Below are 72,089 nucleotides of genomic sequence, written 5' to 3'. Positions count from 1 at the left end.
CAGTCTACTCAAGTTCTGTTACCTTAAACATTTTGTAAAATGATAGAGCATTTATTTGAATAATTTCCTTTCCACAGGTATCATCAGGAGGTTACCACATTTAGTTTTCTTTTCCTATAAGTTCATTTGCTTTTAACCCATATTACTCTCCTTACATAGGGCTTGTAAGACAATTCACAAGAAGTGGCTGGATCTCACACACATTTGGGAAGGTAAGTTTTAATTTTCTTAAAACTTGTTTTAAAAAGTTGTATAAAATCAATTTATTTGTAATGAAGAAAGTTTTATTTCAAACTATTTTTCAGACTAGTTAGAGCTGGATATATCTTTGAAGGTCATCAAGCTTATTTTACTGTTGAGGGAACAAATCCTGAGGAAAGGAAGTTTGTATCCAATGTAAGAGTAATAGCATCAAGGCTAAATCTCAGGTCCCCTAACTAATAGTCTGGTGCTTTTTGCAACACACATCACTAAATCTTTCTCTGTTTTGGTGGTTATTTAGTGGTTATTTGGTGAAATGAGTATGTACATGTCTGTTAGGATTAAGAATCTGTTGGTCCATAGAAGTGTGACAGCCATGTGAAAGTGTAGGAGCGGAAAAAATTTCCCTTCTTCCTTTGGCTGGTCTAATAATCAAATTGACATAAGGCAGGTTAACAGGAGAAAAATAAATTTCATTTGTTCCATTTAATGGAGCCCCATTAAAATCTGAAGCCCAGAAGGTAGTGAGGTTATTGAAGCTTCTACATAACATGCTATAAAGAGGCAGGGTTCTGGGGACACGCAGGTAAGGAAGACCATTCACAGGAAGGCAGATGAGATGTTTGGAAAACAAAGGTTGCCCTGTTATGCAAAGTTTCTTGGGTATCTCTGTTAATAGCACTCTTCCTGGTATAGGCTCCCTTTCCAGTGTAAATTAAGGCAGTTGATGGGGGTGGTAAGAGCTTCACCTGCATCTGCTGGATTTTGATTGTCTTCAGCTCAAAATAATCCTCATGCCAAAGTGACATATTTTGGGGTGGTAAATTCTGCTCCCCTTCAGTCCAGTGTTTGAAACTTCAAATAAGAAATTTCACAATCTAGTAGTTCAGTTGATAGATTCTTGCACGTCTCATTATACCAGTCTCAGTCTTGAGAATAGTTCGGTTCAGTTAAAAGGTTTTGTCTCATTTCAGGAGGTGGTCTTGCAGGTGGGCTCTCAAGGTTAGGCTTATATTGTGCAAGCAGTCAGGTAATAGGAGGAATTTTTGTGGAAAGAAAAGAAAAAGGTTAATGGTTAGAGCCAATTATAAACCCAGTGTCAGTCCTGAAAGCTGCCAGGCACGATTTCTAGATGTCCGGCTCAAAGCATCTTCAGAATGAGTGAGTGCAGACAGTGCCAATCTGACAGATTTTCCTGGTTTGCAGTTTGAATGTCTTTAATGATGTCATCTGGTAAACTTTCTGAGTCGTGCACACAGCAACGGGCATAAGGAAGATTGTCTAAACATGAGCTATTGTGGTGATTTCTCTGAAGTTTACATCAAGTCATCTAGTTTCAGTTTGAGGGCTTCAGGAAAAGGGGCAGTACTGGGTACCAATGGTTCCAGGTCAAAAGGATGAGAAAAAATTGCAAATGTTAGTTAGCATATTTGTACCCAGATATTTAAAGAAACATTCAGGATCCAGTCCAGTTTAAAGATAAATAATAAAATTTCAAAGACAATTAATAGAACTAGAATCTGTTATCTACACGTATATACTATAGTTTCTACTGAAACAAAATTTTTCTCTCTACAGTTACCCCCATTTCTACCCAAGATAATGGTATAACTAATTTGCTAAAATAAGTCTAGTCTTTTTAAATTTGGCCTGATTATTTATATAAGTACAGGAAGAATAGTGATTGATCATTATAGGCCCTTTTAAGTCTGCTCTGCTGGAACTTTTCATAAGGACTCTCAGATTGACCTTTTAAAAGCCTCTTGAGATGGGGCGCCTGGGTGGCTCAGTCCTTAAGTGTCTGCCTTCAGCTTAGGTCATGATCCCAGGGTCCTGGGATGGAGCCCCGCGTCTGGCTCCCTGCTCAGTGGGAAGCCTGCTTCTCCCTCTCTCACTCCCCCTGCTTAAGTTCCTTCTCTCGCTGTGTTTCTCTCCGTCAAATAAATAAATAAAATCTTTAAAAAACAACAAAACAAAAAAAGCCTCTTGAGGCTAGTAAGCCAAGCCAAGGACTTGCCATCAGAATTCACCTGCAATACCTATAGATTTGGGTAATTTCCTCTCTTTTTTGAGGTCCCCAAAATATCCTGAGGTTCCTGTAGCTGCCAGAAAGTGACTTTCCTTACTTCCCTGGTTAGGCCTATTGGAACCCTGTAAGCAAGTACCAGGCTGTTTTTCAAAGGGGGCTTTGTTGGCTCCATGAAGTCAAGCTTAGTTCCTTAAAGCTGTCTAGAATATCTGATTCCTTATATTCTCAAATCTGACATTGCAGTCAAAGCCTTGGTAATATAACCAATGTTTACAGTTGTGTCCTGTTACAAAGAGTACAGATTCTTACTGAACTTTTGCAGATAAATATATTAACATGAAAATAAGAAGACTCACTTAAGAGTTTCCAAATTCTGGAGGGATCAGGTAGGGAGAAAAGTAACTGTTTCATTTTTGTTTACAAAGGTACACTTTACCAAGTTGCTCTAAGTCGTAGGTACCTTAGGAGAAAAAGTTTCTTTAAATCTGGAAAAACAAAACATTAAAGAACCAGCAGTATTTCAAATAAAAAGTCATACAAATTGTAATCATCATCAGTTCATTCGGGCCCATGTAATTAATTCTTGTTTTGCTTGGATCCACTTTTTTCCATTAGTTTTGCAAGATTCTTACCCTATTCAGTTTTATGACCTAAAAATTATCAGAAACATGTGCTTGCCAGAGTCCTTTCCATAAATTTCCATGAAGATGAAGCACTTAAGCTGATGTGTAGGGGACATGAATTCTTTGTGGTGGGTGTCCAGGATGCATTCATAAAGGACATTGCATAGGAAGGTCTAAAGCTGGCAGCACCTGATTACAGTGTCCTGGAAAGTAGGAGGAATTATAAAGGGCAACAAAGCAAGTCTTAGCTCTTGTTTCAGGTGCTTCTGCTAGATACATTTCCTGGCTTTTAGTATTTACATGAGTGATCTTTGTACTTTGGGTTTGGAGATCAGGTTGGAGTGCTCTTTGTAAATCTTATGAAGAGAGGGGAGTTTAAGAGGCAGCTAAGAGTTTAAGGAATTTGCTTAGCAATGCGGCTGGATTTTGAGAGGGGGGGATTTCAGACCAGGGGTCCAGAGATACAAAAGATCTTCTGGAGTGTCAGGGACAGGGAGTAGGGGATTTTAAAAGTTTATATAAGAGGGCAGAGAAGGAATTTACATTAGATGTGGACTTCAATTTTTGTTTTAAGTCCTATTTATGTTCTTTCATCTTTTTATTTTTTATTTTTATTTTTTTTAAAGATTTTATTTATTTATTTGAGAGAGAGAGAATGAGAGACAGAGAGCATGAGAGGGGGGAGGGTCAGAGGGAGAAGCAGACTCCCTGCCGAGCAGGGAGCCCGATGCGGGACTCGATCCAGGGACTCCAGGATCATGACCTGAGCCGAAGGCAGTCGCTTAACCAACTGAGCCACCCAGGCGCCCTCTTTCATCTTTTTAAAGGAGTCCCTAAGGCTAGCTACTCCTTTGTAGTCATTTTCAACCTAGTCTTTCCATTGGTACCAATATGACATTTGTTTAAGATGAGAGCTCTCTAATTTTTGTTCTTTCAAATCTGGCCAATTCAAAGGATCCATCATCTGGTCATTGCCAAGTATGATCTTATATTAATCTCAATAGTGGATCAAACCAATAAGTCTTTATTGAAAGAGACCTTTCCAAAGGAGAGTGAAAATGATGTAGTCCTCATAATCCAAAAATTTTAGTTCAAAAGATAACCAAAAAAAAAAAAAAAAGACAAAGACACATATCTAGCCACAAATGGGGTGCAACCCACATTTCTGTCCAGCCATATCTAGCCGCAAGTGAAATACAGCCCACATTTTTCTGGGCAAATTTTACAACAGAGGAAAAAGAAAACAGTGACCATCTTTGGGAGGAAAGGCATTAGTAGAAAACAAAGTCCTCATAACACACTTTTACCAAAGTGGCTATACCCAAGGAACTAGTTCACCCAACTATTTCCTCTGCTAATCTAAATTTAGAAAAAGAAAAGGACTCACATTACTCTTACTTCCATCAGACCCTGCAGGCAGAGATCTGGGAGACAGATGGTAAGAATTCTTAACTTCTTTTTTTTTTTAATTTTTTTTTTTTTTTTAAGATTGTATTTATTTGCGAGAGAGACAATGAGAGACAGAGAGCATGAGAGGGAGGAGGGTCAGAGGGAGAAGCAGACTCCCCGCTGAGCAGGGAGCCCGATGCGGGACTCAATCCCAGGACTCCAGGATCATGACCCGAGCCGAAGGCAGTCGCCCAACCAACTGAGCCACCCAGGCGCCCCAAGAATTCTTAACTTCTGCTGGCTTTTGTCATAGCTTCCAGGATCTCACAGTTGCAGCAGCCCCAGAGAGAGCAGTGTCCAGCCACTGAGGATTCCTTTGTTGTTGCCAGCTGTAGGGTGGAATAATTTTCTTTCATCCCTTCTAGTTTCTTTGATTGGTCTAATAATCAAATTGACCAGTGGCTCAGTCGGTCAAAGCTCTGACTTCGATTCAGGCCATGATTCCAAAAGTCCTGGGATTGAGCCCCTCGTAATGCTCCCTGCTCTTTGGGGAGTCTGCTTCTCCCTCTGCTCCTCCCCCCACTCGTGCTCTTTCTTTCACTCTCTCTCTCTCTCTCAAATAAATAAATAAAATATATATAAAAAAAGAGATTAACAGGAGAAAAACAAATTTCATATGTATGGGAGCCCCATAAAAATATAAGACCTAAAGGGCAGCCAGATAATTGAGGCTTATAAGACATCCTGAGCCAAGGAAAGGGATAGGGGCCTGGGGATACAAAATGAAGGCAGGCCATTCACCAGAAGATGAGAGATTTTTGGAAAACAAAGGTTGCCCTGTTATGCAGATAAGTTTCTTAGGAAAAAAGGTATCTCTGCTAATAGTTCTCTTCCTGGTTCAGGCTCCCTTTCAAATGTAAAGTTAGGCAGTTGATGGGGAGTAAAAGGCTTTTCCTAAATCTGCAGTTAAAAAAAAAAAAAATCAGCCTAAAATAAATCCTTATGCCAAAGAAGCATATTTTAGGGTGGCAAATTCTGTTTCACCTCAAAAGTGGGAGACGATTCAAAAGAATTTGTTCTTTTTTTAAAAGCTTTTATTTAAATTCCAGTTAGTTAACATACAGTGTACTATTAGTTTCACATTTACAATATAGTACAGTATCATAATTCAACACTTCCATACAACACCCAGTGCTCAACACAAGTGTACTCCTTAATCCCCATCACCCATTTCCCCCCATCCCTCACCCACCTCCCCTCTGATGACCATCATTTTCTTCTCTATAGTTAAGAATCTGTTTCCTGGTTTGCCTTTCTCTCTCTTTTTTTCCCATTGCTCCTTTGTTTTGTTTCTTAAATTCCACATATGAGTGAGATCATATGGTATTTGCCTTTCTCTGACTGACTTATTTCACTTAGCATTATACTGTCTAGCACTATCATGTCTTTACAAATGTCGAGATTTCATTCTTTTTTTTATGGCTGAGTAATATTCATGTATATATCTTCTTTATCCATTGATCAATTGATGGATACTTAGGCTGTTTCCATGATTTGGCTAATGTTAATAATGCTGCTATAAACATCGGGGTGCATGTATTCCTTTGAATTAATATTTTTGTATTCTTTGGATAAATAATTAGTAGTGCAATTGCTAGATCATAGGGTAGTTCTACTTTTAACCTTCATATTGTTTTCCACACTGGCTGCACCAGTTTGCATTGTACCACCAGCAGTACAAGAGAGTTCCCGTTTCTATACATTCTTGCCAACACGTCTTGTTTCTTGCGTTGTTGATTTTAGACATTCTGACAGGTGTGAAGGGATATCTCATTGTAGTTTTGATTTGCATTTCCCTGATGATGAGTGATGTTGAGCATCTTTTCATGTGTCTGTTGGCCATCTGTATATCTTCTTTGGAGAAATGTCTCTTTATGTCTTCTGCCCATTTTTTAATTGGATTATTTGTTTTTGGGTTATTGAGTTGTATCAATTCTTTTTTCTTCTTTTTTTAAGGCTTTTATTTACTTGGGAGAGAGAGACAGAGAGTGAGCAAGAATGAGTGGGGAGAGGGGCAGAGGGAGAGGGAAAAGCAGACTCCCCACTGAGCATGGAGCCCAACATGAGGCTCGGTCCCTTGACCCCGAGATCATGACCTGAGCTGAAGTCAGATGCTAAACCACTGAGCCACCCAGGCGCCCCTCAGTTCTTTATGTATTTTGAATACTAACCCTTTATCAGCTATGTCCTTTGCAAATATCTTCTCCCATTCTGTAGGTTGCCTTTTAGTTTTGTTGAGTGTTTCCTTCACTGTGCAGGAGATTTTTATTTTGATGTAGTCCCAATAGTTCATTTTTGCTTTTGTTTCCCTTGCCTCAGGAGACATATCTAGAAAGAAGTTGCTATGGCCGAAGTCAAAGAAGTTACTGCCTGTGTTCTCTTCTATGAGTTTTATGGCTTCAGGTCTCACATTTAGGTCTTTAATCCATTTTGAGTTTATTTTTCTGTATGGTGTAAGAAAGTGGTCTAGTTTCATTCTTTTGCATGTTGCTGTCCAGTTTTCCCAACACCATTTGTTGAAGAGACTATCTTTTTCCTATTGGATATTCTTTCCTGCTTTGTTGAAGATCAATTGACTACATAATTTGGGGGTTATTTCTGGGTTTTCTGTTCTGTTCCATTGATCTATGTGTCTATTTTTTTGCCGGTACCATACTGTTTTGTTTACTACAGCTTTGTAATATAACTTGAAGTCTGGAATTGTGATGCCTCTAGCTTTGCTTTTCTTTTTCAAGATTGCTTTGGCTATTTGGTGTCTTTGTGGTTCCATACAAATGTCAGGATTGTTTGTTCTAGCTCTGCAAAGAATGTTGTTGGTATTTTGATGCAGATTGCAGTAAATGTGTAGTTTGCTTTAGGTAGTATAGATATTTTGACGATATTTGTTCTTCCAATCCATGAGCATAGAATATCTTTCCATTTCTTTGTGTTATCTTCAATTTTTTCATTAGTGTTTTATAGTTTTTGGAGTGTACGTTTTTCACCTCTTTAGTGATATGTTTGGATTTGTTTCTCTCTCTCTTTTTTTTTTTTTAAAGATTTTATTTATTTATTTGAGAGAGAATGAGAGAGAGCACATGAGAGGGGGGAGGGTCAGAGGGAGAAGCAGACTCCCTGCCGAGCAGGGAGCCCGATGCAGGACTCGATCCAGGGACTCCAGGATCATGACCTGAGCCGAAGGCAGTCGCTTAACCAACTGAGCCACCCATGCGCCCTGTTTCTCTTTATTCTTTGTATATTTATTAGTGGTTATTAATATATGGTTACAATTAGGTTTGTATGTAACCTGTTATGCATGTAGCAGTCTGTATTAAGTTGATGGTCTTTCAGCTTGAACCCATTCTTCTCTCCTCCCTATGTTTTAGATATATGTTTTTATATTTTATATCCTTTTTTGTGAGTTCTTTGGCTGATTTTTTTACAGAAATAATCATTTTTACTGCTTTTGTGTTTCCTGCTTTTATACTGTCACTTTTGGTCTTTCTTTTCCACTCAGAGTCCCTTTTAATATTTCTTGCAGGACTGGTTTAGTGGTAATGAACTCCTTTAGTTCTCGTTTTTCTGGGAAACTCTTTCTATCTTCTTCTATTCTGAGTGACAGTCTTGCTGGTTAGAGTATTCTTGGCTGTAGACTTTTTCCATTCAGCACATTGAATATTCATGTCACTTCCTTCGGGTTTGGAAAGTTTCCGTTTAAAAATGTCCTGCTTGGGGGTGCCTGGGTGGCTCAGTCGGTTATGTCTGCCTTCGGCTCAGGTCATGACCTCAGGGTCCTAGGATGGAGCCTTACATTGGGTTCCCTGTTCAGTGGGGAGTCTGCTTGTCCTTCTCCCTCTGCCCCTTACCCCCCGCTCATGCTCTCTCTCTTAAATAAATAAGTAAAATCTTTATTTATTTATTTTTAAAGAATTCCCCTTTATTTATTTATTTATTTATTATTATTTTTTAAAGATTTTATTTATTTATTTGAGACAGAGAGAATGAGAGACAGAGAGCATGAGAGGGAGGAGGGTCAGAGGGAGAAGCAGACTCCCCGCCGAGCAGGGAGCCTGATGCGGGACTCGATCCCGGGACTCCAGGATCATGACCTGAGCCGAAGGCAGTCGCTTAACCAACTGAGCCACCCAGGCGCCCTATTTATTTATTTTTAAGATTTTATTTATTTATTTGACAGAGAGAGACAGCAAGAGAGGGAACACGAGCAGGGGGAGTGGGAGAGGAGAAGCAAGACTCTTGCTGAGCAGGGAGCCCGATGTGGGGCTCAATCTCAGGAGCCTGGGATCATGACCTGAGCCGAAGGCAGACGCTTAACAACTGAGCCACCCAGGCGCCCCATAAATAAAATCTTAAAAAAAAAAAAGTCCTGCTAGCTTTATGGGTTTTTCCTTTCTAATTTAAGGACTTTTTTTGTTTTGCAGCTTTTGAGATTTTTTTTTTATCAGTATACTTGGCAAATTTAATTGCAATATGTCTTGCTATGGGCCTACTTTTGTTGATTTTGATGGGAGTTCTTTGTGCCTCCTGAATCTGGATGTCTGTTTCCTTCCCCAGATTAGGGAAGTTTTCAGCTATTATTTCTTCAAATAAATATTCTGCCTTCTATTCTCTCTTCTTCTTCTGGGACTCCTATACGTGAATGTTACTACACTTGATGGAGTCACTGAGTTCCCCAAGTCTATTTTCATCTTGCATAATTCTTTTTTCTCTCTTTTGTTCATCTTCATTGTTTTCCATTACCTTGTCATCTAGGTCATTAATTCGTTCCTCTGCTTCTTCCAGCCTGCTGTTCATTACATCAAGCCTGTTTCTAATATCATTTATTTCACTCTTCATCTCTGATTGATTCTTTTTAAACTTTTTTTATCTCTGTGGTAAGGGTTTCACTGATGTCTTCTATTCTTTTCTGAAGCCTAGTGTGTATCCTTATGATAGTTGCCTTAAATTCTCCATCAGGCATGTTACTTATATCTATTTTGCTTAGATCTCTGGCTTGACCTTACCTTGTTCTTTCATTTGGGATAAATTTCTTTGTTTTCTCTTTTTGTCTATGTCTCTGCCTTCTTCTCTGTTAGAAAAGCTAGTTATATTAAAAAAAAAAAAAGAAAAGAAAAGCCAGTTATGTCTCTTGTTCCTGAAAGTAATGGCCTTATGAAGAAGAGGTCATGTAGTGCCCAGGGCCCAGCACTTCAGGCATTATCTTCAGTGTGTCTGCATGAGCTCTGCTGTTGTGTTCTGGCTGCTCTACCCTTCAGGCCAGTCATCTGCAGAGGCTCTCCTTACCTGATGGGGCAGTGTTTGTTCCCTGGCCTGCATGTGGCGAGTTTTAACTAGGTGTGCTCTGGTCTGCTTGTGAAATGAGACCTGACACCACCTGCACCAGAACTAAGGCCCTGCAGAACTCTCTGGTTGGGAGATGTGTTGTAGGCGGGAATTTGCACTGGTCTTCTGGGTGAAGGGCCTGGCCCGCTGGGACTGAGGCAAGTGTAACTGAGAAAGGCAGTTCCCCTGGAGCACAAGAAGGTGGGGCTTAGTTTAAGCGATTTCGGCAGCCAGTGTCTGTGCTTTGCTGCTTCCCACAGGTGGCTCTGTGTTTATGCTGAGGAGTGGGGAAGGGAAATGGCACCACTTAGCTCCTTTGTTCTGGGAGAGGGGTCTCCATGTGAATGCTGCCTGTTAGGGACATGCTCAGAAAAGAGCAAATAATCTCCCCACTGTGTTCCCTAGACACTCCTCAGATTGCTGTTTCCACGCTGTGTGCCCCTGGCTTGTTTTTCCTGCCTTCTCTCCAAGAGCAGCATTGTGCCTTCTGGGCTCTATCCTGGTCAACCCCACTGAACTTTAAAACACCAGGCTTTAAGCCCTGCTGGTTGGAACAACTCATGAAATTCAACCCCTCTCATTTTCCAAGCCAATAGCTATGTGGAAATGTTCTCCTTGTGTGATCCCCTGTGTGCTCCTCTCTCTCTCTCTCTCTCTCTCTCTCTCTCTCTCTCTCTCTCTCACCCTTCTCTGTGACCATGGTTCCCTCCCTTCCACAGCAGCCAGAATCCATTTGTCCCCTAAATCACCTCTCTGCCTTTCCTACCTTGTTTGATGTGGCCTTTTCTCTCCCTTTAGTTGTGGAGTTTGTTCTGTAGTCTTCAGGTTGATTTCTGAGGTATTTAGGATGATTTGATAGTTATCTAGTTATATTCATGGGACAAGGTAAGCCTAGGGTCCTCCTACTCCACTTCCATCTTCCTCCTCCCAAAAGAGTATGTTCTTTAAAGAGGAGGGACACAGGAAGGGTGCCATCGTAGAGGGAGACTCATACAGAAGGTATGTTTTGTGATTTTAGAGATGATATTTTTCTTCTTGGGCTCTTCCAGAATAAAGGGTGAGGAGAAAGGAGAAGTACTAATTTGCCACTTATGGAAATACAAACAAATGGTTAGTATTATGGGAATTTTCCTCATGTTAAATATCATAGACAATAGTTAAGAAATTAAATGTGGCATGTATTGGTCACAACAAAATCCCACTAAACTTTATGTAACAGAATGTTAATAGCTATCAAATTTTTTTTCCTAAAGTGTCCATAGTAAGCAGTATCTATGTAGCTTTGAATTAGATTCTGTCTGTGTCATTAAGTATTTGAGTGACATAGCAAATAAGGATTGTCAAGCAGTGTGGCAGTGTAAAAGATTCATGGCTATGTGGAAGGCCAATATCACTGATCCATTAAATGAAGGAAAAAGCAGCCCAAATTTATACACAATCAAGCTACTTTGTCCAAAATAAAAACCATGTTTGCTGGACCCATATCAAGTTTTGCTTTCCCAGAACTCAAGTCCTCCCTCATAGTTTTCCTCCTTCTGACCCATCTCTCTGGCCTCACCAGATACGCACTGTATGTTAGATAAATAAAAATATATTTTATTTCCTCAAGAAGCTCACAGTCCAGTTCAGGGAAGTAGAGAAATAGAGACAATTATGATGCATTCTACTTAATACTATGATAGCAGAAAGAATTTTTCTGTATGTGTCTATGGAAACTCAGGCTATGTGTTTCAGTGAGGGGATGATGTCTGAGTGGAGTTTTGAATGATAAATAGGAAGATCTCATTATCTCCTCTTTGGATTATTGAAAATTTTACTAACTGAACGTCTTGCCATCATGTTTGCCCTACTACATTTTGATGGAGCTCCCAGTTGAAAGGCAGTGAAGCATAAGAAATTCTTTGTGTATTTGGGGAAATGCCAAATGTTTGGGATGGCTATACTGAGGGGTGAAAAGATCCAAGTCAAGAAGATAAGCAGAGGCTCAACCCTGAGGTGCCTTGTATACCATGAACCCTATAGTGTTGAAATTGAAGAGCAGTAGAATATGTTGCAAGTGGAAGAATAACTACGTCCAACCTGCATTTTGATCTTGTGACTGCTAAGTAAAGAATGGGTTGGAGGGAGGGTAAGCATGGTGGCAGGAAGCCCAGTTCAGCTTCATCATGAAGATGATGACATCCTCAACTAGGGCAATGGTGGTGGGAATAGAGGGAGATGGACAGATTGAGAAGTAGTTAGGAATTACTGTTGACAGAATTTGGTGTTAGATTGATTGTGGTGGATGAAATGTGGGGAGAGAACTAGGATTATCTTTTTTTTTTTAAGATTTTATTTATTTCAACTGAGAGAGACAGCGAGAGAGGGAACACAAACAGGGGGAGTGGGAGAGGGAGAAGCAGGCTTCCTGCGGAGCAGGGAGCCTGATGCAGGGTTCGATCCCAGGACTCTGGGATCATGACCTGAGCCGAAGGCAGATGCTTAACGACTGAGCCACCCAGGTGTCCCGAGAACTAGGATTATCTTATCTGGCTTGAGCAACTAGTTAGCAGTGCCATTCTCTGAAATCTGAAACAGAGGAGGAAGACCAGTTCTGGGTGGAGGAGGAAGATGATCAATTCAGACTTGGACATGTTGAGCTTGACTCACCTGTGAAATATCCACGTAAAAATTTCTACTAAGCAATTTGATATGATGATCTGGAGCTCAGGAGAGTAGTTTCTGCCTTTTCTGCCTCTTCTGAATGCCCTTAGAATCCATCCTCAGTAATTTAACCCTTGATTCCATACTGCCCTGGACCAGTCCTTTAGTTTCTCTCATTTTCATATACTTCCCTGCTATTGTATACCCATCTGTATCTTTTGCAATGCTTACCTGACTTTTGGGCATGAGTGAGGACTTTGTAAAGGCTTCTGAAGATTTGCATGGCTACCTCACCACTGAGGTTATTCAGGAAAAAAAATGACACTTTTTAGTAATTAATAAAAAAGGTGCAAAGGATATTTAAGTCTTTATAAATAGCTACAAATATCACAAATCAAGTTTACATGTGTGACCAATTTTACTTGAAAGATTTGTAAGATATTTTCCATTACCCCTTTCCCCCAATTTAAGTTTTCCAACCTTTAGGAAGAAGTGAAAATGATAATCTTTTCTACACTGGCTTCCTCACAATCCTTTATTCTATCATCTGAGTCCTTGAGGTTCTGTAACCCACTTTGGCATATGGAATTGATAAACCAGAGAACGGATCTGGTCATTGTTATTTCAAGTTTGGGCATTTACAATTATTTGTGGATATTGTATCCTGAGACACTATGCATTTCATTTTTTCCAAAGGAGGGGCCTCTTTGGTATCAACAGTGGAACTTAAGGGATTTCTGTTAAGCATTTACAGAAAATGGTTCCTCTTAAAAAAAATGCAGGAGGCTTAGGAATAGTTGCCAAGTGGGGAATGAGATCTTTGGTGGCTTAACAGTTTTTGCTTTCTCATTTCCCTCCCTTTTGATACTTTTTCATTATGTTTATCCTCCCTCTTCTAGAATTTTTATTTCATTTATGCATGCATCCACATATTCACATATTCATTCCTTATACATCACTAATTTTACCAGTCCTAGTCTTTGTAGTTTGCAAAATACTTAAGAATTAGTCTTGCAGGGGCGCCTGGGTGGCTCAGTTGGTTAAGCGACTGCCTTCGGCTCAGGTCATGATCCTGGAGTCCCGGGATCGAGTCCCGCATCGGGCTCCCTGCTCGGCAGGGAGTCTGCTTCTCCCTCTGACCCTCCTCCCTCTCATGCTCTCTGTCTCTCATTCTCTCTGTCTCAAATAAATAAATAAAATCTTTAAAAAAAAAAAAAGAATTAGTCTTGCAGGACAAATGTGAAAGACTAACACTGCTTCTTTGCCACACAGACCTGTTGAGTACTTTATGTAAATATCAATGGGTTTTTTAGAGAAAATAATTCCTGCTTTGGGAGTTATCTCAAAGGAGTGAGGCTAATATTGGGAGTTAGTAAACCCAGTAGGTAGCAAGGGGAATTATTGGCAAGTAAATGACAGATGGAGCTTTACCCCCCCTTTTTTTTTAAGATTTTATTTATTTATTTGACAGAGCACAAGCAGAGGGAGTGGCAGGTAGAGGGAGAAGCAGGTTCTCCGCTGAGCAAGGAGCCCGATGCGGGACTTGATCCCAGGACCCCGGGATCATGACCTGAACTGAAGGCAGGTGCTTAACCAATTGAGCCCCCCAGGCGTCCCAGAAAACTGATTGTTATATAGGCTTATAAATGACCTTGATTAGATCATCTCTTCATTCAGGTCCTTGATTTTCTTGGCTATAAAAAGAGGGTGTTAGACTAGAGTTTTTAGATTTGTTTCAGCATTACCAGTTTCAGTTCCTGTGAACATACTTACTGATGTCTGAGAATAGGAATATCAGTTCTCATGATATGATTAATAAATGTTATCTTGATAGTTGTTGAATCTGAATAATGGATACATTTGATGTCATTTAGCTATTTCTACTTTTATGTAGGTTTGAATATTTTTATAAAATAGCAAATTTAGGGGGCAGCTGGGTGGCTTAGTCGTTAAGCATCTGCCTTCAGCTCAGGTCATGATCCCAGCGTCCTGGGATCGAGCCCCGCATCGGGCTCCCTGCTCAGCGGGAAGCCTGCTTCTCCCTCTCCCACTCCTCCTGCTTGTATTCCCTCTCTCGCTGTGTCTCTCTCTGTCAAATAAATAAAATCTTTAAAAATAAATAAATAAATAAAATGGCAAATTTAGAAATATAATTGATTAACAAAATGCTTGATAGCAGATACTACATTCAAATTGGTCTTGTGAAGTCTATTTTCTGTCTATGCTGTTTTCTTCCATTGTTCTCTGAAATATTTACACAAAATAGCCGTCCTTATGAATATTCCAGGGCAGTTTTCTTCAGCTTTTAGATAACTGTGCTGAGTTAGACCAAATTAAAAAAATTCCCCATCAGATTTTCGAGGTAAAGATATTCATTGATCAGGAAACTAGCAAAAGTTTTTTACAAGTATGATATAATTTATATTGATTTGGCTCTCTCATAAGATGTAATTTATTTTTATTTTTATTTTTTTATTTTTTTTAAAGATTTTATTTATTTGACAGAGAGAGACACAGCGAGAGAGGGAACATAAGCAGGGGGAGTGGAAGGAGGAGAAGCAGGCCTCCCGCCAAGCAGGGAGCCCGATGTAGGGCTCGATCCCAGGACCCTGGGATCATGACCCGAGCCAAAGGCAGAGGCTTAATGACTGAGCCACCCAGGTGCCCCCATAACATGTAATTTAGATCAGCTTTATTATCTGTAACTCATTCTTAAACCAGGCTGATTTTTTTCCCTTGCCACTCTACACATTACCATGCCATTTCTGGAGGTTAGTATGGTAGACTACATTGTAGCTAAGAAAGTGTCTTTTAATGTTAAACAATCCTGGGTTCGAATCCCTATTTCAGGGGCACCTGGGTGGCTCAGTCAGTTAAGTGTCTGCCTTCAGCTCGGGTCATGATCTCCAGGTCCTGGGATCGAGCCCCTAGTTGGGCGTCCTGCTCAGTGGGGAGTCTGCTTCTCTCTCTCCCTCTGCCTCTCCCCACTGCTCATTCTCTCTCAAATAAATAAAAAAACCTTTAAAAAAAATCCCTATTTTTAGTTGTTTCCTCAAATGTGAGATATTGAGGAAGGTAAAAGAATAAAACATTAAGTAATATCACTGGCACTTTAATGAAAATTTATTTCTATATTATTTAGGGTACAAGGTAAGTTGCTGTAATCAAGAGACATCAAAATATTATGGCTCAAAGGTGGGCAGGCAGCACTGCTGCAGGTCATCCACGGCCCAGAATCCTTCTACCTTGTTGCTTTGCCATCTCTTAGTATGTTCACTTTGTCTCTGTGGTCAGATATGGTCCCTACTGTCATGTCTGTGGGATAGCCTACTGGTTGAGTGAGGGGACAGAAGGAAGAGGACAAGAAATTTTCTTGTCAAAACATGATCCAAAGGTTGCACATATCACTGTACTTGCATATCATCCTCTAAATTTCTGTCATATCTTCATATCAAACTGCAAAGGAGTCTGGAAAATGCAGTCTTTGATTGGGAGGCTGTGTATACAGCTAAATTTCATACGTTTCAGTTACTAAAAGGAAGAATAGGAGAATGGATCCTGAGGAAAAATTAGCAATCTCTGCCACAGTGTATCAGACAACTTTATCTTTTTTTTTTAACTTTTAGAAATATTTTATTTATTTATTTATTTATTTATTTATTTATTTATTTATTTATTTTTATTCTTATGTTAATCCCCATACATTACATCATTAGTTTTAGATGAAGTGTTCCATGATTCATTGTTTGTGCATAACACCCAGTGCTCCATGCAGAATGTGCCCTCCTCAATACCCACCACCAGGCTAACCCATCCTCCCACCCCTCTCCCCTCTAGAACCCTGTTTGTTTTTCAGAGTCCATCGTCTCTCATGGTTCGTCTACCCCTCCGATTTTCCCCGCTTCATTCTTCCCCTCCCACTACCACCTTCTTCTTCTTCTTTTTTTTTTCTTAACATATATTGCATTATTTGTTTCAGAGGTACAGATCTGAGATTCAACAGTCTTGCACAATTCACAGCGCTTACCAGAGCACATACCCTCCCCAGTGTCTATCACCCAGTCACCCCATCCCTCCCACCCTACCCCCCACTCCAGCAACCCTCAGTTTGTTTCCTACAATTAAGAATTCCTCATATCAGACAACTTTATCTTGATAAGCTTCCTGAAAGACCTAGGCCTTTCCAAATAGGTGGGCTAGTTAATGCATAAAGAAACAGTTATAAAGAAGGTTGACTTGTCAGGGGTGTTTTCTGACATCAAGCAATTATCCAGTCTCAGATTCTGTGACACCAACTGGGTATCCTACCATTCAATTCAATTCTGACATTATACATGTAGTTATATTACACGTGCTATACTACATTATACATGTAGTTAACAAATACCCCACAGGATAAGGGTCCAGGCCCACAAGACTGTCCCTACTTCAGATGCCAACTAAAAGTCCTCGTACTTCTGACTAACCAGTGATAAATTCAGTAGTTCCCATGACCCCTCTCAAGTTTGATAATTCACTAGAACAACTCAGGAAAATACTTTACTGTTACATGTTTATTATAAAGGATACAACTCAGGCATAGCCAAACGGAAAAGATGCTTAGGGCAAGGGGTGTGTGTGTGTGTGTGTGTGTGTGTGTGTGTGTGTGTAGGAGTGATGCATCTTGAGGAGCTTCCATGCTTCCATTCTCTCTCCAGTCATGTCACCTTCCTAGTACGTCCATGTGTTAACCAATGTGAAAGCTCTGTGCACCTGGCTGTTTAGGCATTTTTATGGAAGCTTTATTCTAAGGCATGGACCTGGTCCACCTAGCTTTTATTTCTCTTGAATTTTTGACTTCTGGAAAGTAACTTAACCTATTGAAACCTGAAGGATATCCATTTATAAAACTGAAATAGTATCTACTTAGCTATCTCAGGGAGCTAAATGGATAAAATAAAGTAATACCTATGTTCCTGCTAGAGAGGCCAGGGACAGCACTTGTCTACCTAGGTCCATCCTAGCTGATTAAATCATTGACCATTGGTGATTGAACTCATCTTCCAGTTCCTCTCCCCTCCCAGGAGGTCGGGGATGGGGGGAGGAGGGGGTGGGGCTGATAGTTCCTACCCTCTAATCACATGATGGATTCCTCTGCCAACTGACCCCCATCCTGAAGCTATCTAGGAGCTCGTCAATAGTTACCTCATTAGCATAAACTCAGGTATCGGTTGAAAGGGGCTCATTTTGAATAACAAAAGATACTTCTGTCACTCAGGAATTTCTAAGGGTTTTAGGAGCTCTGTGCCAGGAACTGGAGACAAAGACCAAATATAGTTTTTTATTATACCACAATTTGACATCAGGAGCAAGAGTGACCCCCAAAACCATTTGTGCCTGAAGATACCCTTCTCATCCCAAAGCAGATAGAATGAGTGTTCTCTTATCTGAGCTCCTTAGCTGCCAATGATTCTGTAGATTCTGTCATGGTATGCTGTTCTTATCACACTGTACTATAATTATTCAGTAGCTTCTAGTTTCTATAGCTCTAACTAGAATTGAGCTACATGAGATAGTATTAAACTCACCTTTGTACCCCCAGCATCTAGCACAGTGCTTGGCACATCGTTGCTCTGTAAACGGTTGAATGAATGTGAGTGAATAGAAAGCAGAGTCTGGCACTGCTAATCCCGGTGTTCTGTAGGTCTGTGTTTAAGCCTCTTTGGTGTTAATCTGGGGACTGGATCATGATTTTGCTAATTGCATTTTTCAGCTCATGTGGGTTTCCTGAGAATCTCAGCCCTGGTATTCTGCTGTTGAATCCATGGTAGTCTGGAGGGGAATTTAGGATTCATAAATTACTTGATTTCAGAATAAAAAGACTGGAATTCAGGGAAAGCAAGCAGTCAAGATGACTTTTGTCTCACAGCGTGTGTTCTTTATTAAACACTTCTTTTCTGTACAATATGCGAAGCCTACCAGATTTTTAGGTCAATTTTCCAGGGGTATCATGTGAAAAGAAAAGCTCTCGGGACATTATAAGTTTGACATTTGCCTGAATGTTTAAAAACTGTTCTCAAATCCAATAATTTTGTTAAGAGCCCTGTGTGTGTGTGTGTGTGTGCATATAAACTAAATAGTCAGCGGTTATTTTATTTTTATTTTTTTAATATTTATTTTTCTTGTTTTTGCTTATTTAGTGTCCTTTAAACTTACAAAGGAAATAACACTTTGGGGCACTAAATACTGACTTTGCTGATTGCTTCATTTGTGCAGCAGTTTAGGAATACCCATTTCCTGTTTTGATGGCCTACAGAATAGGAGTTAATATAGCTTTACACAGAGATATCATGATCCCTGCTAGTCAACTAGTTCAGCTACTGAGGTATCAGAGAGAATTCTAGCAGTAGTGTGACTCTGTAGGAAAAGCACTGGGCTAGGTGTCAGGCCCACCTACATTTTATTTCTCTTGAATTTTTGACTTCTGGAAGGTAACAACCTATTGAAACTTGAGGGATATCCATTTGTAAAACTAAATAGTATTTACTTAGCTATCTCAGGGGGATAATGGATAAAATACAGTACTATGTTCCTGCTGGAAAAGCCAGGGATTATACTTGTGTACCTGAGGTCTGTCCAAGTTTCACTTCATGGTGTCAGGCTAGGAAGTCTCACTTCTTACACAACTGTAGCCCAGTGAGAGCCATTCTCTTTGAGCAGGTAGAAATCTGGAAATAGCCTAGTGTGTGCTATGCCTCTGGAATTGATTTGGGCCGCCGGGAAACTTTGTAACCATCAGGTTTTAGCCTTTGTTTCTTACCCCACCATCTCTGTTGGCTGTTTAATTAGACTTTGGCTCCCATATGGAAGCTCAATTCTCTGTATCTCTGTTGAAATTAGGGCCCAGGCGTAAATCTTTTTGCCTAGTTTCTGTGGGCCCCCTTCCAGAACTGAGTGTTGATTGCTTGCAGAATCGTTTGTATTATCTTGCCCAATTCTCCCAGAAGAGTGACTTGATCCCCACCATCCTGAAGAACTTCCCCACCCTGAGGCTTTGGTATAACTCTTCATTTCATGCCGCCTGGGTGACACTGACCCTGGCCTGCATCAAATGTTGGTTTATATTGTTTTGATTTTGGACTAACTTCCAGCTAGTGAGGGACTGCTCCAATTAGTCTTATCTAGCCTCCTTTCTCTGCACCAATCAGGTTTACTCCAAAATTCTCTTTATTAGGAGTTGCAACATGCCTTGTATCTGGAACAGAGTAATGGATGCTAAGGTACAAGCACACAATTATCATTGGCAACTTCTATTGGTATCAGTGGAAAGCCATCAAATAGGACTTTTAGTATATTAAAATAAATTGTCTTTTTTAAAAAAGATTATTTATTTGAGAGAGAGAGAGAGAATATGGCATGCAGGGGGAGGGGCAGAGGGGGAGGGAGAGGGACAAGTAGATTCCTCACTGAGTGCAGAGCCTAACTCCGGGCTCAATCTCATAACCCTGAAATTATGACCTGAGCTGACATCAAGAGTCAGACGCTTAACCAACTGAGCCACCCAGGTGCCCCGGGTTGTCTTTTTAATGTCGTTATCTTCACACCATGAAACAAAGCTTAGCCTATGTTTTCACTGATTAAGCTATAAAATCAGGGTAGAAGTTCAAATTTAATGAAATTTAACATCGGAGATATGGTGCATTATTGCTTCCAACTGTATTTTGTTTTATTTTTAAAAACTTTTCCCAAATGTATTTTATTAACAATATTTAGCTTATAGTTTGCAAGCCATGAATAAATGCACTGTATCATTCCAAGATATGATTATACTTGTATTTCTTTGAATTGTACCTCTTCATTAAAACTATATAATGTAATGAAATGTTTGCAAGGGCCAGGAGATTTCGGGAAAACAGGAAGCTTGAAGAAAACTTGATGGAGAGTTTTTTTAATGGAAGAAGATAAATAAGTTGAAATTGCAATCACAGGAAAAGGAAAGAAGATTTTGAATCTTGGTCTTTTTCTTACCATCATGTCAGCAAATTCTGATTATGATATTCCTCATGTAGGTCTGATAAATGCTTTTTGAAAAAATGATTGTGAAATAGACAAACTAGCTGACATCTGAAAAACAGATACCAAACTCCCTAAACAATGCTCAATTTCTTCCCACCTTCAAATTTCAGTTTAGAGTGAAGCATCAACTATGCAGTGAATAAAAAAGAAAAAAATGTCTTAGAGTAAAAGATAAAGTTAGTAATGGAGAGAAGGCTATATCCACAGTCTTCTCTTCATTCAGACTCCTTGCCTTTTATTTGTTTGTTCACGTATTTATTGTAAAATGTATCTTTGGTATCTGAGAGAATTTATCAAGTCTGAACCTGTGTTCCAAACCAAGGAAGACACTTTTTAACCAGTGGAATATTAGGTGATATATGGACTGGATTCAATCTCAATTTACTTGTATTTTGGAATAAGTACCTGACATCATGTCATATACTTAGGAAAGCATCCAAAGTGCCCCAGCTTCTTATGGCTTTGCATGGTTCTTGGACATGGAGATTACTCTGTGGAGACTTGAAGGTTGAGGGGCAATTTGGTGGCAATCTAAGTTTCTTTACTTACTTTTACCTGGGCTGAAATAAAATCTTGTTTGGTTATATAAAGATATATTTGATATACTTTCAATGGGAAAAAATATATCTGACAATGACTGAATTTTAATTACAGCACCAAGGATTTTAGAAATCAGAAACTTAAGACATCATTTAGTTTCAACTGCTAATTTTACATACAAGAAACTGACCACCTCTTTGGTGAAATGCAGAGGCAATTTTTGCTTGGAATTGAAGGTTAAACTAGATGACTTCTGAGGTTCCATTTAATAAATTTTTTTGAAACTGAGTCCTAAAGAATTTAAGGAAATTGCCCAAGGTCACCTACACCTAGCTGAATGTGGGAGGGAGAGTTAGAGTAGAACCTAGGTTTCCCGATTCCTTGTCCATTTAAGACTCTTTTTCATACTTAAGGTATTTGAAACTCAAAACAGTGAAGTACTTTGGATAGTACACTCTGAGGAAACAGCATAGACCTGGAAATCACATACTTATGTTTGGATTATCTTTTAATTCCCAATGTGGTGAGTCACATAGTAAAATAACATTGGCATACTGAAATGCCATATCAGGAACTAATTAAAAGGGAAAGAAAATCACTCAGATGAACTTTGTGATTTCCTCTGAATCTTTTGACAAAGGTAACCTTGAATGGTAACCTGCTTTGAATGCATATTTTCTCATGACAGTACATTCAGTGGATAAACCAGAGCTCCTCCTACATTAAGACTTCATTTCTTAGGTCATTTAAAATCCATTAAGCTAAGAAGCTGTTCATTGAGACAGATTTCAGTGGTATTTCAGAAGATTTTGATTATAACTGGATACATTATTCACTCACAGTAAGTCTGAAACTGAAGTTTGGGAGAGGGAGTGTGGGGATGAAAGGTAACTTATTTTACAATTTAATTATTTCTTTAAAAAGAAATAATTTAAAACAGTTTAATAAAAATGGGCTCATAAATCTTTTTATGGCAAAAATTGTTTGCCTTGGTATATATTAATTTGAGGAAATACTGCATTTTTTTGCATGCAGCTAATTAATAGGTGCTGGATAATCAGTATGAATAACATTGTTGCTTAATTTCTAGTTGTTTTCTTATTGGCCTTTATTTCCTATAAAAATCATACCTCTTATAAGCAAACCTGGTCCTTTAGAAATGGTAAGGATAATTGCATTTTAGAGTTAAGAAGTTTTCTGAAATTATTTTCTGTGTGATTTTTTCCCCCCTATAAATGAGAATTCTCTACTTTGCAGCAATTTTCTCTCTTAAGCTCAGAAATAACCATAGAGCTCCTCTAAAATAGATGACTTAATATATTTTATATGATGTTTTGATTTAATTTATGGAACATGCATATCTTCTATATGTGATTATTTCATTTATTTGTGTAGTATGGTTAAACACATATATAGTAGAGTTATTAAAATAAAAATTCCAATTTTCACTGCTTTTGCTCTGAAATGGACTAGCATCTTATATATTTAATGCTTGTTTTCTTCTGAAAAAAAAAAAATACATAGTTAGCACTTAAATCTGACCATCACTTTTACACACTGTACTCACTTTGGATATTTCCAGATTCATTTTCTTTGTTTAATATGTAAGAGGGTATATGAAACCATGACATGAATACAGGGGATTTACCAGCTGTTTTTGATACAAATTTTACTAAAGTATGAAACGTTTTAGAGAGTTTAAGACTTAAGTAAATTGCATAAAATTATTATTATTATTTGGAGCAGAGAATAATAAAGTAAGGACTAAGCAATCCTCATCTTAGTTTCTTTATCTGTAAAATGAGCCAAGTGTCCTGATGACGACTAATGTTGTGAAAGGCAATAGAAATGTTAAAAACAGGGGCACCTGGGTGGCTCAGTTGGTTAAGCGGCCGACTTTTGATTTCGGCTCAGGTTATGATCCTGGGTCCTGAGATCGAGCCCTGCATAGGTCTCCGTGCTCAGCAGGGAATCTGCTTGAGCTTCTCTCTCCCTCTCCCTCTGCCCCTCCTCCCACTCACATGCTTTCTGTCTCTCAAATAAATAAATCTTTTTTTTTTTAAAGAAATGTTAAAAACCATTATTTAAATGGTAGGATTAAACAAAAGGAGTGGGGGTGGAGTGGGTTGCTTGTTCATTTTGATGTATTTTTCTGGGTATCTTTGAGGAATTGATAGGAGGTGACTCTTGGATGTGGAAGAAGTAGAAGGCAACTAATAACAATTGAGTTATGCCCACTATGCTGCAGACACTTATATGCACTATCTCATTTATTTTTTTTTTTAAGATTTTATTTATTTATTTGACAGAGAGAGACACAGCGAGAGAGGGAACGCAAGCAGGGGGAGTGGGAGAGGGAGAAGCAGGCTTTCCACTGAGCAGAGAGCCCGATGCAGGGTTTGATCCCAGGACCCTGGGATCATGACCAGAGCCGAAGGCAGATGCTTAACGGCTGAGCCACCCAGGCACCCCTGCACTATCTCATTTAATCATTTCCTAAACCCTATGGTGGCAAGTATTGTTGCCTTCATTTTATAGATAAGAAAATTGAGGCATAGAGAGCTGAAGTGTCTTGCCCAGATCTGTGAAGCTGCAATATCCATGCCGTTTCCATCATTCCATGCTGCTTCTAGTCTAGGGTCACTGAGGCAATGCTGAGAAGATAAGCTCTTTGGAATTTATTTCTTCCATTCTCTCTATATAATCAAGACTTATGCTGAGGAGATGGATAATGTGCAGGGTCATAGAGTATGACCAGTCATACTACAAGTGCCTACCTGGTATGATTTAGGAGACTGCTGACAGGTGCCTACCCACAAATATTCTCTTCATTGACCTCTCTCAGTCACTTTGCCTAAGATTTTACCACTAAAGTCATTACTTTGGATGTGGAAGTGTTTTGTTTGTTTGTTTTGTTTTTCTTTGCCAGTGGGGATATTAGGGGGACTTTCAAATGCACATATCCCTAGGAAGGTTCATAGATTAAGTCTTTTATCACTTAATACCGTAGCAGGCAGCATGGAATAGAAGAAAGAACTCAGATTTTGGAGCCAGGAAGACTTGCAGTTGAATTCTGATTCTACCACATCCTAGCTATTTAACTTGCATAAGATACTGCATCTTTTCAGAGCTTCATTTTCTTCTTGAGTAAAACAGAGATAGGGGTGCCTGGGTGGTGCAGTCTGTTAAGCGTCCAACTCTTAGTTGCAGCTCAGTTTGTGATTTCATGGGTTGTGAGACTGAGCCCTGTGTCGGGCTCCATGCTGCTCGTGGAGCCTGCTTAAGACTCTCTCCCTCTCCCTCTGCTCCAACCCCACCACCCGCTCTCTCTCTTACATCTTAAAAAAAAAAAAAAACAACAGATAATAATGCATATGCATAGGCCCTTATTACAGTAATCAATATATTGAACATCTCGTATGGGTTGCTGTGGTAGAGTGGGAAGAGCACTGGAATGGAATTCAGGAGACTTGGTGTTTTGCCATATCTGTTTCATTTATTCAGGTAAGTATTTATTGAGTATCTACTATGGTCTTGCACTGTGCTAGGCACTGAGGATACAACATAAACCATTTGAAGTCCCTGCTTCCTTATATCTTAAATTCTAATTTGTTGCTAACCTAACTATATGCATATTCTGGTCATGCAGAGCAGTATTAATATTCTTCACATTTTAGGGATGGGAAACTAAGGGTTAAATTATGAGCAAAATACATATAGTGGTGAGCAAAATGAACATGATCCCTGACCTCACTGAGTTTATAGTCTAATGGAGTAGAAATTAATTTGATAATCCTACAAATTAGTATAAGATTAAAACCATTACAAGTCTTTAAAGGAAATATAGTGCTCATAAAGCACATAACAGGAGCCTCATTTCAACTTCTCTCAGCAAGTGACACCTGAGCTGAAATCTGAAGAATGAATAGGTACTAACCAGGTCATCCTTCTACATGTCTTTACTCAGAATCTTCTGGATTTTCCTCCATTTTTTACACCCTTTTTGGTGGGTATTGCAAACTTTCTCCTCTGCTTTTGAGCCCTCTACTCAGCTACTACATATTTTTCTCAGGAGGTAGGCTTATCTCCTATTTCACACAGAAAATAAATGCCATCAGGTTTGACTGAACCTCTTATCCACCAACCTCACTGTCTTTTATAAACACATCAATTTTTGTCTTCATCCATGCTTTTGTCTTGTCTCAGAGCCCTCTGTCAGTCCAAATTCAATCTTTCCACTTTTGTTTTAGATTACATGCTGGCCTCTTGCTTTTTCAGGGATCTTTTTATGTAATTATTCCCTTTCTCTTCTGTCTTTTAGTCTCTTCCTCTGTATGAGTTCTTTTCTCAGCAAAGAAAAAGATACCTTTTCTTAACCCTTCTCTGTACAACAAAGACCAGCACAACCCATACAACTAAACTTCAAAAAAAAAACTGGTCCATACATATAACTGCCTTTACCAAGTCACTAATTACTTATTTCCTTTTTTCTTTTTAAATATTTTATTCATTTATTTGAGAGAGAGTGAGAGAGAGAGCACAAGCAGGGAGGAGGGAGAGGGAGAAGCAGACTCCCTGCTGAGCAGGGAGCCTGATGTGGGGTTCCATCCCAGGACCCTGGTATTATGACCTGAGCTGAAGGCAGATGCTAACCAACCAAGCCACCCAGCACCCCTTACTTATTTCCAAGTACAACAGATACATTGCAGTTCTTGTCTTTTTTTTTTTTAAGATTTTTATTTATGTATTTGAGAGAGAGAGAGCACAAGAAGGGGGGAGGGTCAGAGGGAGAAGCAGACTCCCCGCTGAGCAGGGAGCCCAATGCGGGACTCGATCCCGGGACTCCAGGATCATGACCTGAGCTGAAGGCAGTCACTTAACCAACTGAGCCACCCAGGCCCCCTTTTGCAGTTCTTGTCTTACTTTCCCCTATGCCATCCCTGTTGGCATCTGAGGCACTTGGCTTTTTAATACCTTTTCCTTGAACTCTTCTACTTCAGTAGTTTTCCTTGATACCGTTTCCTGTCAATACCACTTATTACCATCAGTATTACATCCAGAGTCTTTTAACATGGCTCAGAAAGCATGCCTGTGTACATCTTATACTGCAACCAAATCAAATCCCTTGTAGATGCCTGAATTCATTAAGCTTTCTCACTTCCCTGCTTTTGCCTAATCAATTTCCATTGAGGAGGAATCCTTCCCTCATCCCCTGCCCCTGCAAACACTTACTCCTTTTATATGAGATAGTTTAGGTACTACTTCTCTAAGGACTCTTACTTGACCACTTTCATCTCCCCAGACCAGATTAGGTACCTGTCCTCTGTGTTTCTAAGTGCTTGCCTCTCTCTTAGAATTTACCACACCTTATTATAACTGAAGTTAGTATGAAGTTAGTCTGCAACTTTGGTATCCACGAAATTTCACATTTTATCCTTTTTTTTTTTTTTTAAGGATTTATTTATTTATTTGACAGAGACACAGCGAGAGAGGGAACACAAGCAGGGGGAGTGGGAGAGGGAGAAGCAGGCTTCCCGCAGAGCGGGGCTTGATCCCAGGACCCTGGGAGCATGACCTGAGCCAAAGGCAGATGCTTAACGACTGAGCCACCAGGCGCCCCGAAATTTCACATTTTAATATGTTCTTTAATCTACCTTGTGTTCAGCATTCTGCCAGGAAAGTAAGATACGCAATTTCAGTTAATACTTGAGCCTCCTGCCAGGTTATGCAAATATTTCTGAGGCCTTAGGCAACACCAAAATACCAGAGAGGCCCTTTTGGTCACTGATCTTTACTTTTCTGTCAACTCTCTGATATAGTCTTTGAGATACCATTTTGTCTCAACCAGGGATGGCCCTTTCAGGTTTGCCCCTTCCTAGGCTGCTACCATCAAATGTTGAGCTGTTCTCCCTGCTACCTCTAACCCCTGCCAGACCCCTGACTTCCTTTTGTCTAAAGTATTTGTTCCTTTCCCTCCTGAATACCCTAAAAGGAATTTCATCTGTCTTCTTGAGACCGGCATTGGCACTCCTAAGCATAATCTCTCCTATGAGCTTGATTTTTGGCAATACAAAATCTAAGAAGGTAAGTCTGTGTGCACAATTTCTGCTTTTAGTTTTGGCAACAGGGGAAGAGGAAACCCCTTGGGCAAGGTAAGGAAAATAAAAAAGCCTTGTTATCTTCTTGAAATGGGAGGGAGAAGAAAAAAAGCTTTGAGCAAAACACAAATAATTATCTCAAAATATGTTGCCCTCTACTTGTCTGTTTATGAGTCTTTTCCCTTCATTAAATTGTGAGTGCCTCTTAATGTATCGTGGAATTTCATTTCCTAATATTTCAATAGAGAGTGCAGATATAACTCACAGTTTAGTCTGGGAGAAGGTATACTCAGAAAGCATATAGAGGAAAGTGCTGCTACATGAGCTAAATCTCAGTGACTAGGAGTAATCCATGACTAGGCTAGGTAAAACAATATTAGTATCAGGGGACCTGCATAGATAAAAGTTTAGAGATAAAACAAGACCCTACTTTTTAAGATCTACATGTAGAAAATGAGACTGAAAGTGTTGGTAAGGTCCAGATAATGAAAAGTATTGATTGCCATGCTAAAGAGTTTGTACTTTATTTTATGAGAGGCAATACAGCATAGAGATTAGGACACAAATTCTGGAATGACATTTGCCTGGCATTGAATCTGGCTCCATCACTTACCAGCTATGAGATGCTGTGATAATCATTTAGCTTTTCTGTGCCCCAGTTTCCTTACTGGTAAAATGGGATGACATCAGTACCTATCTCATAATACTGTGATGAGGATTAAGTGAATGAATACAGTAAAATGCTTTCAGAAGCACTGGCACATTATGAGCACATTGAATTATGAGCTATTATTATAAATTATTCTGTAGGGCAATGGAAAGTTAGTGAAGAAGTTTGAATGGACATATTTGTGTTTTGAAAAGGTCACATTGACTACAGCATGGAAAATGACAAGAATCTGTCTTGTTAGGAGATGGAAATGCTTCAGGAGGTTATTGCAATTGATCAGTCAAGAGATGTTAAGGGCTAGGATTAGGGTCGTGGCAGTGAAGATGCAGTGATTATGGATGGACCCCTGAGGTATTTAGAGAATGGAATCTTTATGATATTGTGTGTATGAAATGGTGATTGAAGATAAATGAGAAAAAGGAATCTAGGATGACTCCTTTGTTTCTATCTTAGGACACTGCTTGAGAAGTCATGCTACCGTTTGGTACTGGAAATAGAGGAAAGGAAAGTGATGATAAGTTACATTAATATTTTGAGTATTCATGTTCTTTGAAATAGAGAAAACTATTTCAAAACTGTTACATTGTCTATCAGTGTTTTCAAATCATGTATGGAAGGATTATCTGGATATTTTAAGATCATCTGCATAAGTGGAATTTATCACCATTCTAGGGAAGATATACTTTCTTCTTCATGCTGTTCTTTGACAAGTACTGGTTTGTTATTTGCATAGCTCAAAAATATTGAGAAGAATCCTTTGGTGACTAATGTAGAAGTATCAAGGTACCATGATAGAGCACTGGTAAATTTATTTCGGATCAGGAGTCTGTCAGCTTTCCAAAATAAGAGGACCTTTGGAAATAACTAGTTTAAAGGCTTAAAACCATATCAGTTCAACCAAAAACTTATTGCCTACCGGGTAATAGGCATTATGCTAATGTAAAAGCAGAAGCAGTTCCTACTCTCATGGGCCTTACGATTAACCTTAAGTGATAGAGAGAGAGATGAATATTTCAGGCAGATGAAGCAGCATGTGCACACGCCCTGTGGTGAGAGCACAGAGCACAAAATAGGAGAGTGTATAAAAAGTGTCTATAGAAGTAGTCAGATGCCACAATATTTAGGACCTTGAGGACCAAGTAAACAATTTTTTTTTTTAAGATTTTATTTATTTATTTGACAGAGAGATAGAGAGCACAAGTAGGCAGAGAGAGAGGGAGAAGCAGACTCTCCACTGAGCAGGGAGCCTGACGCGGGGCTCGATCCCAGGACCCCGGGATCATGACCTGAGCTGAGGGCAGCCGCTTAACTGACTGAGCTACCCAGGCGCCCCCAAGTAAACAATTTTTATCTTTATCCCAAGATAAAGAGGAAGCCATGAAGAATTTATAGCAGGGCAGTTGTATAATCAGATTTGCACTTGGAAAACAGAAGAAAGGCACTCTGCCTGTAATGTAGAAATAGAGTGGGGCCAGAGTAAATTCAAGGAGATGTATTAAGAAGCTATTGTAGGGGCCCCTGGCTGGCTTGGTCTGTACAGCATGTGACTCTTGATCTCGGGGTCATGAGTTTAAGCCCCACGTTGGGCATAGAGATTACTTAAAAAAATGATTGTTATTGCCCACTGGTGATGGTTAAAAGTCGAATACAGATTTTTTTTTTTTAAAGAAGCTATTGTAATAGTCCAGGCAAATTATGATGGTGATTTTGTTTGGACTACCATGGTAGGGGTATAGATGGATATAAGTAGTTTCAAGGGATGTTTGAAAACTGAATTGAATTTGATTATGGATTGGACATGGGAGATGTAATGTCAGGTGTCTAGGGTGCCTGGTTTCCGGCTTGTACTGTTGAATGGACACCACTGATAACTAGTAACTTGGAACTACTACACCTTGAAACTACATCTCTGACAAGAGGACCCATTTTCAGATGGAAGATCATGATTTTGGTGTTTGGCATTTTGCATTTGAGGTATGTTTGAGACTTCCAAGTGAAGATCTTAAGAAAGCAATTAGATATACAAGTCTGGAGCTTAGAGCACTAGTTTGGATGAGAGATACATGTTTGAAAGTCATTGTCATATTGATGGTAATGGAAGGTGTAGGAGTGGATAAAAATACCTAGGGAGAACATAAAGTCAGAAGAAATGAGGGCCAAAGAACTCTGATGTATAATACTAGGATAAGTAAAGGATAAGCCTATAAATGAAATAAAAAGAGTAGCCAGAGAGACAGAAGGAAAACTGGGAAGCTGTTGTCAGAAAAGCCAAAGGATTAGTGTTTCAAGGATGGTGGTAAACAGGTGAATGCCGCTAAGAGAGAAACAAGATTGGAATGAAAAATATTGAATCAGTAACATGAAGTCATTAGTTATTCTAGTGGGTCCTGTTTTAAGAAGAGTCACGGATTGGTGGTGGGATGAAGAAAAAAAAACTAGAAGAAAATGGAGTGATAAAGAGTGAGTGGGGGCATGTGGGGAAAATAGCAAATATAGACAACTCTTTCTAGAAGTTTGGCTGTAAAGAAGTGTTGGAGCAGTAGCTGGAGGCAAATATGTGGGCAAGCTAATTTATGTTTTTTAAGCTTAGGGAGAGATGAGCATGTTTGAATGCTAATGGGTTGTATCTGGCTGAGACATTTATCCGTACATACATCTTATGTATGTTAAAGATATTAAAGAGAAGAAAAAAATTAAATTGTAAGATTTCTGATAATGTGAGCAGGATGGGAATGCAAAACACACAAGAGATATTTTATCTTAGATAGTAGGAAATATACTTCCTTTATTATAGCAGGAGGGAAGGAAGAGAGGATGTGGGGAAAATATGGAATCAGGAAGATGAGGGAATTTCCAACTGATGGCTTAATTTTGTTTTTAAAGAGGTAAAGTCATGTGCTGAGGTTGGAGGAGAAGGAATGAAAGGATTGAAGATACTAGAAAAAAGCCTTAATTGTTGTCAATAATGGAATAAAGTTGAACGGAGACATGTAATAGTGTTTTTGAGTAGTACGGTGGATTTATATAAAATGAATATTAGGAATTTATCATGGAACCAATCTATTGTGGGACTTGTTCCATCAGCACTCACCTGCTCAGTGACAGGCACAGGGGAGACCTGAGAGTTGAATTCATTTAGGGTTGGAGTTTTGTTAGGAAGTTATGATAAAAAAGCAGAGAGGAAAGTTTAGTTTGGGGTATGGAAGCCAATCTAGATGGCATAAAGAAAGGAAACAAGGCCAAATCTGATGGATGAATTTGGGAAAAAACAGTCAAGTCTTTGCAAAGCAGAAAAAATGATCAGAGTGGCAGTACTTAAAGACCTAAGCTAGAAGGAAATGAGATTATGGGAAAATCATTTAATTTCTCTGGCCTCTGTTTTCTCATTTATTTTTAAGCCATGGTGATAGATGGTGGAAGCTAAGTATGTGTTTGTGTGTGTAAATTTGTACACATATCTCGTCTTTTTGCAGTAAGTATCAGTAGAATCAGATGGGCCTAGGAGCTCCTGAAGAGCATCCCACCCACTTCTAAGGAATGAAGTGGAGTTAGGGGGTAAGAGGTATTAGTCATTCTAACTTTCCCATGGATGCTAGGGCAAAGGAAGACAAAGCCATGTTCTAAAGGCGTGATTCTATTACAAGTAGTGTTCTTTCCCCTAGGCATGTTTGACTTTGCTCATCCAGCAGTGATTAATCACTAATTATGGAATCAGCCATTTGCTTTATCTACCACTTTTGCAGGAAGAACAGTGTACATTGTTGACAGAATTAGTACTGATTTATTGAGAGGAAACTTGAACTCCAGGGTATCCTGATAATAGCCAAAACGTGTGGGGTGACATGACAACCAAAACTGTCAATATCTGGAAAAGGAGAAGTTACGTATGATTAAAGATATGTGAGTGCATCATCACAACATCAATCAGAACACTGTGGCAGCAGCTTGTGGTAGGAAGAAGTGCTGTGGTACACGAGAGTAGTTATTATGAGCCGAACCTCCAGAGGGCCATAGAGAGTCCTCCAGCACTTGTATCCTCTTGTTTACTATTGTAAGGACTTCGAAGGCCTCAGAGGGGTAAATTGAAATGTTTTTTTGGTCACTGTAAAAAGTTTCTACTTCAGCATTTTGTGATTATATTATTTGCAAGTGGGGTGGTTCAAGTTTGTTCCCTCCTCCCAGCCCCAGGTATCTGGTTGCAGATTTTAGCCAAAGGAAGTACTACATAGTTTAAATGTGGCCCTTTACAGGAATGAGCTTCTGACTCAGGCTATGTAGAAAATAAGGGGTTGGACAGTGTAAGTGCAAACTTCTTTTATTTCCTGGAAATTTGTGCTTGAAAGGTTATGAACTTTCAAAGTATTTTATTTTATTTATTTTTTTAAAGATTTTATTTATTTGAGAGAGAGAGAGAGAGAGAGAGCACATGAGAGGGGGAGGGCCAGAGGGAGAAGCAGACTCCCTGCTGAGCAGGGAGCCCTATGCGGGACTCCATCCTGGGACTCCAGGATCATGACCTGAGCCGAAGGCAGTCGCTTAACCAACTGAACCACCCAGGCGCCCTCAAAGTATTTTAATACACAATGCTAAATACTCATCTAATTAGGTTACAGGTTCTGCTTAAATAAGAAAGTGGTTTATTTTGCTCTTACTTGAGTGTCTTGAGGTAGCAAGCTGCAGGAAGAATATACAGCTTTATTGCATGAGGTCAAGAGCCCTGGGCTACTCCAAACTCATTGTTCGACCACACCTAGGGTGTTTCCCTCATCTACTTGATCAAAGGTGGCTCACTACCAAGACCATATTCTTTTTTTTTTTTTTTAAAGATTTTATGTATTTATTTGAGAGAGAGAAAGCATGAACAGGGGGAGGGGCAGAGGTCGAAGCAGACACCCCTATGAGTGCATAGCCTGATACTGACACTGGGGCTCCATCCCAGGACCCTGAGATCATGACCTGAGCCAAAGGCAGACATTTAACTGGTTGAACCACCCAGGTGCCCCTACCAAAACCATATTCTAAGCAGCAGGATAGAGAAAGGAGGAAAGGAGGAGGGGCGAAAACATCCATTCTTTTTAAAGGTAAGACCCAGAGAGGTGAGTGGGAGGATGGCGTAACTGGGTGATGGGCATTAAGGAGGGCACTTGATGGAATGAGCACTGGGTGTTAAACGCAACTGATGAATCACTAAATTCTACCCCTGAAACTAATAATACAGTATATGTTAACTAAATTGAATTTATTTGTTTGTTTATTTATTTTTTAAAGATTTTATTTATTGGAGAGAGAGAGACAGAGATAGCAACAGAGATAGCAAGAGAGAGCACGAACGGGGAGGAGAGGGTGAAGTGGGCTCCCCACTGAGCAGGGAGCCCGATGTGGGGCTCGATCCCAGGACCCTGGGATCATGACCTGAGCCGAAGGCAGACACTTAACCGACTGAGCCATCCCGGTGCCCCACTAAATTGAATTTAAATTAAAAAAAAAAAAAAGTATGACCCAGAGATTGGAGATGACACTTCCATTTACATCTCTTGGGCCAGACCTTAAGCACATGCCACATGTAGCTGAGAAGATGTTCAGAAATGTAGTCTTCATTTTGTGTGGCCATGTGTCCTGCTAAACCTTGGGGGCTCCAGTACTACTGAAGGAGATGAATATTATGAGACAGCTAGTAATCTTAGCTGCACCACCTCCAAAAAAGATTGTACCAATTTATATTTCTACCAGTAGCCGGAGAGAAGGCTCACACTTTATTAATTTTGCTTGTATTATAATTTATTTAACTCTAAGTTTATATAATTTATTTTTTAAAAGACTAATTTTGGAACAATTTTAGGTTCATGGGAAAATACAGAGGAAGTTACAGAAATTTCCCATATGCCCCCTGCTCCCACACATGCATAGTCTTCCCATTTTCAATATCCCACACTAGAGTGGTTCATCTGTAGCAGTTGATGAACGTACGTTGACCCGTCCTTATCACTCAAAGTCCATAGTTTACATTAGGGTTTACTCTTGATGGTTGTACATTCTATGTGTTTGAACAAATGTATAATGGCATGTATACACTATTATAGTATCATATAGAGTATTTTCTCTGCCCTAAATATCCTCTGTGCTCTGCTTATTTATCCCTCTCCCTCACTCCAGTCCCTGGCAACCATTGATCTTTTTATTGTCTTCATACTTTTGGCTTTTCCAGAATGTCATATAATTGGAATCAGATAGTATGTAGCCTTTTCAGATTGGCTTCTTTCACTCACTAAGTAATAGGCATTTAAAGTTCCTCCATGTCTTTTCATGCCTTGATAACTCATTTCTTCTTAGCACTGAATAATATTCCATTGTCTGGATATACCATAGTTTGTTTATCCTTTCACCTACTTGAAAGACATCTTGGGTTGCTTCTAAGTTTTAGCAGTTATGAATAAAACTGCTAGAAACATCCATGCTCAGATTTTTGTGTAGACCTAAGTTTTCAACTTCTTTGGGTAAATACCAATGAGTATGATTGCTGGGTGGTATAGTAAGAATGTGTTTAGCTTTTAAGAAATCACCCAGCTGGGGCGCCTGGGTGGCTCAGTTGGTTAAGCAACTGCCTTCGGCTCAGGTCATGATCCTGGAGTCCCAGGATCGAGTCCCGCATCGGGCTCCCTGCTTCTCCCTCTCCCACTCCCCGTTTGTGTTCCCTCTCTCGCTGTGTCTTTCTCTGTCAAATAAATAAATAACATCTTAAAAAAAAAAAAATCACCCAGCTGTCGTCCAAAGTGGCTGTACTACTTTGCATTCCCACTAGCAATGAATGGTTGTTCCTGTTGCTCCACATCCTCTTTATCACTTGTTGTTGTCAGTGTTCCAGATTTTGGCCATTCTAATAGGTATGTAGTGAGGTTTTTGTTTTTTGTTTTTTGGTTTGTTTTTTTTTTGACTGCTCCTTCAGTAGACTTTAGGGAACACTATGTCTTGGTTGTTTTCATATCTATAGCCTTGAATGAAAAATGGATGCTCAGGAAATGTCTGTGAAATGAAGATCTGGATGGATGCCTATGACTGTGTCAGCACCAATACAGCAATCAAAGGACAGGCTGGAAAAATAGAGACTCTGAGGTTGCATTTTGATGAGAGTGCTCTAAAGTCACTTAGGAAATACTGTCTCACCCAGGCTCAAAAGCAGCTATCAAAAACAGTGAGAAACTGGGTAGGTAGGCAGACCTATCACTTAGATTATGAAGTGGATTTTGAACTTTTAAGCAGATATGATTATAAAAACCAGTTCTCTTAAAGCAGGAAATTCATTTTTATGAAGGGCAGTAAGTCCACTGAAGAACAATAAATCTCTGCCCACATACACGTAAAAAAAAATAACTCTTTTTTTGGTCACTTTAGAAAAGCACTTTTCTAAAAAAGATTTATTTATTTATTTTGGTGGGGGAGGGGCAAAGGGAGAGGGAGAGAGAATCTCAAGCAGACTCCCTGCTGAGCACAGAGCCTGATGCTGGGCTCAATCTCAACCCTGAGATCATGACCTGAGCTGAAACCAAGAGTTGGTACTCAACTGAATGAGCCACCCAGGTACTCCTGTCATAAGCACTTTTAAAAAGTAAACTTACAAGGTTACAAAACTGGTTTAATCTTTAAGTGATCAAGTGATTATTCTGAAGCCTAAGAACTAATGAAAATGTATTGAGAAGAGAGAATGCTCCAGTGTTTTAAAAATTAGGACAGCCAGTGATCCAAAAATATATTAATTTCTACTTAATGGAAAAGAGAAACATCAGTAAGAAAGAGGAAGACGGAGAAAACAGAAACAAGAGAAAAGAAAAGAAAGTGGGGGCAGGAAGGAGAAGGGCATGAGGGAGAAGAAACAAACAGCCTGAAATGATGGATTAGCTACCCTCCATGGTCTGAGTCTCAGATACTCTGTTAGCCAGAATACAAATCCTCTTGCCTAGAGAGATGCACTTACTGGAACTCTGGGAGTATGTCCAGTTGTATTGTTTGATCCCTCAGTTTCAAAGTTTTCAACATATAATAAAGGCGATATGTTCCTATTTTGCATTTTGAAATCAGGACAAGAACCAGAATCTCTGATATTCCTCAATTCAGATCTTCAATTATGTTTCTAGACTAACAGCTGAATTTTTTATATGCCTTATAAAAATAAAATTGTTTCTGATGACTTTTGCTGCAAAAGATAAATTTAGAAGGAAAAAAATGAAATCTCAGATTGCACATAGAAAGTAAAGATGTTCAATAGCCTGGAGAAATGGTAAGTTTTTTAAAATATTATTTCATTAGAAATGCAAGAAGTTGGAGATAGCGTTGCAAAACAATTTGAGCAGATGGAAAGTATTTGTTATAGTAATCACTGGTGAAACTAAACTTTGATAGTTTCTAGTTGCCCTAGAAAAAATGTTCTGTCTTGGTATGGTACTCTTTAATAGTATAATTCTAAAATACTCAGGCCTGAGTCCCTCAAATAAGAACACCTGCCGTTACTAAACAGGTATGGCAAAAATCAAGGAGGTGTGCCTGGGTGGTGAACAGGTTGTGCGTCTGACTCTTGGTTTTGGCTCGGGGTGTGATGTCGGGGTTGTGAGATTGAGCCCCAAGTTGGGCTCCACACTTAGCATGGAGTCTGCTTAAGGATTCTCTCTCCCTCAGGGCGCCTGGGTGGCCCAGTTGGTTGAGTGTCCTACTCTTGGTTTCTTCTCAGGTTGTGATCTCAGGGTCCAGAGATTGAGCCCCCCACCTCAGGCTCCCCACTCAGCGGGAAGCCCGCTTCCCTTTTCCGTCTGCCCATCCCCGTGGCTCGTGCACACACTCTCTCTTTCTCTGAAATAAATAAATCTTTTTTTTTTTTTTAAAGGATTCTCTCTCCCTCTGCCCCACCCTCTGCACACTCTCTCTCTCTCATATAAATAAGTAAATCTTCAAAAAAAAATAAATCCAGGGGCGCCTGGGTGGCTCAGTCATTAAGCGTCTGCCTTCAGCTCAGGTCGTGATCCTGGGGTCTTGGGATCAAGCCCCGCATTGGGCTCCCTGCTCCGCGGGAAGCCTGCTTCTCCCTTTCCCACTCCCCCTGCTTGTGTTCCCTCTCTTGGTGTCTCTCTCTCTGTCAAATAAATAAATAAGATTAAAGAAAAAAATAATAAATCCAAGGAAGAGTAGGATCAAACCTTCATGTGAGATGTTCTCCATTTATGTTTTCAAGAGGAAAGAAATGTGTGATTGCCTCCCAGCAGGAGCACCTATGACCCTTTATAGCAAACTTCTCAGCAGAGTTAACTGTAGTCATTGTCTCCACTGGCCCATCCATTCTTTCCTGAACCCACTTTAATCTGAGTTTTGCTTCAGATATTCCACATGTTCCCTTATCAACGTCACCAATTATTTCCCATTTGCCAAATCCATTAGATCTTTTTCAGGTCTCATCTTACTTGTCCTATCAGCAGCTTTTGACATTATCTATCACTCCTTGAAACATTTTCTTTACTTGGTTTCTGGGGCACCACAAACTCTAGATTTTTCTCTCACCTCCCTGGCTTCTCCTTAGTCTCCCTTGTTGGTACATCCTCATTTCTTTGACCTCTATAGATTGGAGGGTCCCAGATCTCAGTTCTTGGTCCTCTTTTCTTTATTTCATCTATTTTATACCCTAGGGGACTTCAATTGTTTCTGTGGCTTTAAATACTATCTATATACTGGTGACTGCCAAATATATATCTATAGCTCTGGTCTTTCCTCTAATCTCCAGAGTCAAATATCCAACTGCCTATTCATCTTCCTCCCTTGGATGTTTAGTTAGGCAGCTTAAACTGAACCATACAAAGCTGATCCCTTGTCCGTCATCCCCAGGCCACATAAATAATTACCCAGTTGCCCATGACAAAAATAGAGGCATCATCCTCTGATGCTCTGCACTCAATCCATCAGTAGATCCTATCAGCATCTCCACTGCTATCAACTTGTTCCCCGTCACCATCAGCTCTAGCCTGCATTATTGCTTCTACCCTTTCCTTCCATACATCGTGTCGCTATACTCACAACTGTCCAGTTGCCTCCCATTTTACTAAAATAATTGAGAAATTCATTACCGTGGTCCACAGCCTGCCTATCTTTATGAGATCAGATAAACTTTTCTCTTTCCTATCCTGCTGGTCTTGCTAGTTCTAGAACTACTAAGCTGATTCCCACCTCAGGGCTTTTGAATGTGCTGTTCCTTCTACCTGGAAGATTCTTCTCCTGTGTCTTTACCTGATTCATTTCTTCACTTCACTGAGGTCCTTAATGCCACTTTTTCAGAGAGGCATTTCCTGACCACCCTATCTAAAAGGAGCCCTCATTACTCTCTTTCATATTATCTTGCTTTATTTTTCTTTATAAAAATCAAAATTAGAAATTATAATTATCTGATATGTTTATTGTCTGTCTCCCACACCAGAAAGTTCCAGGAGAGCAGGTTTTTTGTCTTGTTCACTGTTGTATCCCTCATGCCTGGAAGAAGGCCTGGCATGTAGTAGGCTTTCAGAACTAATTGTTAAATAATGAATACGTGATAGAAATATTTATATGTTTTTGTTAGCATTCCTTTCTATAATTGATGGTACTATATATGATATAATACTATATTTTCATGTATTTACAGTTTATACCTCATGGACCTGAAGGAATATACTGGTAGAATAACACTGAAGTCATATAATCTCTGCTATGGTGGGGGCACCTGGGTGGCTCAGTCGGTTAAGCGTTTGCCTTCAGCTCAGGTCATGATACCAGAGGGAGCCTGCTTCTCCCTCTCCCTCTCCCTGCTGTTCCCCCTGCTTGTGCTCTCTCTGTCAAATAAATAAATAAAATCTTAAAAAAAATTAAAACCTGCTATGATACATTTTGTATTCTGTTTTTACTTAATTTGAGGGGGTGGGGCACACTCTATTATTTACTTTCGAAGTTGTTAACGCGAAGTGAATGTTTTTAGTACACAGTGTTTGCTTGCTGACAAGTATTTGGGAGCATCTGGTAGTGGGGAGAAGGGTGGTGAACAAAAGAGATTGTTTTGCTAGTTTCAGAGAAGTGGTGCCTTCCAAGATACTCCATTGCTCTACAGCGGTGACTTCACTTGAATAGGATATAAGGTATATTTCACAATAACAATTTGACCCTGTTCTAAGAAGTGGATGAAGTGGGGGCTTTTTTCAAAGGGTTGTAGAAGTCTGTTGGTGTTTTTTTGGGTGGGATTATAACCTAATAAAGCTCTTATCGGCTCAGATTAGGGACTGATTCTGAAATGTGTGAACAGCTTCATGAATTAACACTGTAAACCTGGCAGTTGCTGTTGTAGCTCAAAACTGAATTCACTTTGTGTGTGCTTTAGGAAACTTGTTAGCTGGATGAACTCAGGATGTCATATAGGAAAGCATCTACAGAATGTTTTTTTTTTTGTATACAATGTTGGAATGTAATGTTGTCAAGGACACAAATATAATCATATTATAGATAACCCGTTGTTAAAGTAGTATTTGTTGAAAAGAGATCCTACCTGTATTTCATTGGTCTACGGTGATTTTTATCATTCAGCTTGTGCCTAACGTTTTTGTGTATTTTTGTGGGAGGTGTCTTAACACTTGACTAGTGGCAAGTATGATGAATCTGTCTGATTCAAAGTTCTTTGTGTGTGTTTGAAAGTACACAGTCATCTTCAGCATTCTTTATGAATTACTCCACTGCAGGACAAATTATTCGCTAGTTATTATCTAAATTAAATTTGACTCACCACTAGTTCATATGCTGATTGAGCCACGTATTGATCTCAGCATGTTGTCAGACCTCAGGATCTGGCAGGTTCCAGAGGTGCTGATTATGATGCTGAGTCATGGCCATAGGCAAGAAGCTATGAATAGACATTTGTGCATGTTGGATGGTCTCCTTGAAACGAGATTAGTTATTCAGGAAGTTAGTGCTTTTGAGTCACATCCTGAAACCATGCATGGATACACAGCAGATTAACTGATGAAACAGAGTGATATCCCAGGGATAACTTGTATGAGAGGAAATTTAGCTTCACTAAAGTGAGATTAGTTGAAAGACAATATTATATTATATGTTAAAAGGAACATAGTCTTTAAGAATCAGATATACGCATCTTCTCTTGCTTAAGTTATATGACCTTGAGTAATTGAGCCTCAAATGACTCATTTGTAATATTGGGATAATAATATAGTAACTATCAATGTTTGTGAGCTAATCCATATTGATGTGGTTTTAGAATATAGGTGAGGTTCAGTGGGGTCAAGTCCGGAGCCAATGACCAAGAATGAATTCTTGAGATGTCTTTGGTGCAAAAAGGTGATTAACATAACATAATAAAATAAAATTTAAAAAAAAAGTGGTTTATTAAAGCATGGGTACAGGATCAGTGGGCAGAAAGAACTGCTGCACCGGGGTCTTGAGGAGTGGCTGATGATATTTTCCGGAATTGGGGGAAGTAAGGAAAAGGGAGGTTTCAAAAGGATTTTCATATTTAAAGAAGACCCTCAGGATACTGGAAGCCTGGCTTTTATCAAGCTAGGGTTGTTTTTCCCCCTGGCAAGGCATTAACATTAAGACAGTTGGGAGATTTCTGGGCGCCTGGGTGGCTCAGTTGGTTAAGCGACTGCCTTCGGCTCAGGTCATGATCCCGGAGTCCTGGGATCAAGTCCCACATCGGGCTCCCAGCTCAGCCGGGAGCCTGCTTCTCCCTCAGACCCTCTCCCCTCTCATGCTGTTTCTCTCTCTCAAATAAATAAATAAATAAAATCTTAAAAAAAAAAAAAGATAGTTGGGAGATTCCTGGAAGAACGTCACACTTGTCCCACTCAGGAGTGGGGGTGGGGGTAAGCTGCAGGGTGTCCACTCATGCTTTTCTCTTTGGCTAGCCTTCTGCTCCCTCATCGCATATCAAGCATCTGGCACAGAGCTTGACACCTGGTAAGAGCTTAAAAAACTGTAGTCCCTGTTAGTATTACTTTCTAAATGCCCTGGCAAAGTTGGTGCTAGAGCCCAGATCTCCTAGTCAGTGTGCCTTCTCACTTAAGACCATATAAATTGTTTCACCCACAGATGACATTTAAGCCTTTGCAATCACCCCACTTTTCCATTTTTCTTTCCTCAAACTCTACTTCTCTATTTTCCCATTTTTTTTTTTTCTCTAAGCCCTATTCTTAATGCTTTGGCTGATTTTTTAGATACTTTAAGTAATGTGAATGGAAAGGATCAAATTTTGTAACACCGTTTTTTTTTTCCAGTCTAATGGCAACATAAATGACATGGCCATACTTTATGTGTTTTTTTTAGAAGTCACCTTAGTGGTATTGCAAAACTCTATTCATTATTTAAAAAAAATAATAATTATTTGTCTCTGCAACTTGCCCACTGCCTTTATAAATGAAATAAGAACCTGTGATCATTTCAGATACTTTGGAATAGACTTTTTGTATTTCTTTGTCAGGGTAGAAAAGGAACTTTTTCCACAAAGCCATATTATTTAAGTGACTGCATTCTTAGGCTTGTAGCATTTTTCTGCCCCTTACTTCTTTTACCTTGCCTTTCCATACAGATTGTATCAGTTGTGAGATCTTGGGCAAGTCACATCACTTCTCCAAGCTGCAATATTACTGATTGTAAATATGTAATACCAACGTTATACACCTGCAGATTTGTTAAAATAATTCACTAAGTTCTTTGTAAACTGTAAAAGATAAGCAAAATTCATGAAGTTATTGTTAAGACAAATATCAGCAAAGGCAACTGATGGATCAGTAAGGGTGGTGAAAGTTTGAAGTTAATAATAATTGTCTACTTATCAACTATGGACAGGTCAATTTTGCTGAATTAGTAGGAGCAAATGTGTAGGGTTGCAGCAAGTTATTTTCAAATTTTTGATTAGTAGCAAGGTACTCAGAAGCAAACTCCTAAGCATACAGAGCAAGTTAACTCTTACAGTACTTTCACATACATTGTCTCATTTAATCTTCAGCACAAATCTGTCAGGCTGGTGTCATTATCTCCATTTTATAGATGGAAATTGAATTATAATTTACTTCCAGGAAAATTAGTGGTTGAGGCAGACCTGAAATCCAAGTTGATACTTACACCACTGTGCCTTTTGTTATAACAAGTTCCTCAGCTGTATATGTATTTGTTTATCCAAAGATTAATTAGTCCTGTCAGCTTTTACATACCTTGCTGTAATTCTTAATTTGCTTTAGATGCTTTTAGCCCAACCCATAACCTCCCCTGTCTTGTGATTTGTATAATCTGTATCCTGGCCTGCTGGCTATTTCAGGAACACCTATCTTCTTCTTTTTTTTTTTTTTTCCAGTGTGCTTGATCATCAGACAAGAAGGGAAGTATTAGAGATTCTAATTAATATCTCCAAAGTGAAGAAGAGATAAAAAGGAGGACCTGTGATAATTGCCTATGATAATTAATTTCTTGGGAAACTATATTATTGGTAAGTACCTGGAGTTTCTCCAGTCATGCAAGGTTTATCCCTGTCCAACTCCTAGAACAAGGGGATTGTGTAGCATGGCTTTGAAGAGGTGGGGAAGTGAGGCTGAAAACAGGAAGTAGTTTAGGTTTGCCATTCCAAAGGAGATTCTCAGTGGGAAACTGTTTTTAAGCAATAGTGTGTGAAACTGAGTGGGTAGAAACAGGAAGCTGCCCTCGACATTGATCTTAGCAGTGGAAAATGCCTAGCCTAGTGGTTGTCATCAAGGACTCTGGTACTAGACTATCTGGATTCAAATCCAAGCTTCACCATTTATAGTCTGCATGACTTACAGGAAGTTGTTTAATTTCTCTGTGTTTCAGCTTCTGGTCTTTAAAATGGGAATGAAAATAGTATATCCATCCAAGGTTGACTATGAGTATTATATGGTATAATGTATGTAGAGTGCTTAGCATGGGGCAATGCCTGGAATGCTGTGAATGCTGAATAAATAGGAGGAGGGTTGCTACTATTACGGATATTATGACTTGTCACTTGCACCTTGTATCTTGGACAAGATTTACCTGGAATAGTGTCTGGCAAACAAAACAAAACACACAAACAAAAAACAACAACAAACAAACGTGCTCAGTGAAAGCTTATTGAATTATTACTCTGCCAAAAATGTCATGATGGTAAAACTGTGTGCTGGGTTGATGGTTTGGGTGGTGAGAGTAGGTTGACCAAGGTTCAGGGGAGGCTTCTGGTAAAATAGGTTCAGGACAGACTCCTTATAACAAGAAAATTTATTGTTTAGTCAATGGAAAGGGCTCATGAGAGCTGGTTTTCAGTCCTAGCTTTACAACCAATAAGTTGTGTGAGTTTGGACAATTCATCTACGTCTCTTGGTATTTCCTCATTTTTAAAAATAAGGAGTTAAGGCCAGATGAGGTTTGTTGTTAACTGTGGTTGTTAGGGGACTGGGGGTGGAGAGTATGAGTGGTTGTTAACTGTGGGGTGGGGGTGGAGAGTATATCAGAAACTGTTTTAAATTTTGTATGTCTGTGTTTTCATCCCCCATCTTCCCTTTGTCTTCAGGTCCCTTCCCCTCTTGTGAAAAATCCTGTCTTTCCTGGTAACCATATAGTATGTAAAGCACCTCATTGCTCAAGTGGCAGTCTTGTAACCCAGAAGCCAAGGAAAGAGTTGTCTTCACATTCATTTGTATGAGAAGGTCTAGGTGGGACCCTGAGTGTATTGTAATTCAGGGAACTCCTTTCATAGGTTTATAGAAAAGTGACTCAGGAAGTGACTATTCCATTTCCTACCTTTGCTTAAATGTTTTGGGCTGATCTAGGAAATACGCCATTTGATAGCCTGAATCAAATTTTAGTAGCCTATAAAAGGAGTAGAAGCAAGGGATTTTTACCTCTCACCATTTGTGCTGCGACACAGGGCTGTGAAAATATATAAGGACAGATTGATAGGGGAGAGAGAACTTTAAGATCTCTCTGGGAGCAGTTTAAGGGAGTTCTGATTGGCTTCATCCTTATTAGTAATAAGAAAGGATTTCTCTTTGCTGTCTTAGATCCCAAAGTAACCAGTGTGTTCATCTCAATCTAAGAGAGCAGCTCTGTGGAAAATCTGTTGACAGACCTACCTACTACTTACAGATGCTTTAGAGGACAGCAATGGATTTGCATGTGGGCAGAGAGGAATTGAGGAGAGAGATTTATTGGACCTCAGTAAGAGAAACGCTATTCTCTTACGATTTTATGAGACATAGAAAAAAATAGCATGGTGTGGATTCAACCTGGCTAGCTAATTGAAGGAAGACTTAAATGTTGGAGTCCCAGAGGAAGAGCTTTCATAATCCTCAAATGTGTGGAATCCAGCCTAATAGGGTGGAAATACACTGGGTTAAGAATCATATTTCTGTCCTACTTCCAGCTCTGTTACTAACTTGCTGTGTAATCTTGGGCAAGTCTGAGTTTTACTTCCCAGTATATAAATGAGGCTGGGCTAACATGGTCTCCAAAATACACGCTGGCTTTAATAGTTTGATCTCAAGATTCTATGATGTAATAATTGAAACCTACCAATGTTAGAACATTACAGATGGACCAGGTAGGTTGAAAAGGGTGGTGCAGGGAGAGAGGGTCTCCCCTGCTTAATGAATTTATGTAGGAGAAAAGAAAGGTAATCACTGAATATTGGAATAATGACCTTTACTCCTTAACTTCCTGTGAAATTGTTGGTTCCAGGAATATAGACTCGAAGAGAAGTATAGAACTGGGAGTAGTGATTTTTCTTTGAAAGAAGAGTGGTTGTTGATTAAGTAGGTATGTGGAGACATGAATCCTTTAAATTTTGATCATACAATCAATATTCTTCAAGAATGTAAAGACTATTAAGTTGTATTCCATGACAGTGTAGTGTTGTTTTAAGAAACAGGTGAAAAGTAAGATTTGCCCTTTAGAGAGGTCATTCTTGCTGTATGTGGTATGGAGGATGGCTTGGAGGCAGTGAAGACTGGATAATGAAATCCTGATGATAAATTCCTCATCTTGGAAGGGGTCGTGATAATGGAGAGGTTGTATGGGAGAGGGAAGTTGAAGAAAACTCCCAGGTTTCTGGTTTGGGCAACTGGGAAAATGAGAATGCTATTTACTGATACAGCAAACAGGAAAGAGTGGAACAGATAAAGAGTAGAGAACGGTGGTTTAATATTTATGGAGCAAAAAAATTTCTGAGGTATATGAGGCTTTGGTGTAGGTTCTGTGCTAAGTAATCAGATAACTTTCAAATACTTTTTAATCTCAGAAAAGAGTATATGTATCAATGTTTTTACTTTGCTGCTAGGGGAGAGGGTTGCTATAGAGATTAATGATATCATAACTCCCACTGTGAACCAATAAGGACACTGGTGGGTCTGACTCAGTCTTCAGGCTGAAGGCTATTTGAAGTTATCCTAGGCATGTGATGTATGAAAAAGTCTCTGTGTGTGGGGGGGCAGGTATGAAGGGATACAGGCAGTTGTATGTTTGTATGTTTGTTTTGTCTTTTTTTTTACTCTTATAGAAAAATGAGCCTAGAATCCGCCCTTTCCAGGTTATTGGTTCCAAACCTGGTTTTTTCTGTTTCCATGGTTCAAAAGGGCACAGTTTTCCCAATTCCTGGTAGAAAGCACACAGAGTTTCCAAATGTGTTTTTAATCACATTTAGTCTTGGTTATTTGAAGTAAGATAAAGTTAAAATGTTGTATTTTTCCTTCTTAGAGTGGATATTTCAAAGTATTGAATCTTGGAGAAATGGCTTTCATTCATTTGGATGTCAGACGCCTCTATACCCTGATTATTTGCACAGCATTTGGCTCTATGCCTTCAAATGCTGAGATACAAGGTAAACCAACAATGGAATAGTTTTAAAATTTGGGATATTAACTGTCTTTTCAGCCTACCCTGGGAAAGTTCATAACAAGTAGATAGATTTTTACTGGAAATATTTCAGGAGGTCCATACACAAAAGATGTATTCTTACTAGTCAGCTTCACACATAAGGTAACTAATGATAACATTTTGCAGGATAAAAGCCAAACTAAAAGACACTTTCCATACCTTTTTGTATAGTCTTCTAAGAAATAGGTTAATTATCTGAAACCTCATTGCCTGGTACTCAGCTAACTGGAAACTTTCCTTATTTGTGGTCCTTAAGCTTTGAGACAATTAGATAAATAAGGAAAAATATACAGAGATTTAAAGTAAAATTTAAAAATAATTACAGAATTATTAAATCATGTCTAATGAATTTTTCTTATTGCAGAAGGTAATCAGAACAATGCATTTCACAAAGATTTGTAACCGTAAGAGTTGAAACAATAGGACTGTCATTTCATTCTCAAAAGAGACCTTTATTGGTACCTGGTGGGGGTCCCATGTCAGATCATAATTTGTGCCACAATTTCTTTTGGTAGATTCTTTTCTTCACCTAAGTATTATAAAGTTAGGCATTAAAATGAGCAAATGGGCAGAAATGAAAGGAAAATTATTAGCAGAAAGGCAACATGAGGGCAGTACTATAGTAGTATTAGATTTGCTAGTAGGAAAATTTATAGAATTATTTGTTTGTTTGCTTTTTAAACCACCAGTTGGGGGAGCCACTGCTGTGCACTGCTCCCTCCCCACAAATAAAATGGGCTTTTTCCTGATGTCACTTTGCTCAGCTGCCTGCTACTTTTTCTTATGTCCTTCCAAAGAGTGGCCCTGGTTGGCCCTGGGATAGCTCTGAACTTTAGTTGGCAGATTCAGTTAACCAGAATGGAATGACAAGATCGGCTTGTTCTAATCCTTAAGGTGTTTAGCCATAGTAGTCATATTTTACACTTTCTATCCCTTTTGTAAGTTACATGCATACAGTAAACACTGAATTAATACTGATTGGTTCTTGGCTACTAGAGTGATTTATGTAATAAAGTGTTCCCATCCTAGGCCAAATTCTGGTCTTTATAACCACAGAGATAATTCCATGTTGAATTGCCTGTTTCTATGAAAACTTAGTACCTAGGTAGGCAAAGTCATATTTGCATATAGCAGTATTCTAGACTTTTTAACAGCTTTATTGATATGATTTCCATAACATAAAACACAGCCTTATAAAGTGTACTGTTCAGTGGTCTGTAGTATCTTCACAATATACTTGTGTAACAGCCCCAACTACTCAATTCCAGAATATTTATATCCCCTCCCCAAAGAAATCAAATATTTATACAGCAGTCATGTGTTATTCTTCCTTTCCTCCAGCCTCTGGCAACCACTAATTGACTTTTGTCTCTATGGATTTGCCTATTCTGAATATTTCATATAAATTGGTCTTATGTGATCTTTTGTGATTGGCTTCTTTCAAATTAGCTTAATGTTTTCAGGGCTCTTGCATGTTGTAGCATGGATCAGTACTTCATTCTTTCTTATGGCTGAATAATATTCCATTGTATAGATGTACTACAGTTTATCCATTCACCACCTGATGGACATATGGGAGTAATCTAGGTTTAGCAAGTTTTGTCATAAGATATAGGAAAAAAGTAAAAATATTTTATTGATTTTATTTCAGTTAATCCTCCTCAGGATTTTGAGATAGTGGACCCTGGATATTTAGGTTATCTCTCTCTGCAATGGCAACCTCCACTGTTTCTGGATAATTTTAAGGAATGCACAATAGAATATGAATTAAAATACCGAAACATTGATAGCAAGCACTGGAAGGTAAGTAAAGCATGCACTTGAAATATCGGTGTGATTATTAGGACCTTTCTTGTAATTTTCGATGTCAGTGTCCACTCTGATTCCTGTATCTCAATAGCTATTTTTTTTTTTAAAGATTTATTTGATAGAGAGAACACAAGTAGGCAGAGCGGCGGCAGAGGGAGAGGGAGAAGCAGGCTTCCTGCTGAGCAGAGAGCCCATACAGGGCTCCATTCCAGGACCCTGAGATCATGACCTGAGCCAAAGGCAGATGCTTAACCGACTGAGTCACCCAGGCGCCCCCTCAATAGCTATTATTAAGAAATAACAAGCTGCCATGCCTGCTGCTATCTCCTGTGTATCCTGCCACATCTATTTTTACCCCACCCAGTATTAAGACTACCATTAGAAGTACAGGAAAAAAAAAATTGATCCATGGAATATGGACTTGAAGAATACTTACACATTTTACTGTATTTTACAGTTACTTACATACCTGTATAAGGGTCTTATATATGCTATTGGACCATAAGCTTTTTCTTTGTAGAAATTAAGCCTTATTTTTCTTTGTACTTATCCCACAGAACACAGCATAGTTCTTTGCATATATTATAGTAAGTGTTCAATGAAAGTTTATTGACTTACTAACGACATAGTCAAGCGTGTTCTTTCAAAGATTTCTGTTGTATGAGGCATACTGTTAACCTTCCTCATTCAGTTTAGTTTCAAGAGACAATTCAAATACAACATTTATTGAGCAACATTTTGGGCTAGGCACTTGGCTAGATATTGGGAATTCAAGGATAAATGACATGATTGTAGTCCTCTCGGAGCTCACAATTTGTCTGGCTTTCTCCAGTTACCTCCAAGATTTTATTGTATATGATTCCTGAAGAGTTCAAGTGATATTTGAAATGTGATTAGATCATTTGTCATGTAATATGCATATGGTATCTGAAAATTATCTCTTGATTTCAAGTTCATTATAGCTCAAGTTCTTGCCATAGAGACTCTTCTCTTTTCCAAAGTTTTTTGGGGTTATTTTTGGTTTTCTTTTGTTTTGTTTGTTGTTGTTGTTGTCATCGTTGTTTCTTTGTTTTTAAGTAGGCTGTATACCCAACATGGGGCTCGAATTCACAACCCTGAGATCAAGAGTCGCATGTTCTACAGACTAGCCCAGCCAGGCACCCCTGGGGTTATTTTGAATAAGAAGTTCAGATTCAGATGATCTCATCAGATGATATAGTATGCAGAAATGAGCCTGCCAGGAATACTAGACTGGAAGTCTAGGACACTGTATCAGATAATCATTAGGAATTTCTTAGATATTGGGAACACTCCAGGGACTTCTTAGCCCTAATAATGTGGCTCATGATGCTGTCACTGTTTATAAGTTTGGCTTTGTCTCATCTCCTTATCAAACAGACCATCATTACCAAGAATCTACATTACAAAGACGGGTTTGATCTTAACAAAGCTATTGAAGCAAAGATACACACGCTTCTGCCAGCGCAATGCACCAATGGATCAGAAGTTCGAAGTTCATGGTCAGAAACTATTTATTGGACATCACCACGAGGTTAAAATAAAATTCTCTTTTCATATTTAATGCTGTCAGCACAATCCATATAGGGCATAAAGCCCTTAACCTGTGTTTAGCAGATTGTATGTATAAGTGAAAGTGTGGCAACAAATAGAATTCTTCTTAGGAGTGGGTGACTGGCCTTTTTGAATCCTTTAAATCAGCAAACAAATTTGGCAAAACCTGCATCTTATTAGGTTAATATAGTCCCCAGTTTTGAGGCCATATTAGTAAATATGTATGTGAATATTTGCTCAACTGCTCAGAGCGTCCTAGAATTATTAATTTAGTACCTTTGCATATGCTTACACTAGTACCATTAAATGAGCCCTCAAAGTTTTTTGATTTTTACATGCCCCATTACAGTAAAGTGATTTCTAACAATTTCCTTTTGGAATATTCCTGATTATATTGATTGCTAAATGAAATGGAGAGATCAAAAGAAATGAATTAAAATTGCATAGTGATTTCCCAAATGATTCATCACCATGCCTTTCAAGCATTCACAGTTCATTCATTCCTTAGGAAATCTGGAAACTAAAATTCAGGATATGGACTGTGTATATTACAACTGGCAATATTTACTCTGCTCTTGGAAATCTGGCATGGGTGTCCATTTTGATACCAATTACCAATTGTTTTACTGGTAAGTATTTTTATAATAAGAATTCCACATTAAGAAAATATCTATAAAAATTATAGTATGAGTAACAGTATTTTTACTAAATTAAATTTATTATTTTTCAGAGATGTATTTATGATGAAGGTTGCTTACAATTATTTGGGGTTTTTCGATGGAAGTAAGTAGGTTTAGGCTGTAGCTACTGGAAGTCACTCTATGGGTGATATAAGGAATACAACACTGTTCCTGTACTGGATTAAATTTTGTATCCTTTAGATATATAGGATTATACCCTAAAAAGTTTTGGCATATTTTATAATCTCTCCTTTTAAAAAAAACAGGTACCTGTTAACATTGGATCCTTTTCCTGACTTCCCTGTCTTTTTTAATGATCACTGAGGCTTTTAAACTTAGAGCCATCTGAATCTTCTATCTCCTTTATTCCTTCATTGTTTCATGATAACATTGATCACTGCATTCTGACACTCCTTTCCAAGGTTGCACATCTGTTCTTTACTTCTCATCTCTACTATAAGAACACTAGTGGAGGCTCACCTCATTCCACACCTGGATGACTGCCATAGTTTCCCAAATGATGGTCTACTTCTAGTCTCTTCCCTTCCTGTTCATTCTGCACACTGTAGCCAGATTTATCTTCCTATATTGCTATTTTCATATATCAAAAACTTCCAGTGGCTATTCATTGCCTCCAGGATAAAAATCGAGTCTGACATTCAAATTTCTGCCTCACTGTATCACTGCTTTTCCAATATTACCTTCTACTGTCACCAGTGAGTGTTCCACTCCATTTAGACCCATCTCTACATTTTTTTTCTCACCCATGTTATGATCTTTTATGTCTTTGTGTGAATTACTATCTGGAATGCCTTTGGCCTTCTCACTAACTCTTACCCATCTTTCAAGGCCCATTTGGTATTCAGTTTCATTAACTCTTTACTGATCACATCGGCTTCTGTTCAGTTTTTCTCTGAACTATTGCTTATTTTGGCTCTTAATTCCTAGTCTGGATGGCATTTAAATTTTTGTCATATATGTGTGCTTTGTCTGCTCCCTTAAATTTTTAAGAGATTGGTGGGCATGAACTGTTTCTTACATCTCTCTTCACTATCTATGCTGTGCGATGCCTACATCGCACAGTAGATCATCACAAAATATTCCTTAAATGAATGAAACAAATGAGAGTATTGGTACATTGATAAATATGTAACAGAATTTATTCATTTATTAAATAACATAAAAAAGCAAGGAGGACAAAGTGTTACTCTTTGTGTTTCAAGCCCAAATTATCATGGCTTTTTTCTTTAGACAAATCATAAGATATAAGTGATAAGGCATAAGCTATTGAGAATACTGAGAACTGGGTTCTAATGGCTGCTCTGGCATCATTGAGTTTCATGGTCTTGGGCAAGCAGTTTTCCTTTCTGGGGTCTCAGTTTCTTCATCTGGAATTGGCTGGGTCAATGTCTACAGTCTAATTTATTTGTTTCTTAATTCAACAAATATTAAGCAATTATTAAATGCCAGGCACTGTTCTAGATAAAAAGGCCAAAAGTATGAATAAGACAAAGTCTCTGCCCTTTTATACATTGTAGTTCACATTTAACATATCTTTTTCCTCATCTTAGTAGTGAGGGATAAATACTGACATCTTAGAAACTGGAAAATAAGGGTGCCATGAGGCTTCACATTGGCACATAGTAAATCTGGGGTAAAGTCAAGCCTAGAACTCAAGTCTCCCAAACATAATCAGGTAAACTAACCAAGAGACTATAACTTTGCAAACTCTGCCCAAAATAAATACTTCGCTACTTGAAAAGGGAAATTAAACTTATTATAGAATGCTTGTATTTTCTTCCCTGTCTCTAGCTGCTGGCAGTTATTGTGTTAAAAAATAAAGTATATTTTCACTATCATAAAGTTCTTTTATTACCCCCTCATGCAAATAAATAACAACTTGGGGTGAGAAACAAACAACAACAGAAACAAACTAAATACTTGGCATAAAGTGAATTCAAGAAAGTCTGGCTATTTGTATCAACACCTGATCAGCTGCCAGATTGGCCTAATTTCAAAAGGGATTTTGGCTGCTTTTACAGATGTCACATTTTGCATTGCAAAGTATAATTTAGGAAAACAAACCAGGCATTTGTGCTTTGAAAATCAGTAGGGAAATCCACCCTAATTCCCACTAGCTTTATTACTGGAAAGAGGTTAACTTTCAATGATATGGCAACATTTCTTGTCTAGGAGAATGGGAAATTAGATATTTACTTGCCAGACAGCTTTTTCTTTTTGACCCCTCTGTTGGCTTTTCTGAGGCTTATCTCTTGATGTGTATTACATCTTCAGAGGACTTTCATTCATTTTATTAGACATAACAATATTTTGTAAGTCTGCTTATTAGATGTGCTTTCTTCTAATTTCTCCAGTACAATATAAAAAAGGCAGTATCACCCAGCATTATCTATATAAACCCCAGGTTTTCTTAATAGAAATCTTACTCTTTGATTCACAAATCCTGTGGGCAAGTCAACATAACCTAAGTACATGAGTAAGAACCCTTGCCTTATCTTTGATATTTTGTAAAGACTCCCACCAGATTGTAATCTCCATGAAATTATGGACTATGTCTGCTTTCTTTACTATTGTATCCCTAGCACATAGCATAGGATGTTGAGCAACATCAATAAATACTGGTGCTCAATAAATATTGCATGTTATTAAATGACTTTTTTATTCACTTGGCATCTGAAGATAATTGAAAACTGAATACCATGATACTTTAAGATATTGGTAAGCACAATTCTTACAATACCTCTTTTTACAGGTATGAGGGCTTGGACCATGCAATACAGTGCACTGATTACATCAATGTTAATGGAAAAAATATGGGATGCAGGTTTCCCTATTTGGAGTCATCAGACTATAAGGATTTCTACATCTGTGTTAATGGATCATCAGAATCCCATCCTATCAGACCCAGCTATTTTATTTTTCAGCTTCAAAATATAGGTGAGTTAAACAACTTCGAAATGTTTCTAGTTTAGGCCATTTACAACCACATGGAAGAGAAGAGATGGAGACAAAGATATAGAGAAACTTATGGAAATACAAAGCCAGGAAAATGAGGGCCAAGAGAGCATATGAAGAAGCTCTTATTAAATATAAAATATAAAAGTACAGGAATAAGGAATTGAATGAAGAATAATTTTTTTTAGATTTTTATTTAGAATTTACAATTTATTCCCCAGCTTCAAAGAGTTGGTCTGCTGTAAAGTATTTTTGTCTAGTGTTAATGATGGAGTAATTATAGAATCCCTTATTCCCACATCTCAATAGGCAAATGGTTGGATATTCTGAGTCTGAGTTCTTAGTTTTAAGAGTTACAATAATCACAGATTTTAGAGTCAGCCATACCTGGATCTGAATCTTAGATTGACCACTTTCTAGCTGTATGACTTTGGGCCAGATACTTTTAATGTCTGTTTCAATTTCCTTATCAGTAAAATGAGGATAATAGAGGACACTTCATAGGTTTATTGTGACATGAGTGAGTTTTTGTTTTTTTTTTTAAGATTTTATTTATTAGAGAGAGAGCGAGCAAGAGAGCATGAGCAGGGTGGTGGGGGGAGGGAGGAAGGAGAAACAGACTCCCTTGCTGAACAAGGAGCCCAGTGAAGGGCTCGATCCCAGTACCCTGGGATCATGATCTGAGCTGAAGGCCGACACTTAACCAAATGAGCCATCTAGACACCCCCATGAGTGAGTTTATGATGTGACATCCCTGGTTCAGTGCCTGACATATCATAAGGTATAAATGAGAATTAGCTATTGATAAAAATAGTAGTAGTAATGGTTGTGGCAGTTGTTCCTAATGCTACCAAATGGAAAAATGACAGTAATGATTTGGCTCTTCTAACCTTTCTTTTGGGCTTAAATATTTGTCAATATGTGACTTATCAAAATTTAGTTTCCAAAATAACCAAGTTTCTCAATAAACCAATCTTGGTTGGCAAGCAACTTTGATTTTAATTCACATTATAGAGATTAGTCTTAACCCATCTGATTGATTTGTCCTAGAGGCTTCTCTTACTAGGTGTCCCTAGCTTTTGATAAGAGCTACTGCTAAGGGCGCCTGGGTGGCTTAGTCGTTAAGCATCTGCCTTCGGCTCAGGTCATGATCCCAGGGTCCTGGAATTGGGCCCGCATTGGGCTCCCTGCTCAGCAGGAAGCCTGCTTCTCCCTTTCCCACTCGCCCTGCTTGTGTTCCCTCTCTCGCTGTCTCTCTGTCAAATAAATAAATAAAATCTTAAAAAAAAAAAAAAAAAGAGCTACTGCTAAACTTATTGACCTCCATGTTGAAATGGCTTCCTTTTGCTTTTCAGTTAAACCTTTGCCACCAGACTACCTTAGTCTTACTGTGAAGAATTCAGAGGAAATTAACCTGAAATGGAGCATGCCTAAAGGACCCATTCCAGCAAAGTGTTTCATTTATGAAATTGAATTCACAGAAGATGATACTACCTGGGTGGTATGAACATTGCATTTATTTGGGAAAATCATAAACATAGCCTTTTATTTTTTTTTAACATAGCCTTTTGAATAAAATAAGCAAACATGAGAATCAGAATCAGTTGCTATCCATATGAGGAATAGAGTATGACATGTATCTTCGTATAATTTCCAGAAAACAATATAATGTAGGGGACAAAAGAAAGATGCTTGCTTGTGGTCTGAAAGCATAACCAGTCATACCAATTTTAAAGCTACATTAGGAATTTAGAGATAATGTAGTCATTTGTTTCTAATATTGTGCCAATGAATTAAAGTTGCCAAGTACAAGTATGTGATGGGTTATGATGAGGCGTCAGGTGAAAAGAAAAGAAAGGAAAACAACACAAATGTAAAAACCACTTCTTGAGGAACAAGCATCAGGTCAGAATTAGACTGACAGGGCTACCTGAATTTCTTGTAGTGCAGAAGAGGGGCTGACGGAGGAAGTAGACAATGATTGCAAGACTCATTACCCCCCAGCAACAACAATGTGATGATGCCTTTAGCCCTACATTGTTATATGTTAATTTTATTCATTGGTTTCCAACTTAGAAAGTGGTGGAGACACGTAGGTGAGCCATTAGTTCTAATCTATTAATTTCATATACTGATGAGAAAACTGGGAGTTGAACTGATTTACATGTTGCAAGGAAGTGAAATGATTTACAAATTACTCAGCTATTCCCAGTCCATTACCTTATGCTGGTTCCCAAGAAAAGTTACAACAAAAGAGAAGCTGTTATTTTAGATGAGAGATACTGTTCAGTTCTTTGAAATGCAAAACTGAAGCAATTTCTTCAGTGATTTTTTTTTTCCCTTTGAGATCATCCAGACTTGTGTATTCTCATATCTGAAGAAGTTTCATGCTAAGCCCTGAGCACTGCTATAGAGCTTTTATATGAGTTAACCAAAATAAGGAGAAAAAAAAAGACTTTATGTGTATGAACTCTGTAGTTTCCATAGAAATCACATTCACATGATGGCTCCTTTTGCTAACTCAGTATATGTAGCATTTTCCAGTTTATGTAATCTGAGAAATTTGACACTAATCCAAATACTGGGTATCATAAACACGAAAGCTATCTAGGCATTTTGCTCTGTCACACATGCCTTTGCTACAGGTGATCCATTATCAATACAGAAAAATTTTATAATATAGGTAAGGAAGGGAAGGAAAAAATGAAAAAAAAAAAAAACCCCACCATACAGAGAGATAATCATTGTTAAGATTTGGTATATAGCTTTCTAGTTATTTGATATTTATATTTTATGTAACAAAATCCACTACAAAAGTGACAAATCAAATGGGATCTATCTAGCTGCAATTAGATCAAATAATAGCATTTATTTTTTACTTGGCTTTCAGACTACCACAGTTGAAAATGAGATACAAATCACAAGAACATCAAATGAAAGCCAAAAATTATGCTTTTTGGTAAGAAGTAAAGTGAATATGTATTGCTCAGATGATGGAATCTGGAGTGAGTGGAGTGATGAACAGTGCTGGAAAGGTATGAGATAAGAGCAGTAACTAAATAGCTATTTGCTAGCAGATTTATTTTCTTTCAGTGAATTTTGTAATTATGGAAATCAAAACGCTCTTGCATATAGTCTATAAAGAAGATAAATTAGCAAGCACCTTAAACATAAACTTATGGAAAATCTAATATTCAGTTTTAACTAGGAGTAAACTAGTTTCAGTAAGAATCTTGTTATAGTTCTATCATCAACATTCTTGTTTTTCTGGCTGTTGGTAAAGAGAATATGCTAGTTCTTTTCTTAGGAAGCCCTATTTTAATCAATATTTTTCTAGGCTCTCAATTTTCAAGAGAACAGAAATCTTAAAGCAAGGATAGGTCAGCTTACACTTGTTTTTGAGTGTCTAGTATTGTACCTAATGAGTATTTTTTCTAATTAATATATCATCATTAGTAAAAGCAATTCGATTTACTTCCAATTCTGATTTACAGTGACTTTTGATAAAAAAGACATTTAAATTAAATAACAATATAAACTAAAAAGCCTCGAGAGTGAGGCAAAATATTATTGTGCTTTACAGTACACTAGTTTTATCAACAGAAATTACTAATAATTGTTCAAAAGTGAAGGAAATTAATTCAGCATTACTTTTTCAGGTATATAGATATGTAAATACATATATAGATGTAGATACAGACAGATACTGGCATCTATCAATCATTCATCTCTTTTCCTATTGTTCCATTATAATAGAATCCCTGTTTGACTTATCTCACAATTTTTTTTTTTTTAGATTTTATTTATTTATTTGACAGAGACACAGCGAGAGAGGGAACACAAGCAGGGGGGTGGGAGAGGGAGAAGCAGGCTTCCCGCTGAGTAGGGAGCCTGATGCGGGGCTCGATCCCAGGACCCTGGGATCATGACCGGAGCCGAAGGCAGACGCTTAACGACTGAGCCACCTAAGCACCCCTATTATCTCACTATTATATTGATATTGTTCTCTTTCATTCATCAAATATTTAAAAAGCACCTAATATGTGTCAGACTTTTTCAGGCATCAGAGATACAACAGTAAAAAAAAAAAAATCCCTCTCCTCACAGAATTGATATTTTATTCTCATATTGAATAGAGATAAGCAATAAACAAAGAAGCCAACTGTATCATATAATCACTAAGGGCTATGAAGAAAACACAGGTAGAAAGGGAGAACTCAATTAACGAAGAGATGTATGGAAACAGAAAGAACACTTACTGGTTCTGTTACTCATTTGTGTCATTGCTATAAGAAATCTGGAGATTCTATGGAATTGACATTGAGAAAATTGTATCCTGAATTATATCTTATCATTAGTCAATGCATAGTTTAAAGTGGATATGGTGAGTTTTTAGCCACATTCTCAAAATAATACATCCTTTATATATATTACATACAGTCTTAACTGTGATATTGATGCTTGAGATTTCTTTTGCCCTGATGGGTATCTTTTGGTAGAATCTTAATAACTTTGAGATTAGGAACAAAGAATTTCCTGAGATACATGTGGTCTTAACTCTTTAGATTTCTTTTTTTATTTTATTTTATTTTATTTTATTATGTTATGTTAATCACCATACATTACATCATTAGTTTTTGATGTAGTGTTCCATGATTCATTGTTTGCATATAACGCCCAGTGCTCCATTCAATATGTGCCCTCTTTAATACCCATCACCAGGCTAACCCATCCCCCATCCCCCTCCCCTCTAGAACCCTCAGTTTGTTTCTCAGAGTCCACAATCTCTCGTGGTTCATCTCCCCCTCCGATTTCCCCCCCTTCCTTTTTCCCTTCCTACATATCTTCTTCTTTTTGGGGGGGGGAGATTTCTTATTGAATGTTTCAAGTAATAGAAGTATAGGACAATACTTTCTTTTGGAAATGAAAATACATCTTCTTTAGGATTGACTCTGTATGTAGGGAAAGCAACTGGAACCTCAAAGAAGCCTGCTTCCCACTGTTAATTTTGTATGCCAAAAAGCTTAGATTATTAGTCATTTTTCTGGATTATATCTTGCAGATCTTAACTGAGCTGAACATATGAATTTGGTAATTTTTTAGTAGAAAATAAGACCATAAGGGAACAGGACAGAGAAAATGGTGGGGTTGAGGGTAGGTTTCAGTGTAGGTATGGGCCTAGGATTCAAGATGCTCTGTAGTACTTCAAAATAAGTAGAAGATACTGGTTTTGGAAGGATAAGTTTTGTACTTTTTCAGTTTGTCTAGTGATTGCTCATTTCTTGCTATGCAGAGGAACCATTAAAACATTATCCTAAAAAGAAAAGAAAAACAACCTCATCTCATTTAGTCTCTAAAATATGAGACAACTTTAAAAACATGACCTTTAAAGACTAGCTCCATTATTCACACAGGGACTTTTATGAAGACCAGTGTAGGGGAGGAAAAATTTTACTTCTACCCTCCTATGTTCTTTGGCTGGTCTAATAGTTAACTTGACATAAGACAGACTAACAGGAGAAAAACAAATTTAATTTTGTTTGTATAGGATCCCATAAAAATATGAGACTCAAGGGTAAGTAGAGCAGTCAGGGCTTATTATATACCATCATGAGCTAAGGAATGGGATAGGGGCCTAGAGCCTCAAAGGGGAATAGGACTCACAGGACAATAAGAAGAGCAGATGGTTGGTAATTAGATGTTTGCCCTACCATGCAGATAGGTAATTCAGATAAAAGTTATCTTTGATAATAGTTCACTCTCTGAGGCAAGCCCACTATCTAAATTCTTTAGATGGTTAAGAGAGAGGTAAGTGTTTTTCTAAAGACTGCTGGGTCTTGATTGTCTTCAGCTCAAAATAATCCACATGCCAAAGTGGCACATTTTGGTTCATGTATTCTGCTCCTCTACAGTCTTGCCTTTGAAACTTCAAGTTTTGCAGCCCAGAAACAGTTTAGTTAAACAGTTGTGTCTCATTTCAGGAGTTGGTGATGCAGGTGGGCTCCAAAAGTTAGGTCTATAATGCAAGCAATCAGGTTATTTAAGAAGAGGCACTTCTTTGGAAACACAAAATGGGTAGTAATTGGGGCAGATTATGATTTCAGTTTCTGACTTCTGAAGGCAACCAATCAAGAAGTTTTCTAGATGTACTGCTTAAAGCATCTTTAGATGGACCAAGGGCAGGAAGTGGCAATCTGATAGGTTTTCCTGGTTTGCAGTTTGAATGTCTCTAATGATCTTTCTTAGTAGCCCACACTGCAGTAGGCATAAAGATTGTCTATACATGAGCTGTTGTGGTGATTTCTTTGAGGTTTATATCGAGTTGTTTAGCTTTAGCTTGCATGGCTTCAGGAAAAGGGATTTTTTCTTCTCATTGATTCCAAATCAGAAGGATGAGAGAACATTGGAAATGTCAGTTTGGAGGGTTGTAGCCATATATGGAAGGAAAGTAGAAGAGTTCAAGAAATAGTCCATTTTATAGGTAGAAAACAAAACCTCAAAGATAATTAACAGTACTAGACTTTGATATCCACAAAGGTGTATTACTAAAACATAGGTTTTGGGGTGCCTGGGTGGCTCAGTGTCTTCAGCTTGGGTCGTGATTCCGGGGTCCTGGGATCGAGCCCCGCATTGGGCTCCCTGCTAGGTGAGCCTGCTTCTCCCTCTGCCTGCCGCTCCCCCTGCTGTGCTCTCTCTCTCTCAAATAAATAAATAAAATCTTTAAAAAAATAAAAAAAAGACATTAAAAAAATAAAATAAAACATAAGTTTCCTCCCTATAGTCAACTCCATTTTTATCGAGAACCACAGTAAGACAAATGTGTTTGCAAAGTCTAGTTTCAATACACTTGGCCTGATTATTTACATAAGTGCAACAAGAATAATGATTGATCATATAGGCTCCTCTAAATCTGCTTTGCTGGAACTTTTCATACGGAATCTCAGATTGGATTTTTAAAAGCCTCTGGAGGCTATGAAGCCAAGCTGAATTTTCATCATTAGACTTTGCTTGCACTAACTATAGAATTGGATGAATTCCTCTCTTCTTGAGGTTCCTCAAATTTTCTGAGGTTCCCAAACCTGCCAGGAAGTGACCTTCCTTACTTACCTGGTAATGCTGCCAGGAACCCTGTAAATAAGGCACCAGGCTGATTTTTTTTTCCAAAGGGCTTTGATTGCCAGAAAGACCACTTTAGTTCCTTAAAACTGTCTGGTGATATCTGAGTCTATGTAGATCTCTCTCAAATATGACTTGTAGTCAAAGCTTTAGTAATATAACCAATGTTTTCAATTGTGTCCTGTTAACAAGGCAACAGCTTCTCATTCAACTTACACAAAGATTGCCATGAAATAAGAATACTCACTCCAAGTTCTGGAGGGATCAGGTAGGGAGAAAAGTTGTTTCATCTTTGTTCACAAAGATACACTTTACCAAGTTGCTCTAAGATGTAGGTAGCTCAAGAGAAAAAAGTTTCTTTAAATCTGGAAAAAGAAGCCATTAAAAAAACAGCAAAGTTTCAAACAAAAGGTTTTAAAAATTATAATTATCCTCATCAGTTCATTGAGTCCCATGTAATTCTTGTTCGGCTTTAATCCAGTTTTATCATTAGTTCTGGAAATTCTTACCTAGTTCAGTTTTATGATCTTAAAGTTATCCGAAACCTCTGCTTGTCAAAAGTGCTTTCCTTGAATCTCCCTGAAGATGAAGTACTTTTGAAGGAATACTTTTGCAAAAGTATATGAGTAAAACAGTAACTCTGTAAATGAAAAAAGTTTTTAAAAATGCTTATTGGGTTAAAGATCTGATGAAAGTTCTTTACAATGGAATTGACAAGGAAATTTGGTTATTTATGTAACATATAACATTTTAAGATAATAACTGGAATTATGACTAATAATCATTATACCAAACATGCCACATTTCTAGGAATTTCACATAATTCTGGAACACTTATAATACTAACATATATCCACACAAATAAAATCTAGGAAGTTTAAGCCTCACTTATTTGACAATGCTTCCCATGTAATGTAACATAGCAAATAAGCCTAATTAGTTTAACATCTCACTTTTTATAAGAAGAGAGAACATATCTTTTGGGATGTTCCAGGGACTCTCTAGAAAATCCCCAAGTTCTGAGTCAGAAGGACTTCATTTAGAATTTGATTTTAAGAAGTTTGTCAAAAATATCAAAAGGTTTGGACACTTGATGAAATATGATCACGTATCATTATGAAACAATATTTAATTATTTATTTGACCAAAGTGACAATAAAAGATTTCAAAGGAAAGTATAGAAGTTTACATAGTTATTAGCAAAACTTTGCTCTTTCAATATTGAGGAGATTCAGTTTTCTTAACTGTCAAAGACCAGACATGAAGCACAGGAAATTACTTTGATAAAACACAAAATCTTTACTTTCTAGGCAGACTACTTAAAAGTTAAAAACCTTTTACAATCTCTTATCAAGAGCAGGCCAATAGTCCAAGAAAATTTGTCCTTTTAACAGATAAAAGAAAATCAAGTTCCAGTTTTATGTAAGTGCATTACTTAATTTAAAGCTTAATTTTATAACCCCTGTAATAAATTAATTCTATTTTAGCTAACGAGCACACAAGGTATGATTCTCTCTCTCTCTCTCTCTCTTCCCAGTTTTCTATATTATTTGCCCTTTATTTTCTTCTTTCTCCTTCTGAAACAACCAGTTTCGCTTTAGGATAAACTTACTTTCTTTTCCCTCAACAAAAAAATGCATCTCCATTCCTCATAACTTCTCTTACCAAAAATACATATCCTACTTTCCTTGTATACAGAGATGTTTTCTTTATTATTTCTAGCAGCTTTAATTACATATATTAATTAAAATTCTTAATCCTTAGAAATCTTAATTTATAGTGAAACTCAGAAGCAATTGTGAACTGTATGTTATGCAAACATTCTTTAGATTGGAAAATTTATGAATACATTTCATAATTTCTAGAAACATGTTTCTTCACAATATAGTCTTTCAGTATAACACAAGGCATGCTTACCAACAGACCCAAATATCTTAGTTTCTTTGTAATAGTGTTTAAAAAACAAAATTCAGCTGTGTAAATTTGAAGATCTAATTGGCTTTATGTAAGATTTATATATTAAGCAGCATCCCATTTAGCAAATAGGAAGGAGCTCTGAGGAGCTGTATGAAATGGAAGGCTTTTATGAGCAGAAGGGGGAAAATCATGGATTTTAGGAAAGGTCACCTTCCTTTATGGGATGAAAGGGGTCAGGAGCCTACCAGGCAGATTACCTCACTAGTACTGATCAGGTAATGCCAGACACTCGATAAAGGTCATGTCCCTGGCAGAATGCTGAAACTGTAATTAAGTTAGATATTAAGTCTTAGTTTGCTGGTGTGGAGCTTAGCACAAGTGACTCCGTTTTGAGCCTATTGTCTTTTTGTTCTAGCAATAGGAAGAAAAAAGTAGATAAACCTATGTTCAGTAATCAATGTTTTAGTATTTTATCTTATTTAAAAATGATTTTTTCTTTTATTTATTTATTTATTTGACAGAGAGAGACACAGGGAGAGAGGGAACACAAGCAGGGGGAGTGGGAGAGGGAGAAGCAAGCCTTCCGCTGAGCAGAGAGCCTGACATGGGGCTCGATCCCAGGACTCTGGGATCATGACCTGAGCCGAAGGCAGACGCTTAATGACTGAGCCACCCAGGCGCCCCTCTTTTTTTTTTTTTTTAAAGATTTTATTTATTTGGGAGAGAGTGAGAGAAGGAGAGAGCATGAGCAGGGGGAGGGGCAGAGGGAGAAACAGACTCCCCACTGAGTGGGGAGCCAGATGTGGGGCTCAATCCTGGGACTCTGGATCATGACCTGAGCTGAAGGCAGACACTTAACAACTGAGCCACCTAGACACCCCCAAAATGATCTTTATTTATGATATATATTACGGATATTTAGAGTTATCCCTCATTTAACTTAATTAACTTAGCAAAACTTTAAGGTTTTAGGTTACCAAAAAGATTTGAGGAAACTAAAAATTTCACCTAAAAACTCTTATTTCATAAACATATATCTAATTCACTTGTTGTCAACAATTATGTTTAGATTACTCACAAAAACTTGATGAGACATTAAACAAAGTCAGCCATCATCTCAATCTATTTTTTCATGCTGATAAATTTTGTAAGAGATAAAACATGATCTCTTTTGACCTTTAATAGCCTTGGTAGAATAAAAGAATTATGTTTAATCCTGGTAACTCTAAAGACATGCCTGTTTTAATGAAACCAATAAACTTAAAGTAGTTTTAATACCCAATATTTTCCCAGATCATGTAAACCTGAAATTCATTTGGGTTAGTTTCTATTATATTTCTGAGAATTCAGTTTATATAAATGCTTAATTTTCTTTAAGTCACTTAAATTGAATTCTTTTACGAATTAATTTTGGCAGTACTATCCATAGGAAGAAAAATACCTTACAGTACATATATATAAACACACACAAACAGGGGTGCCTGGGTGGCTCAGTTGGTTAAGCATCTGACTTCTGCTCAGGTCATGATCTCAGGGCCCTGGGATAGAGCTCCAGTAGGGCTCCAAGCTCAGCAGGGAGTCTGCTTGTCCCTTTCCCTCTGCCCTTCCCCCTGCATGTGTGCCTGTGCCCCAAATAAATAAATAAAATCTTAAAAAAATAAACACCTATAAATATACAGACAAACAGAGAACTTATAGCTTCCATTTTAAAAATCACTGCCATTGAATCAAGTACAATAATACAAATTAGTATTTGTGAGAAGCATTCCTATAAGTTTCAAATGACCTTTTCCTTTTTGTGTTCTTCTGATAAGAATTACCTCCCTGAAGTTTGTACTTTAAAGAGATGACCTAGATAAAAGTTAGCATTTGCATCTCAAAGACACAGGGAAAGAATTCACGTTCCTCCAACAAGGACTTTGGTGTCCTAAGGCCAGAATTTTTACACTACTTACAAGCCTTTAGAAATAAAGAGGGGAGGTTTGGGGAGTGATAAAAAATAATAAGTGAACTTTAAACTACCTCTACAGCTACATTTCTAGTTCTGTAAAGATTTGTAAGATAAAGACAGTTACTCTCAATTTCTCCAAGAATTGGATTGTAGCCCAAATGATATCATAGATTGATCCACCCATTCAAGTACCTTACCTTCAGTTTGCTTTTTTATAGCAGGGATCTTTAGAATGTTTTAGTAAATCCTTTTACAAAGGCTTCGGAAGGTTTTTCTTTCTGGGTGCATAATTTCATTTTAGTTTAGGGAAGGAGGCCTAAAATAATTTCTTTCAGGCTCCATATATCAGCTTTCAATTTCTGACCAACTTCTGACCATAGAACTACTAAAAAATCCTTTAGAGTATCTTGTCAGTTTTCAGCTAGGACAAACAGTTATTTCTGGCAGTACTTAACAACCCCACTTGGGTGTAAGAAGGGCCCCATAGAGGATGCAAAGGATATTATCTTCCCAAGATCCAGAGTCACTCCCAAAGATAGCCAAAGGGAAGAATCAACCACCTGCATGTCCCAGGCAGGCAGGAATCCAAGCCTGGTTTGTAGGACACAAAATGAGAAAAGCAAGAAGGCATATAGCTATCTCTGGGAGAGAAAGGATCAATAACTAATGGGTCTAGATTTGGAAAGGAAGGGACAATATGAAATTTTATTTTCTGCTCTTGATTGAGCACTATGGACAGTGATTTGTGAGAGCTGACTCTGGTAAGAATTCTCACCCTTTGCTGGCTTCTACCAGTTTTCCCAAGATGCCATTTGCAGGCTCCAGAATTTGGCAAGGTTTTTAATTAATTTTAGTTTTAGTTTCCCTTGGCTGTTTAAGGGAATAATGTAGCAGTTTACCAGAAAATCCCTCAGGGTCTCATCAACTCTGGGAGAGGCCCATACGGGAATCTTCCTTCAAGGATAGATATGAGGGCATTTGAGTTGATGTTGAAGAATTTGCATAGGGCCTTTGTAAAGTCTGTATAAAACTTTAAGCAAAGGCCTTCTTTCTGAGTGTACAATTTAAACTTCGACCAGTTCACCTTTGTTGCGGGGTTGGAGGGAAGCATCTCCTGTTGCTTCTATCAGCCCCTGAGCATTGGCCGTCAGCTGATCGTTTGTAGGAGGGCCTAGGAGAAATTCTGGTCATCTGTTTTCTCTGGGGGGGTGGGCAGTTTTCTCAGGGAGCCATATGATTTGTCTCTTAACTGCAATATACTTATGGGTGGGAAGGACACCCCTTAGCATCTAGTAAGGTCCTTGTGAGTGGGGGGTTGAATTGAATGGCCACTAATCTTTCCAACTCCTCTCTAAATTGGTATGATCTTCTGAAAGTGAAGATAAAGGGGCTTTATAATTTAAAAGATTGGCTGCTGTCCATGGGACATGAATTCTTTGCAGAGGGGGTCCAGGATATACCTGAAAAGGACATTGTATGGGAAGACCTGAAGCTGGTAGAGCCTGATTAAAGAGCCCTGGAAAGTAGGAATTATAAGGGATAGCAAACTGAGCCCCACCACCCTTCTTGGGTGCTTCTACTAAAATCACTTCCTAGCTTTCAGCATTTACACAAGTAACCCATATACCCTGGACCTAGAGATCAGGCAAGAGTGTTCTCTGTAAATGTTAGAGGAAAAGGGAAGCTGAACTAAGCAAATGGAGCCAGATTTTGAAAAGGAGAATTTACATTGGATGTAGACTTTAATTTTTTTTCTAATTTTTGTTCCTTCATTTTGTTAAGGGAGTCCCTAAGGCTAGCCATTATATTCCTTTGTGTCCCAGTTTTAATTTAGTTTTTCCACAGGTGTCAATAGGATGAGTGCTCTCTAAAAATTTCAATGTAGAAGTCCAATTCAGAAATCCATTGTCTGGCCATTGATAAGTAGGATCTATTAATCTCAATAGTGACTCAAACCAATAAGCCTCTCTATGGACACAAAAGGTATCCCAAAGGAGAGTGCAAAAGATGCAGCCCCACAAGATCCAGCATAAGAAAACAAAGACATTTATTATCACAATGAGACAACGAAGGTTGAGATGACAAAGGCCCCTTATGGACTGGGATCCCTTAAGACAAAATCCCCCTGACAGCTGGCAGAGTCAGATGAAGAAACCTCACTCTAGACCTAGTTTAGCCCAAGTTCTGGTTTTTAAGTTGGACCCAGGCCTAACTCCAGTCAGCTCAGATCCACAGCCTGTTCAGCTGTCTGCCAAATGCACACTGGTACATGTACCCTTTGGTTGGCAGAATATTCTCACTGGTCATAAAGCCAAGCTCTCAAGTTGTAGAAAGTGACAAAGGGAAACAGAGGAAAATGATCAATAGAAAACAAAAGTACTAATACCAAATCTTTATCAGACGTACTATACCCAAAGAACTTGTTTCATAGATATTTTCTCCTGCTAATCTAAATTCAGAAAAGAAAAGGACTCTCACCACTCTTGCTTTCATGAGACTCTGTAGGCAGAGATCCAGGAGACTGACATAGTAAGAATTCTTGCCATCCAGTTAAAATTTTTCTTGCTGAATATGCTAACTGTTGTGGAGGAAAAATGTTCCTTCTAGCCTTCTAGGTTCTTTGGCTGCTGTAATAATTAAAATGACATAAGACAGATTAACAATAAAAAAATTAATTTCATAGGTACAGGGGCCCCATGGAAATATGAGACCCAAGGGCAAGTCGGGCAGTTGAGGCTTATATGCCATCATGAGCTAAGGAATGGGATTGGGGCCTGGGACTTCAAAGGGGGAGAAGGGTAATTCACAGGACAATAAGGAGAGATGTTTGATACAATAGACCCCCCTCTTATCCACAGGGGATATAGTCCAAGACCCCCAGTGGATGCCTAAAACCATGGAAAGTACTGAACCCTATATAAACTGTTTTTTCCCGTATAATCTATGGTAAAGTTTAATTTATAAGTAGGCACAGTAAGAGATTAACAGCAATAACTAATAAAATAACTAATAAAATAGAACAGTTATATTGTTATATGTTATACTGTGATAAAAGCTATATGAACGTGGTCTTATATGAACGTGGTTTTTCAAAATATCTTATACTCACTCTTCTCCTCCTTGTGATGATGTGAGATGATAAAATGCCTAAATGGTGAGATGAAGTGAGATGAATAATGTAGGCATTATGACATAGCATTAGGCTACTATTGATCTTCTGATGATACATCAGAAGGAGGATCATCTGCTTCTGGACTGCAGTTGATCGCGCATAATTGAAACCATAGAAGGCAAAACCGTGAATAAGGATGTGGGGGAGGGGGAGACTACTGTAATTAGATGTTTGCCCTGCCATACAAATAGGTCATTCAAATAAAAGTTGTTTCTGGCAATAACTCTCTCTCAGACCAGGCCTCCTAATCTATAAATTCTTTTATGTAGTTAAGGGAGAGGTGAATGTTTTTCTTGAGTCTGCTGAGTCTTGATTGCCTTCAGCTCAAAATAATCCCCATGCCAACATGGCATATTTTCCAGTCATGTATTCTGCACCCTGTCACCAGCTCTTGCTCACTATAGCATTAGGTGATATAATATAAACCTTTGACTTAGTAAGAGTTAAGAGATACACAAGACCTGTTTCTCTAATCACTTAGCTATATTTTATCATTTTGTTATGAAATTTCACAAGGTAAAATTTTAAATAAAATCATATCGGAAAATAAGAATTGAGCTTTGGGGAGTGTTTTTCTAAATGAAATGAAGAGATGTTACATTTAGTAATTGTTCTATATACAAAGTGCACAAATGAAAGGAATGCTAAAATGCTAAAATTTCAAAAATAATTGTAAACATCTAATCCTTCCCCCTTTTGTGTGATTTTTAATCCTAGGTGACATATGGAAGGAGACCTTAGTATTTTTCTTGATACCATTTGCTTTTGTCTCATTATTTGTTTTGGTAATAACTTGTCTGCTTTTGTATAAGCAAAGGGCTTTACTGAAAACGGTAAGTTGTATAACATAATGTTTAATCCGAGATAGTTGCTAACAAATAAATGTTCTGCATTTAGAACTGATGGACCTATGTTTTATAATTTTTCCTGTAAACTGTGGGTGTACAATTGATGTTGTATGGATTATGATGATGTCTTCAGAAAATACAATAATTTAAAAAATTAACCCTATAAAGCTAAATTTGGAGGTGGATTTACTTTTGCTGAAATATAGGAATAATGCTTTAGAATATGAAACACTATTTACCTCTAGATTAGGGAACAATATAAGGAAAGAGTTACAGGAGAAAAGCAGGATTGGGAGGAAGGAAAGACTGACTTAAACTGGATGCAGACTGAAATATATTACTAGTGTGTCACAAGCAAAAATCACAAAAATTGAAAAAGATAGTGTCTGCCCTCCAAGAGCTTATACTCTATTTGGGGGAGATAGAATCCATAAAAAATATAACCTGTACCGTGAGCTGTTTTTAGATGATTCCTATTTGAGCTGTACAGATGTTATAGAATTTCAGAAGATGAAGGTCACTACAGATTGGTGAGCTTTAAGAAGAAATTGTGACTTGGAGAAAGATATCTTAATGCCAAGTCTTTTAAAGATAAAGGGAAATTTGAATGTGTATGAAATGTTTCACTTTATTTCTCTGCTGAATGCTTTTTTAAGATCTATTTCTCTGAGTTACTAATCTGAGTTGAAATAGTTTGTGTTATTATTGACTATTTGTTAATAATGGAGCTCTTTTTTTTTAATTTCAGATCTTTCATACAAAAAAAGACGTCTTTTCTCATCAAGAGACATTCTGTTGACTCATTAACTTTCAGTCTTATGGCCAAATGTTAAATATGAGTCTTATTAAACTGAAGCTTTTCTCCAAATATTGAATAAATCTTATTTTAAAAGCATTGTTGTATTTAAATAGGCTTTAGAATACTCAAACCCTCAACTAGTAGTACATTTTCTGGATTCTATTAATAGGTTTTTTCCTCATTAATACATGGTCAGAGTGCTACACATAGAGAAGTCAAGGGTTGGGTCAAATTCTATTCACTGATGTGTTAATAAAACAATGTGATTTTATAACTTGCACTAAGCCAGAAATATTGTTGAATTCTGGAAGATGAGATTCTCATTTTTTTAAAAAAATTGTCCTTGGGATGAATGTATTCACCATAAGTAAAGTTGTTTGGCTTTAAAAGTAACCTGTGGAGAGGATTAATAAGAAGCAAGAAGTTTTCAGTACATTCATAGTGTAAATACGTGCTTTATATTTTGTGAAAAAGGTGGAAGAAATGCAATGCACAGAAGGCTGAAAATAATGAAATGAGTAGAGAGATCATATTTGAAAAATTCAGATGTCACAAATATGCAGTAAAAGCTTGGGAGTTTCCTGTACTAGTTGGCAGGCAGCATCTCCTACTTTCTGACGGTGTGATTTTTTTTTTTTTTTTTAAAGTTCAGGAACCAAAAGGCAAAAGCCTTTGAAATTACTGAGAAGCCTTTTAAAAGTACATCCAACTTTCAGACTAATTGACAATTAACTTCTGGAAGAGAACATGACAACCTAAGTGTAGAGAGTTGCTTTAAAATTTAGGGAATAATGACCTATAGATTACAATCAAGAGCCAAGTTTTAGTTTGGACCAATTTCTGTTTAATATTATTCCGAGTGTTTCTTCTCTGTGGTCCACAGACCAATAGAGTAGGGATTTCCTGGGAGCTTATTAGAAATGCAGAATCTCAGATCTTAACCCAAATCTACTTAATTAGCAAACTGCATTTTAAGAACATCCCCAGGTGATTCATTTGCACATTCAATTTGAAAAGCACTGATATATAGGAGCATTTTAGAATGGAAAGGATTAAAATAATGGAGAGATAAGCCCATGAGGAGGATAACTGCAGCTTTGACTATTATTGGTAGTGACCCCTTATCTCTAAAAAGGGGAAAAGAGCTAAAACTGAGGTATAAACCAGAATACCATCCTCTACTGTCACTTGTAATCAATGACAGGATGCACTACCACTTCCCTAAGTAGACCTATCCTTGTTAAACATTAAAAGCCCCATGGTAATATATAATATGATTAGCAAATTAGTCACAAACCAGGTCTTGCTGAAGATGTTTTTGAGGTATTGGGGAAGAAGGAGGAATGTGGAGGGAAAAGGTCAAGGCTAGACAGGGAAATGGCAGTCAACCACATGAGTGGGTCTAGGGGAACTAGTATTTCAATTCCTCTCTTCAGAGCTGCATAACAAGTTCTACTAATCAAAAGATTTCTGGAATTCCTTCCATAAACCTAGAAGTCCCTGTCAGAATTGCCCTAATAAACTGGATATGACAATAAAATGACAACAAATCTTTACAAAAGGACAAAAAGTCCTTGCAAAAGGACCCCTGGAACTCCTGGCCTGCTAGCTATATAGATTTATTAACCTTTCAGTAATGTGACTCCAAATTTTCTGAAATTGAATTTTTTAAAGTCCTTTTTTTTTTTTTTTGGCATTCTGATAGAATTTTAAGATACCAAATATTTCCCAAATGCTTGGTATACAGACAGAACCCTAAGTCACATCCCTCCTCTCTCCCATCTGACTCCTGTCACCGAGGGCTGCCCTGTGATCTCACTTAGAAGCCTCTCCCCTAGGACCTCCCAGAAACACCTTTAATAACCTTTAAATACCACCTTTCGGGGTGCCTGGGTGCCTCAGTCAGTTAAGCGGCTGCCTTTGGCTCAGGTCATGATCCCAGGGTCCTGGGATCGAGCCCCGCATCAGGCTCCCTGCTCGGCGGGAAGCCTGCTTCTCCCTCTCCCACTCCCTCTGCTTCTGTTCCCTCTCTCGCTGTGTCTCTCTCTGTCAAATAAATAAAATATTAAAAATAAATAAATAAAATAAATAAATACCACCTTTCATAGCAGGAGTTCTCCAGGATCCTACTCTAGGGCAAAAATGAGTGAGGATGACTTCATGAGTATATGCCCTGTGCAATTAACAGGTCCCTATGCTTGGGGGCTTGGGAGGGCCTCAAACACGATTTAATGATCTGCTGTCACCATCTTGAAATTCCTAATGAGTTTTGAAGGAGGAGCCCCATATTTTATTCTTCACTGTGCCTGTTAATTATATTTCCACTCCTGAGAGCCAGCATCAGTTCTGATTAGACTGCTCAGGCTGTACCATAAAAACATCTATATCCCAGTTTATGACTATGATTTCTCCCCAGGAGGGGTTGGCTACCAGCATTACTTATCCTTCCCAGTTCTGTGTTGCAGAAGCTCTGTCCTTGGCAAGGGATGTTTGAGGCTCCCCCCTCCACCTAGCTCCCATTCCCAGGCACAGCAAGCTGAGAATACTCAGTTCCAGTAATCTTTTACCCCAGCTTCCATGTAGGGCTGAGGTCCTATGCTGGAAGGGACAAATAAGAAGACCAGAGATTCCCCTTCCCCTCCTGCCCCGCAGTCCAGAGTCTTGCTTGTAATGGGTGGTACTGCAAGAGTAAAAATTCCTGCCCCATCTCTGGAGCAGTGGCACAGAGCTTCAAATATGGGGAGAGTCAGGTCATAAGAACAGAGAGGTTGGTAGCTCTCCCTAAAGGGGTTGACTTTATTTGGAATAGAGACTGGAAAGGTTCATTTATGGATGCTGTCAAAAAATGCAGATTTGGGGCACCTGGGTGGCTTATTCGGTTAAGCATCTGCCTTTGGCTCGGGTCATGATTCCAGTGTCCTAGGATTGAGTCCTGCATCAGGCTCCCTGCTCCGCGGGGCGTCTGCTTCTCCCTCTGTCCCTCCCCCCCTTCACACACACACTCTCTCTCACAAAAATAAATCAATAAAATCTTTAAAAAAATGCAGATTTTACTGGTGAGCAAACATCATACAAAAAGGCAGAGGAGAATAGAGCTACATAGGTAGGAGTAACATTTCCCTATCACTGTCCTTAAGTTGGTATAAATTTGAAGTAGATCTGAGAAGTTAAGATGTATACTGAAAGCCCTAGTGTAACCAAGAAAATAAATTCTAAAAATAGTGAACAATTGTTAAAATAATTGAAATACTACACTAAAAATGTTCACTTACACATGAAGGCAATAAAGAGGAAAAGAATGAGAAAATAGCATGAATCATAGGAAAAACATAAAGTAAAATGACAGTTGTGAAACCAGTCATATTAATAACAATAAAACTGTGAATTAGTTAATCTATGCAAGAAGCAGACATTTTGAGACTGGATTTTAAAAAAAGATCCAACTATATACTATAAACAGGAGACAGATTTTGGACTTAAAGATACAGGGTTTTAAGTGAAATGACTGAAAAAATATACCACATAAGCATCACCCAAAGACAGCAGAATTGGCTACACTAATATCAGACAAAAAGGATTTTAATTTAAAAAAGTCACTAGGGATAGAGACATTTTATAATGATGAAAGTGACTCCATCTGGAAGACAACAATTATATATGCATGTAACAAGACTGTCCAAAAATACATGGAGAA

The 72,089-nt window shown here is 38.3% G+C and overlaps 1 protein-coding gene across 1 annotated transcript; it reads left to right on the top strand.

Annotated features, from left to right (window-relative positions):
* The first annotated feature begins 45,381 nt into the window (after nt 1-45,381).
* On the top strand, nt 45,382-68,488 carry IL13RA2 (interleukin 13 receptor subunit alpha 2). Its single transcript, XM_045881740.3, has 9 exons — nt 45,382-45,499; nt 47,207-47,358; nt 48,763-48,916; nt 49,445-49,565; nt 52,390-52,574; nt 53,948-54,093; nt 55,483-55,627; nt 67,466-67,581; nt 68,345-68,488. Exons 1-9 carry the CDS (start codon nt 45,409-45,411, stop codon nt 68,393-68,395), a joined length of 1,161 nt encoding a protein of 386 aa, XP_045737696.1. The 5' UTR covers nt 45,382-45,408; the 3' UTR covers nt 68,396-68,488.
* The last annotated feature ends 3,601 nt before the right edge of the window (nt 68,489-72,089 follow it).

The sequence above is a fragment of the Mirounga angustirostris genome, unplaced genomic scaffold, assembly GCF_029215605.1.
Source record: "Mirounga angustirostris isolate CCGP_5_RB_7025 unplaced genomic scaffold, mMirAng1.0.hap1 SCAF_11, whole genome shotgun sequence".
NCBI lineage: Eukaryota > Metazoa > Chordata > Mammalia > Carnivora > Phocidae > Mirounga > Mirounga angustirostris.
This window is presented reverse-complemented; position numbering and strand designations above follow the sequence as displayed.

Excerpts from the sequence above, each read along its gene's own strand:
- IL13RA2 (XM_045881740.3), top strand. The coding sequence starts at position 45,409 with ATGGCTTTCATTCATTTGGATGTCAGACGCCTCTATACCCTGATTATT. Across the intron at positions 49,566-52,389 it reads AATTACCAATTGTTTTACTG|GTATGAGGGCTTGGACCATG; the intron begins GTAAGTATTTTT and ends CTCTTTTTACAG. Across the intron at positions 55,628-67,465 it reads TGATGAACAGTGCTGGAAAG|GTGACATATGGAAGGAGACC; the intron begins GTATGAGATAAG and ends TTTTAATCCTAG.